The sequence below is a fragment of the Akebia trifoliata genome, chromosome 10, assembly GCF_017979445.1.
Source record: "Akebia trifoliata isolate Shusen 1 chromosome 10, ASM1797944v1, whole genome shotgun sequence".
Taxonomy (NCBI): Eukaryota; Viridiplantae; Streptophyta; class Magnoliopsida; order Ranunculales; family Lardizabalaceae; genus Akebia; species Akebia trifoliata.
Genome location: NC_141384.1, coordinates 27452961 through 27519186, shown reverse-complemented (window position 1 = coordinate 27519186; position 66226 = coordinate 27452961). Strand labels below are relative to the sequence as shown.

General features: G+C 33.6%; 4 protein-coding genes and 1 pseudogene across 11 annotated transcripts in view; 2 read left to right on the top strand and 3 right to left on the bottom strand.

The window, feature by feature from the left end:
• Positions 1-9426: 9426 nt before the first annotated feature.
• Positions 9427-14854, bottom strand: LOC147393544 (uncharacterized). Of its 3 annotated transcripts, XR_015182303.1 has the most exons (5): positions 14227-14852; positions 11675-11911; positions 11361-11578; positions 10163-10503; positions 9427-9819 (listed from the first exon to the last, which is right to left on the bottom strand). XR_015182303.1 is itself a non-coding variant. In XM_086456572.1 (4 exons), the coding sequence occupies exons 1-4, from the start codon at positions 14470-14472 to the stop codon at positions 10323-10325; spliced, it is 882 nt and encodes a 293-aa protein (XP_086312698.1). In that variant the 5' UTR covers positions 14473-14852; the 3' UTR covers positions 9974-10322. The 3 variants fall into 3 exon arrangements, 2 of the variants coding, with proteins under 2 accessions (XP_086312698.1, XP_086312699.1); XM_086456572.1 differs by lacking the exon at positions 9427-9819 and having other exon boundaries at positions 9974-10503; XM_086456573.1 differs by lacking the exon at positions 9427-9819 and having other exon boundaries at positions 10340-10477; positions 14227-14854.
• Positions 14855-21956: 7102 nt separating this feature from the next.
• On the top strand, positions 21957-38859 carry LOC147393543 (SMAD/FHA domain-containing protein). Of its 2 annotated transcripts, none has more exons than XM_086455560.1 (13): positions 21957-22301; positions 28027-28211; positions 28290-28393; positions 29057-29137; positions 29699-29802; positions 29917-30003; positions 30853-31055; positions 32921-33122; positions 33212-33262; positions 33397-33495; positions 33730-33789; positions 35444-35568; positions 37437-38859. In XM_086455560.1, exons 1-13 carry the CDS (start codon positions 22035-22037, stop codon positions 38602-38604), a joined length of 2736 nt encoding a protein of 911 aa, XP_086311686.1. In that variant the 5' UTR covers positions 21957-22034; the 3' UTR covers positions 38605-38859. The 2 variants fall into 2 exon arrangements, with proteins under 2 accessions (XP_086311686.1, XP_086311687.1); XM_086455561.1 differs by having other exon boundaries at positions 21958-22301; positions 35447-35568; positions 37437-38858.
• A 17338-nt stretch (positions 38860-56197) lies between these two features.
• Positions 56198-57136, bottom strand: LOC147393542 (cytochrome b561 and DOMON domain-containing protein At3g25290 pseudogene; annotated as a pseudogene).
• LOC147393541 (kinesin-like protein KIN-5D) lies at positions 57009-63102 on the bottom strand. Of its 4 annotated transcripts, XM_086456705.1 has the most exons (9): positions 62673-63102; positions 61725-61766; positions 59799-59870; positions 58471-58547; positions 58348-58385; positions 58174-58254; positions 57965-58076; positions 57454-57540; positions 57009-57352 (listed from the first exon to the last, which is right to left on the bottom strand). In XM_086456705.1, the coding sequence occupies exons 5-9, from the start codon at positions 58375-58377 to the stop codon at positions 57159-57161; spliced, it is 504 nt and encodes a 167-aa protein (XP_086312831.1). In that variant the 5' UTR covers positions 58378-58385; positions 58471-58547; positions 59799-59870; positions 61725-61766; positions 62673-63102; the 3' UTR covers positions 57009-57158. The 4 variants fall into 4 exon arrangements, with proteins under 4 accessions (XP_086312831.1, XP_086312830.1, XP_086312832.1 ...); XM_086456704.1 differs by lacking the exon at positions 59799-59870; XM_086456706.1 differs by lacking the exons at positions 59799-59870; positions 61725-61766.
• Positions 63103-65914: 2812 nt separating this feature from the next.
• Positions 65915-66226, top strand: part of LOC147393540 (zinc finger A20 and AN1 domain-containing stress-associated protein 6-like) — a 2427-nt gene continuing 2115 nt past the window's right edge. The window contains exon 1 of one of the 2 annotated variants that reach the window (XM_086457028.1): positions 65915-66101. The gene's annotated coding sequence lies outside the window, so the exon portion shown is untranslated. The remainder of the gene's footprint in view (positions 66102-66226) is intronic. The other variant, XM_086457027.1, reaches the window with a different exon arrangement.

The following is a 66226-nucleotide window of genomic DNA, read 5'->3' as shown; positions in this document are numbered from 1 at the left end:
AAACATTATAACAAAACAAAGAGAGTTGCTGCTTGCTACTGGCATCCCTCCTTTTGCTTATCCTCAACCATTCATTTGTCTTTTATAATTTAATTGGGGTGTAATAAGTAAAAGTTGAGGTTTCAATAACAGCTCTTTTTCTTTTTTTTTTTGGGTATGAAGTATTTATAATATTTTTATTATTAAGAGTATGTATGATTGTAGGAAAATCGTTTGGGAGGGAATATGATTTCTTAGAAAAACAGTCATGACAAACGAATTCTCCAGTTTGATTCCACAGAATTGCTTAGAGTTTGGATAGGGGTGACTGTGAGAAAATAACATTAGGAGGTGGGAAAATCATTTTCATGTGTAGGGAAAACATTTTCCTCCTAAGGGGAAAAATCGCTTTAGACAGAAAATTGAATGATAAGAAAAGTGCATAATCATACACCTTAAAATCGCATTTTCAAGATAAAATCATTTTCCAACCCATTTTCCATGCCCAATCATACAAACCCTAGGTCTAGGGTAGTGTTGTCATGTTGACATATATATTATTTTGTAACTTTATTCCTACCTAGGCCTAGAGTAATTACCTCTGTTGGAAGTGTAGTTGCTTGATTATTTTTTCTTTTCTAAATTCTGTTCCTACCAATTTTGGGGCTATGTTGGAGATTAAAGAAAAGAACGATGAGAATCGATTAACTAAAAATCAAATTAAGGATATCGTCTCTCTACTCAACTACTGGTGATGGCGGTCGAAGAATGAAGTTCGTGTAAAAATCAATTTGAAAAACTAAATTTTTTTTATTCTTGTTGATTCTTCACTTTAATCTTTAAATCGAATTTCTCAACAATGGCATTCAATTTGCTCATTCTGATTGGATATTAATTCCATCTGATAGATCAATAATTGATAAAAGATTATTTAATTCCAAAAAACAAAAGAGTTGTGATAATTTGAGTAATCCAAGTGGCATACTCAATCGACTCACTTGACATGACATGTGTGAGAAACGTAGATATGTATTTTTAGGATACACAACTGCACATCCCCATAAAAAAGTGCAGTTGTGTATTTCAAGAAGTATAGATCTATGATTTTAGCACATGTCACGACAGGGGGAATCAATTGAGTATGCCATGTGGGGGAGTCATTTTATAATGATTTATATTGAAATCATGTTCTTATTTGCAATGTGTAGACATGGGACTTCATTTCCGAAGATCTCCACTATTTGGATTTTGAGTCGCCACCATTCTTTTTTAGAAAAGAGTGTGAATGGGCACTTAAAAAGTAATTTTGTAAAAATCATTTTAATAGTGACTCTCGTATGGATGATGACTATTGGTCTACCTAAGATCTAGGTAATGGGGTCCATATTAGGGAATAGGGAAGGTGATGGCTATCGGTTTACTCCCTCCACCATAGGTAGTAACTTCATATTCGATTGTTTTAGAAAATAAAGATAAAAGTCAACGAAACCGGTTTATGCCCTCAATTGCTAGAGATTTTAATTTCAATTTAAACTAAAGAGGGCTTCTTTATTGAGAAAGGGGCCCTATCATGATCTATTCCTTTGGGCATCTTAAAAAATGTAGACTTTTTTTATTAATGGCCCATTTTCATAAGAAAATGGCCCAAGGCTTTCATCTTAAAGCACTTTTGTGGTGTGTGCACTTGTGTAGAGATTTTTAAAAAATATTTTGAAGAGGGTTTTCAACCCCTACCCTTTTGACCGTGTTGAAGCCCAATCTATCGGAAGTAAGGGAGGGTACACATTACATCTTAAAAATAATATAAAATGACAATAAAAATAAAAAAGATGGGGAAAATATAAGAGGAAAAGTTATGGAGGAGAGAGAAAGGAAGAGGGAATTATTTCTTTTTTTATAGTCCTCACCCTACTTTGTTCTTGACTTGACTTTCTTTGTCTTTCTTTTTTTTTTTCAACAAATAAGTCTTTTTCGACTTTGTATTTTTTAGTTTTGAAGGTGAAAATATGGGGGGTTTTGGTGTATGGATTGAGGTTGTAAATGAGCTTGACCTTAAAAGGATGAGTAATGATTTAGGAAAATTGAGAGAGAGTTGTGAGGTGATAAAAAAAATTTAGAATAGAGAGAGAAAAAGTTGGGAGAGTTCAAACTTGATAGGAGAGTTCAAGTCTTAGTGAGTTTGTGAGAGAGGGTGGGTTTTTATAGATTTTTTAAAGGTATAGAATGAAGTGAAAATAAAAAATGATGGCAAATGACTTGAGGTTTATGAATGAGGTGTAGGAAATTTGTGGTTAGAAGAGGATAACCTTGGTAAAAAGGGGTTGAAATGGATTACTTGACCCATATGGGTTGGATCTCTCAACCCATATGGGGTTGAATGTTAGGTGGGGTCAAGGGGTGTGAGTGTTGGTTGGAAGAATGATTATGTAAGGGGGGTAGGTATTTTTATTTTGGGAGGGTGAAGGATATGGTGACACATGACAAAAGGGTATGGAGGTGTATGGGTTAGGTGAGTTGATTGAGGAATGTGGGGGGGAGTGAAAGTGACTTGTGGAGTATTTTGAGGAGAATGTGATAAGATGAGGTAGTAGCATATAGTATGATGTAAGAATAATGATGGGGTGATGAGAATGATTTCTTTTGAGAGATTGGTTGTGGGGGTGATATGTGTTCACCTTGATTATCGATTGGGTAATGATTTAGATTGGGTTACATTTAGGATTGGTTTAGGTCTATTGGGCTTAGAAGTTGGGTTGGACTTTATTAGATTATCATTAGAATGATGATAGGTTGAGAAGATGATAGGTCTAAATAAATCGTATCATTGGTCCATAAGATTATTGAGAGTCTTAGGGCCTTTTGATTTGATCAAAATGCTGAATTTCAAATATTTGAATTTTTAAAGTTCGTTGACGAATTTTGCAAGAAAAATCAGTTTTTTAGGTCTTTTCGAGTGGGGACCCGTTCAAATTGGGGTGTCTACACAATACAATAAAAGGGGCGGACATATAGTCCATGTAACCTTTAATCTTATTTAAAGTAATTTCCATCAATACTTATTAGGATATCGTATGTTTTAATTTGTTAAATTTCTTATAATTTATCATTAAAAAGACGTTCCAAATCCTGAATAATACTTTTATAGAATTGTACATGAAATACAGAGGTCCCATCAAAGAGGCTTATTTCTTCTAAAGGAAAAAATGGGAAATTCAGAAACTTACATAGATAGGACTATTGTGGCTAGATCCCAAGTCACACACAAAAACCTAATTATTGAAATTAATCTCTTTTAACACCAAAGTATTCAATTCCAACAATCAAACCCCAAGAAATGTGTTGCAAAGCAAATACAAGAAAAATAAATAGAATAGAGAAATGAACACAACCACAACACAAGATATACGTGATTCACCTACAATGGGGTTACATCCATGGGCAAGCTGATAAGTAAAAATCTACTATTCAAGGAAAAAATTACGAGTATGGAGGTTTATACTTACCTCAAACTCTTCGGTGAAATCCACCAAATCTCTATACCCAACTCTAGTAAGAACCCAAACAAAAAATCGATTCTACTCCCGTTGTCACAAATTTGCAACAACCATGTGAAAATCCCCCTCAAAAATCTTGAACATCTAAGTTTTACAAGAGAAGAAAAAAATACATACATAAAGACTCGATGTTTTCTCACAGCTTCTTTACAAGTAGAAAACCCCTTTTAAAGAAACCCCCTTTTATGAACAATAACAATCATCTAGGGACCCTCTTTTGTTCACATGAACTAATAAAATGACATTATCCAAAATATCCCACATAAGTGGAAAAGTCCATCAATACATAGAAAGAAAGAGGGTCTCTAGATGATTGTTATTGTCCATAAAAGAAGGTTTCTTTAAAACGGGATTTTCTCTTTGTAAAGAAGGTGTGGTGGCCAATTATTTTTATGCTATTTTTTAAATGGATGCTCTGAATGCTTTAAAAAAAATCCATATTTTAGAGGGTCTATATTTTTTAAGAAGGGGTGAACAATTCTATTTTTTATCTTTCAAACTTTGTTACCATTTTTATGTGAGTAATTCTCAATATTTTTGTCTTTGTAAATTTGTTACCTACATGTTCTTTCATTGAAAAAATCTCAATTATTTAATTGGGTGTTACATCCTTATAGGATTAGGAGAAAAGCTAAGGATATGGTGTGATAATATTATTGACTTATTATAGTAAAAATATTATATGATTATTATCCACTACGTGAAAAAGGGGTAAATTAGACGCAATTCTTTTAAACACTACATGAAAAAAATGGTAAATTCGAATTTACCTCTTTTTCAGGTGTTAATCAGGGGCAGATTTACAGTGGGGGCAGTGGGGCACTTGTCCCCGCAAGAATTTTTAAAATCGAAGGACTAATGAGCTATTGTGACAGATGATAGTGCTGGATTAAAAAACGATCCACTGCTTTTTTCTTTTTTTTGATAACTGGGTATGCCTGTGGACAGTATACCGGGCCATGTCTGGGCTTTGCCCAATCCACAGACCATGTTCTTGTCTAAGGACTAGTCCCGGGGTACGTGCAACATCGCACATCACACACACCATGTAAGTGAGGGTGTGCCTCACGGGTGGCCCCTGAGGAATTAATGCTCATACTGGGTCTCAAACTCGCCACCTACATGCATTAACCGCTTATTGGTCTGCTACTTTTCCCCACAAAAAACAAATGCACTCTTAATTTATTAATTTCTCACTTTTATTTGGTGAAAGTAAATACAACTCAAGTAGGAGATAAATAGTTGAGGTCAAAATGGTTAATTGAAGCAAAATCCTCTTTTCTATGATGAGGTAACATCAAGAACTCAAGGTTATGGGTTCTTATTAACCAACAGTGATTTCAGAACTTTGGTTGGGCAATGGTAAGATGATTCGCTTTTGGGATTATGAGGACAAAAGGTTAATTGAAGCAAAATCCTCTTATTATTCTTTTTTCAAAAATTACCCCTGTTTTATGTCTGAAAACAACCAAAATGAAAATGAGTTGCATACATTTAATTTTCTTCTCATTTTATGCCGGTAATTCTAAAGGATGTGGACTTGTTATTGTAATCAGCTCGATGCATTTACAAGTGAAGTGACTACATTTATTTCATGGTGGAGAACATAAAAAATGTTAGAACACTACACCCCAAACTACTCTATCGACTATTTTGACAGGGTTCATCAATCTCTCAACATACATCACGTACATATTTCTTTTAACATGATATAGTGATGATATTTATAGAATCTCAAAGTGATGACACTGAACCATCAAAAAAGTACTACCTAAGAAATAAAGAACAACCAAAGTTCGACCATATGATAAATAATACTGACACTTGATAAATATCAAAAGATAGCAATTGTAACTTCTTAGCAAAATGCTTATACAATGCCTTGACATCGTCTGTTGATAGTACTTTACTTGCGGTGATAGTTACGTTTGTTTAAGACAATATAAATACAATAAACTTGAGTTCATTCACATCCTTCGACATTATAGACCTCATCAGACTTGGGTTTGTCAAATTTGCAACGGGATGTCCTATATCCTCCCCAGTCTTCTTGTCCTCACTGCAATTCCTGCTAATAGTCAAGACAATGAGAGAGAATTTAATGTTAACTTGTTGTTGAACTATCTAAAAAAGGAATTGTAGTACATTGTAATAGACATTGATTGCCTCATCCAAGTATGGGCCAATCCCAAAATAAGGTGAGTTAATAATGGTAGTTTAGGCTATAAACATAAGTAAAATGAAAAAGAATATTACAGTGTTTGATTATTATCTTATCTATTTCTATGACAAGAATTTCTAAATAAATAGACTTGTTTAGCAAATTTGCTAGTCTACGGATGTGACAATGACAGTTGGTTAGGTTATAAAATGGCTTGGCCAACAATACCATACTTTAAAAACTTTGAACATGAAAAATGGAAATCAATTAGATAAGGGAAAATTACTAAAACGATATTAATTTTGTTGTTTATTACTAAAAACATGATGATTTTTTAAGATCTATTTAAAAAGTTTTACTGTCCAACATTTTCTAAAACCATTTTACTGTCTAAAGTTTTAAATTTAGGAGAATGAAAATTAACGATAATCAACTGATTAGGATAGTGTTTGAGTTTGAACATTATAAATACTTTTAAGAACTTTATGCAGATTATAAATATTCACATCAATGTGTGCACTAATCATAGAGGAAAGATTTTGCTGATAAATATTTTCTAGAACGAAATTTTTTATGCAAAAATGATATGAGATTTGTGGTAGATATTCGTATCTTACAAAGATCACTTTATGGTCTATCCAAAACTGAAATCTGGAGTTTAGATGTCAAGCAATGTTTCTGGTCATAAAATGTTCCATTTACGATGCTTTGTGGTGCAAACATGTAATGCTTACAACATTTTGAAATTAAAATGTTGCACTGTAACATTTTGAAATTACAATGTTGCACATTGCTTTACTTTACAAGTGCTTGATGTTTTTTAGTTTTCTCCAACATCTCATCACTTATTGAAATCTTTGTTGTTAGTAAGTTCATTGAATATGAACTCTTAATTAGTAAATAAATGAATTATATAATAGTTTGAAGAAAAAAAAAATGAAACAATTAAACTCTAAATGAAACTGTCATAAAATTTAGATGAAAATGAATTGTGGTGTATTTCTCATAAATAATGTGCGTGCCAAAAATGAAGTATATGTGAATTTTTAAGAAAATAAATTTGTCATGAGCTTGTCAATAGAAACACTTGCCAAAACACCTTAAGACTTAATTATATTTTACAATGTAAAACACAAATGAAACATACATGATCCACCCACATCAAGAGAAAGATTCGGTGTATCAATGTATACCTTTATAACATAACTTAATACTCTAATACCCTCCTGCAATCGTATGTTCTTTGAATATAGAATGTGTAACTGATTATATAGTATCAATGTCCTTAATGCCATGACTTGATTGTCGATATATAGGCAAAATATCAATCATGATTATTGAAAATCACCATTGATTTGCTGATGAGCCCATTGAATTCCTCGTGATAGTTACTTTGAGAGAAAATAAAATATGTCCACGTGTGTTGAATACCTCAACTCAAATGGGCCTCAATTTGACTATTGTCGATTGAGGCTTAAGATCAAAAGTTGAGGGATTTTAATTCAAAAGTAGTAAAACAAAAATCAAATGATTTGCAATGGACCAATATTCTAGCAGCTTTTCCTCGATTTTCAGAGAATCTAAGAATAGAATTGAAAATTCGAACAAATGAAACCGATTGAGAAGAGAGAGATAGAGAGACTATCAAAAGAAACTGCAGATCTCGTATTTCTCGCACTTCAGATGTTTTAGAATTTTTCAGATGGAACAAAGAGAATGATGAAAGTTCCCTGCTTGGGGTTTGAGAAGAGAGGAGCAAATTAAAAAGAGAAGACTTCCGTGCTAGAGCGTAAGTTCCCTCGCTTTTTTCAACACCCCTTCGTCTTCCCTCATTTATTCGGATTGAGATATCGACATCATTTTAATTGTAGAAGGCTATAGACTTCCGGTTTTCGATACAAAATCCAATTTCCAAAGTGTATTTATTGCACTTTAACGAGCACATGTTAACAAGGTCCATAGACTTTAGGGTATGGTTTTAAAACTCGTTATGACGTCTCATCCATGAACAAGACCGAGTCGTCTTGGATGAGATATCAGATTTATTTGAATCGTCTCAAACGAGATTTTAGAAGGAAAAAAACTCAGAATTAGAACAAAACATGCCCTTAAGACAACTTATCAACTTGTCTCGTTGGTGGACGATACTAGACAACTCAGAAGAAATTTAAAATCATGCTTTAGGGAAGAGGGGAATGCAAATTTTTAAACAAGGGTTGATCTATTTGCACACACCGAAATTGCTCATTGCACTCACTTAGGTATTGTTCTGATTTGGATTTTTTATTACTCTTAACTTTTGCTTAAGTCGCCCTTTTGAATTCTCAACGTAGCAAATTACTTACATACCCCAATTTTGATTGGAATCACGTCAAATTGTAATTCAATCCTTACACATTTTCTACCTTGGGTTGGTTAATACGATTCAAAAGAAGCATGTTTTTTGACTTTATACGGGTTGCAAGGGGTGACAAGAGGTCTAATTTGATCATAGTGATATCTCTGAATATTGGTTTGACTAAGGATGGCCTATTTGAGTGTAGTGTTGATTGATTTGGTCAAGTTTGGTCAATTCTATCCACTTGACTCCATTATGATCTTGATTCATAACTTCTACGTGAACATGCAGATGATCAAGTCCTTGATTTGCATGTCTTGAAGTTTACCTTCCAATCAAAATCTCGAGCAGCACTTATTTTTATAGATTTGAATGTGATATAAGGCTCAAAGCCACTACTCTTGAGTAAGAATGAGCTCTTCACGATAGTAGCATAACCATTTTTTTCCTAATGACAGATTTTCCTATAATATTTTCGAGTACATGATTTTCATCGATGTAGAGATGATTGTAGACACCCCAAAATATACGAGTCCAATAAAAAAAAAAATTGAGAATCAAGAAGACTATGGTCAAAATGCAAGACCCAAAACTAGAGTTGAGAAGTTGTTTTTTTCGTAGTCCATGCAAAACCCAAAATCATGCCAACGTAACACATGGGTCATTTGTCCTTTTTCCAAAGGGATGCATGGTACCCTTTCTTCTGTTATCTCAAAAATTATGCCACTTGGCAAGGCCTCATGGATCCCAATTTTCAAGCAAGTTTATTATGGCTTCATCAGTTTAATTGGTGGGTCAACCAACAAAAGATTTGAAAGAAAATTCCCACAAAGCCCTTCAACAAGATTTGTAATTAAAGGAATATAATTTTAAGGGTAAATTACCATTTCGTGAGTTAAATATGACACCTAGAGGATCCGCTCCCCAAATGTTCATAACATGAAGAATTGTTTTTATGACTTTTATCATTTTTTATGTTGGAATAATGTTTAACTACATTTTTTTTTTTCCAAATATATGGTTTTTGAGTATGAAACATCATTTTTGATAACTATTTCATGCATAATACATTTCATAGAATTTTCATAATTTTTCTCATTTTTAGGATTCCATGCATAAAAGAAACATTTTAGGAAAATTCCAAAATTTAAATTTTTATGGATTTTTCTCAATATTATCATGTTCTTACACATATTTAGTTGATTTTCAAAAAATTCAAAACATTAGTTTATTATTTTTTTTTTTCCAACAGAAAATTATTAAAAAGTATTACAAATAAATAGTTTATTAAAAAAAAAAATTGGAATTTGTAAAAGCAAAACTAAAACACCTGTTTTTTTTTTTTTTTTTTTTGTAAAATGTCCAGTCAACAAGCGTTTTATGCTTTAGCTACACCCCACACATGATGAAATGGACTCATTCCTCGTACTATAATATTATAAAATATAATAGAAGGAGTGGTGAAAACCTGACTAACACACGGGGCAAACTCAATCGATCACCTGACGTGACAAATTTGAAAACTATAAATCGATGCTCTTTGGGATACACAATTCCCTCGAAATACATTTGTACGGGGAAACAATCATGTATCTTAGAAGCACAGATCTACGATTCTCAAACTTGTCATGTCAAAATAGTCGATTTACCACGTAGGTAGTCAGATTATCATGATTCAATAAATAAATAAAAAAACATTTTCTCCATATTTTGTCTCTTCTCTTTGAAAAATTCCCCTCCATTTTCCGTGTATGCTCTCCTATACCTTCATTTCATCTCTCCTCAACCTGCCACAATATTAATATAAGTTATTAACTCATACATTTTTATTAAAATTAAATTAAATATGATTATAAATGTCTTAATCAAGGCATATAACTTGAACGTTATTTATTATTATTATTTTTTTGTTTAATATTTTTATTCTAATTAGTCTTCCACTACTATTCCAAATAACTTATTCCCGATGTAAACTATACAATCTATTACAATCTATTGCTGCTTTAAATATTCAGAGAAAATCAAATAAGTAGACAATAATAAAATAAATGTAGTTTGGCCCCACCACACACACCATAAACATGTACAATTTACTCAACATTGATACCACCATCACACATGCATACTTGCCTCTATACTCTTCTCCCAAGGATGACTCTGGTGGATCAATTCATATATATCACCTTATCCATGTTAGCAACAGTCATGTTTCAGAGCTCGGTGACTTGGAAATTTTCCACCAACCCAGCTTGTCGGCATAGATTCTCTCCCTCTATGGATCAAACCAAACCTACTCCAGCAATGGCACCTCTTCATTCTGTAGTTTATTAAGTGCCCTCTTAGCGTAGATTGTGATGGCTATTGTCGCAGCCAGGGCTATGAAGAACCCAAGTGCATTGCAAAGAAACTGTGGTGTTGAGAGTGACTGATTACCTTGTGTTGCATCTGCCAAGCTCCGTATCAGAATCCCGCTGAGAGAAAAGTTTAAAGAGAACATTTAGGCAAAGTTTAAAGAGGGTTGTTCTATGAGGATTTTTTGGTCTGGTGGGACTATGTTTGTAATCTCTCTTCCATTTAGGTTATTGTTTGTTTTTTTTTATTGTCTTTTTGGGGCGGGTCATCTCGACCTCCCCTGTTCCTGTTTCTCTTTCAATTATCTATCCAAAAAAAAAAAAAAAATCCCATTGAAAAAATGGTACCAAAAAGAAAAAAATCTAAGAGACCAAAAGGAATAACAAGAGGATGCCAATGTTAATGTAGGCTTGCTGGTGACTCATAAATGAGATTTTCTCATTTACAGATTTATATTTTCTAATTTACCTTTTATGCTCATGAGTGTTCAAGAAGCAGTCTATATTAGTTCTGAAACCACATCTTGTAATAGTTATGCAACATAGTAAATTTTATTTTGGTTTTTATTTGGACTTAGTGGTTTTTCTTTCTACTTATATATATTTTTTCTTTAGGCACTTTTTCCAAACAAACTATTAAATATGCCACCTTTGCACATTAGCAACTACATCCCTTAATTTTGAGTTTTTTTTTTTCACATTTTAAATTTTCATTGTGCTACTATATGTATCTTTTCCATTGAAATATGAGCTTAAATACATGGTTTGGTGAAAGCTTGTTCACGTGTTAAATACATGGTTTGGTGAAAGCTTGTTCACACACGTGAACAAGCTAACTCATCTCAATCATAATACATAAACATGTGTATGCCTCAGGTAATTTACATAGGGGTGAAATTACAAATAAATATATGGCAAGCTCATAGAAAATATTGCATTAAGAATCATTTCGAGAAAGAAGGATGAGGATCCCCTACCTGTAGATCGAAATAAAAATGTCAGGCACCACTCCGACTATCGATCCGATTATATAAGGGACATACTTAATGTTTGCTGCAACGGCAGCATAATTAAATATAACAAATGGAAAGGGTGAAATTCTTAGTAAGACAACAGCTCGAAACTGGTGAAACCAATTCCCTTCACCAGCTAACCTTATAATAGCAGCTTTCTTTGGCCATCTCTCCAACCACGTCTGCATAAAATATCAGTTTATAAATGAGCATGAGAAAAGAATCTTTTTAATTTGATGAAAGAAGGGAAGGAAACCAAAATAGCATTAGGTACTCACGTGGATTTTCTGACGAAAAGGGGAACCAATTAAATATGGGAATGACATGCCCACACTTAAACCTGGAAGAATTAGCAGGAATCCAAACCCATAACCAAAACTTATCCCACCTACCCACATAGATGGTGAACATGGCACCAGTAGAGAAGGAAATAATATCAAAGAAGCTAAGAGTAAAACCGCGAGCTCCTTAGGGCTGAATGTTGCCATCTCCCAGTCCAAGATTGGGATAACTCCCTGACAAAGAAAAAGCCACATATCATGGACAAAATACATAAAAGGAGAACAAGCAACTCTATGTGTTGGAAGGGGTGACTCACGTGTCCATGGGAATAGTCAGACTAAATCTGGATACCCCCGTGTATTACAAAAAAAGCAACTCTAATTCAAAAAGAACCAATCACTACCTAGTGGAATTCATTCGAACAAAGACTGATTAATATGCCAACCGTAGGCCAGCTGCCCATATATAAAATACCCATAACACCCTCTTTGAATTGAAGCAGGATAAATATCAATTGTAAGTGTCTTAGGATTGTTATTCTGAAGTATATGTTCCTGTAAGGACTTTTTTAAGACACTAAAATTCCATATAAACTTCCTCTAGCTAAGATGGTGGGTGACTTCGCATAACCAATCTTTTCCACGTGCCATTAGTTAAATAAAATATTATCAGCTGAACTCCTACTCTACACATGTGTGGTTTTGTAATTAATTCATTACTTGATTCAATAAGGGTAGGAACGGAAGACCATAATGCAATCTAAATGGTCTCCCCAATAAAAGTAGGTAGTGATTTCCCACTTTCCCCTAATATTATGTGAGTAACTGTCACACCCACCTTAATTAATGGGTAGAAGAGAGGGAAATCAAAGCTATATAAAAAGTTGGTAGCCATTCCCCTCCCAAATGTGATTCTTTTGGCTCCCATCAACTTGTTCTTATAGCAGCGATTGGGGTAGTACTCTCTCTCTCTCTCCATTGTTTTGTGGTTTTGGTGATTGTTATCAGATTGGGCGTTGGAAGCATAAAAAAGGATCATCTCATCGATTGTTGGATTATAGTTTGCAACTAAGATGTATGGAGACTTAGTTTTGTGGTTTTGGTGATTGTTATCAGATTGGGCGTTGGAAGCCTAAAAAAGGATCATCTCATCGATTGTTGGATTATAGTTTGCAACTAAGATGTATGGAGACTTAGTTTTGTGGTTTTGGTGATTGTTATCAGATTGGGCGTTGGAAGCATAAAAAAGGATCATCTCATCGATTGTTGGATTATAGTTTGCAACTAAGATGTATAGAGACTTAGTTTTGTGGTTTTGGTGATTGTTATCAGATTGGGCATTGGAAGTATAAAATAGGATTATCTGATCGATTGTTGGATTCTTGTTTGCAACTAAGATATATGGAGATTTAATTTCCGCGTGCAATAACAGAATACTTGTTGAATCATCTCATCGATGTAATATTGTTTCGATTTGATTCAAGTAAAACTCTAGATATTGTAGATTTATTGGTGATTTCAAGGGTAAAATACCAACACAGCCGACCCCAAATCTTTGGGATAAGGATTTGTTGGTGTTGAATGAACCGTCTTGGTGTTTCAGTCTTACAATTCTAGAGAACATTCTAAGCACTAGTCTTTTAAAGATAAAAGCACGAAGATGGTAGAACCTAACATGGGGTTTCCATATGTTTCTGATTGTGTGATCAATAAGTGATAGTGAGTATATAAGAGGCAGACTAAGTAAGACATAATTTCACAAAGTTGACATCATATACAAAGTAGTCTTAAAAAAAGGACAACTCATATAAACACCATAAAATCGTTGAAAAGCTAATCCCAAATAAAAGTAATCACCACATTACTGTCAAAAATATAGTATAATTCCATAAACTACCAAATAAAATCAATAGCCGCATGACATTCAGAGATATGGTATAATTCCATGAGATATATACTCTGTGAAACAAACCATGAACTACAAAGTTTACAAACCCCATAAGTTGTTTCTGAATCAAAATTGAGATAATTTACAGATAACAACCTTACTCAACAGGAAAGGTCTGGCCCAGATGATAAAAACAATAAAAGAACCATTATCAACTAAAAACAATTTAAACAAAAATACAATAAAATCTATATCAAGTAAAACACATCCTTTGATCATAAAATCTGTGAAAAAGCTAATTCCAAATAAATTTAATATCCACATTACATTACTGTCAGAAATATTGTATAATTCCACAAACTACAAACCCCTTAAGTATTTTGAAATCAAAATTGAGATGACTTACAGATAAAAACCTTATTCAAGAGGAAAGGAGCAGCTCAGATGATAAAAACAGTAAAGAACTAATATTGACTAACAACAATTTAAACAAAAATACCATAAAATCGATATCAACCAAACACATCCTTTGATCATAAAATCCTTGAAAAGCTAATCCAAAAAAAAAAATTACATAACCACATTACTGTCAGAAATATAGTTTAATTCCATAAACTATAAACCCCATAAGTATTTAGAAATCAAAATTGAGATGATTTACCTTATTCAAGAGGAAAGGTCCGACCCAGATTATAAAAACTATAGCCATGGCAATCGCACAGATGCATAATAAACCCATCTTCAACCACCACCAAAAAGATCTCTCATTTCGAGGAGATTGAGACTCATCTCCTCCAAATTCTTCGATCCCATTATTGTTTGAGCTTTTCAACCTCATATAATCCCCATTTTCATCCCCCATACTCAGATTCGACTCCGAAATCACATAATCATTTTCGTACGTCATCCCTCAACCTAATACAGAACCGAAACTAAATATGGAAAAATCGAAATGCAAGAAAGAAACTCTAAAACCCCAATTTCTCTTCGTGAGAACAGAAACCCTAGAAATCTGAGCTCAATTCATTTAATAAAATCCGACATCGATATGAAATTCATCTTCGAAACCCCAGAAATCGAATTATAATTCTGATTCAGAGAGGTTTTAATGTTTTGGAATGTTAGCGAAGAAAAGACAAACAAAGACAAACGGACAAGACTGGTAGATAAAGAGGAGATATTTTTGTAATGTAACATAGAAATATCGGCCGAAATTTTTTGAATCACGAATATGCCATTAGAGCTCTGTCCCCCGACCTCTCTCCCTCTCTCTCTCTCCTGTTAAACCGCGTTTTGGAGGAGAATCATGACAGGTGGCACGAGCTCGGTATGTAACTTGACACGTGGATAACCGTGAAACAGATTCCGTGGGGGAAATCAGTTGCGTGTTTGGTGATTTAAAAGTGCCCCTTGACATTTTGATTAATATTAAAGATACCCCCATTGTAATCAAAATGATAGCCTGGACCCCTTGACCTCGGTTTTCTCTTAGAGACTATCTTACATGACATAAACACCCTCATCCTCAACCTCTTGGGAAAAATATGTGTTAATCTCTTATGTGGATCTTTTTCAACATATTCTATGTCGGAAAAACCTTGATATTTCTATAAATAAAAAAGATTTATCTTTTTATTTCTTCAAAAATCCTATCTTGTTATTGATAACATTTGTAAGGTAAACGTGATAGATTTTCAAAGTTAAAGATAAGAGTAAGAAACTTTTTCTTAAAATATTATTCAAGTTGTTACCATCTACAGTAAAACTATGAGTCGTGATTTTCTGACTCCCCCTTTTAACATACTCCCCAATACTCTCTTGACATGGCATATTCTAGAACCATAGGTTTTTTTTTTTTTTTTTCCCTTTGGGACGCACAATTGCACATCCCTATAAATATGTGTAGTTGTGTATCTGAGGAAAAAATCTATGGTTCTAGCACATGCTACATCAGGAAAGTACGGGGGAATATGTCAGGCGAGGGGAATCATAAAATCATTATTCTAAAACTATTTTTAACAAAATCCAACTTGCAATTAATGACTTGTAGAAATGATAATTTTTTCGAATCAACTATTCTACTCATTCAAAACCCCGTCTTACTTTTGGGCTCAGATGTTGATTCTTAAGGTTGAAGGCAATAGTTAAAAAAAAAAAAAAATTATCATGAAATTAAGAGAGTTGCTATTTGCCACACCAATTATATGCAAATCTTTGGTGATTTACACAGGAATTGGTGTGGGATTAGCAAAAGTTGGTGTTGCACTAGCAGCTCTTGAGATTAATGATGATTGGGTTTAGGATAATATCAAGGGGTTTCTACTATAAAAATGATGAGAGGCCATTTAGGTCATTTACTTTAGTCTCACACAAATGACATATGTCAAGGGTATAGCAATTAGTTAGCAAAAGTTGTTGTGGCCATGGCAACTCTGGAGATTATAGATGATTGGGTTTTAGGGTAATGCCAAGAGGTTTTTTCTATAAAAATGATGAGGCTATTTAGATCATTCAATTTAGTCTCACACAGACGACCTAAGTCGGGGGTATAGAAATTAGTTTGAAAACACGGGTGTCTCTAATATTGAATATTGATCACAGAGAGGCATGATGGTTTAACTCAGCCGTCAAGATTCGATTTCATGCGGGAGGCACCTTCACTCTAACTTTAGTATGACGTGGCATTTTCGGTGTTTTAGTAGTTCTTCTAGTAACTTAATATCGTATAACCTAGTTACGTTTTTGTTGAACTTTAAAACACATCGGGCTCTTAAACAAGCTGTTTTCTACATAATATGCAGTCCAATATATTTTTTTTCAAAAAAAGGTGCCACGTAGACACCGTTTGTCTATAGAAACGGGACACGGTTCTGGATCTTTACCCATCTAGAAAATGATGGATGGCGTCCAATACTGAGTTTGTATCATATTAACTTGCTACCGAGACTCTATTATCAAACCCGACTTCTTAATTAAGGCAATTGGACCGTGGAGTGAAAGCATACGTGTCGCCTGTCCAGCCTTGCACGGTAGTCAATGACCTGGTTAGACTCTCAAAAAATATCTAATTTAATGACAAATATCTTTCTAAAAATTTATAGTTTAATAAGTATTTTAATAATTTAACACAAATTTTTTTTTTTTTTTTTTTTAGAGATTCCTTATCAGACCCAACTGTTGCATTTTTATTTAAAAAAACTCTCTTAAACTTCAAGGGAACCTTACTTTATGAAGTTTATTATCCAATGAACCTTCGGATTGAGTAAGGTCTACGTCATAAAATTCAAATTGATGGGGTTAATTTGGTATTCAACGTACCTGGAGTGGATCCTAAGTCCTAATACATCAAATGTTATTATTGAATTTTAGTTTTAAATTTGGGATGTGGTAGCCATTCATTTTTAACACCTTCCATCAAATTCAAAAAGAATATTTTTTTTAAACATATTACACCTTAATTAAAAAAATAAAAAATAAAAAAATAATGACTAAGAATAGCTAATAGAAACTCTCTCTCATTTTTTGTTTATATTTTTATTAGTTAGATTTGGGATTTTATATGAGCCACTGTTAAAGTTGTTCGAATGTGTTATAATGCTTTCTAATGTTAATATAATAACTTAAACCAAGTTTTATAATGTTTGAATGGTGTGTTTTAATCTTTTACTAGGTGATGTCAATAGGTGCCTATTTAATTGGAACTAAACCAAAACCAAAACCTTCGATTCTGGATCCCTATTTTGAATATCGAATTAGAGTTGAATCTAAAAGGAAACGAATCAAATCGAAGCTGATCAATTCTACTTGACGAGTATCCACAATTATCTAAAATTGATTGATTTTACCATTTTGTTTCATATTATAAATGGTTGAAGGCATTCGTGCCTTCTAAAGTTTATTGATATTACGTAAAAAAAAAATCACGTTCTTGTATAAAATCATGTATTCTAATTTAGTAAAATATCCATCTTTGTTGTAAATTTACTATTTAAAAAATATTGATTTTAGTTTTTGGAAAAAATTTAGAATAATTTACCAAAACGGTAGAGTTTTCGAAATTAATTCCGAAAACGGTACACTGTAGCAATTAATTCCGAAAACGGTAAATTTACCGTTTTCGGAATTAATATTTTTTACCAAAACGGTAAAAACAGTAAAATATATTTTTTTTATACCGAAAATACCCTTTTTTTGTTTTACATATATATTTACAATTTTAACCTTAAAAAAATGAAAATTCAACTCAAAAGATTCACTCTCTTTCGGTAATCCAACAATCATATGAATTTATAATTTTTTTTTACCGAAATCAATTTTATTTTTGTAATTTTAGTAAAAAAATAAAAAAGGGCATTTTCGGTTTAAAAAAATACATTTTACTGTTTTTACCGTTTTGGTAAAAAAAAATAATTCCGAAAACGATAAATTTACCGTTTTCGGAATTAATTACTACAGTGAACCGTTTTGGTAAATAAATGAAAAGTTGTGCATGTTTTGGTAAATCTGCCAAAAATTTAACTCATATATTTACTAGAAAAAAATCTATAAGTATATTACTGATGCGATTATACATGATGTGTGTGTTCTTGGATTATTTTTCCATTAAATTTGTAAACTATTTTTTTTTCCTATGTTATGATGAAAAAAGAAACTCTCATATGCAAAAATATAAAACTACCATCAATTGAGACTCTTGCCTAATGATTTTCGGACTCGTTTTTTTTTTTCACTTGGTCTGTACTCGGTTGGCTTGGCAAGGGCATAGAACTAGATGGTTATGTGCCCTTACCACGTCAATTGAGTGGAAAAAATCGAGTCCAAATATCACAACTCATACTGTTTCCAAGTGAATAATGGTACACTTTTGTAGAAAAAATCATTTTTCTTAGAAAATGAACATATTCTCTATTGAGGAACATATTTTCCTATTTAATACCTATATAAAATTATTTTCTCATTTTTTTTATATGTTCTCAAGCGACTGTACTTACCTAAAAACAAAATAATAATAAGGTCGGGTTTGGTAGGCAAAGTGTTTGTCTTATATGGGCTAAAAGTTTTAGAATGACCTGATTTTTTGTTAGGGTGATCTCCTCACCCTCGCAAAATATCAGGTCATTCTAGAAATTTTAACCCTAATTTACAAGTTGAAAAATCGTAGATCGTCAATTTTTACCGTTAATTTGAATCAATTTTGATGAGGTTAGAGGTTTCAGAATGAGCTGATTTTTTGTAAGATAATCTCCTCATCATAAAAATCCTCCTCACAAAAAATCATCCCATTCCGAATTTTTTTAGTCATATAAGGCAAAACTTTGTCTAGAACATTGTCTATAATTTTGTTTACCTAACATTGTCCATAATAATAATAACTCTCTTCCATATCTTCATCAGTTCAACTAAACATAATAATGATAAAAAAGACATACTATACAATTAATCCAACATATGATCAGCCGGAGTAGAATTTACATAAAACTTTGAAATAGAGAAGTATAGTCATTTATAAAATGATATAGGTTGGATGACAAAAAAAATTATGACTTGATTGTCACAATGTATTTGTTCAACACGATTGAAGTTTAATAGCCAGTTGGGAGGATAAAAGAAGTGGACTAGCAGCAAAGAAAAATTTGTACCCAAACTATTTACAATTTTTTTTTTTAAATTTCTTATATAAATGAATAATTATCAAATTTAATGATTATAAGTTATGGGTAGTGAAATATCATTATATCAACCGTGCGAATGGGTACTCATTTATCCGGAATCAAAATAAAACACTTCTGGGTACCCTTGAGTACTTGGAATTGATTGATTTTTTAATTTTTTTATATTATAGATAAGTTAAGATTTTTAACATTTTAAAATAAATACATCTCACATACTTTTTTTTCCCTTCAAATTTCCATATAAATTATATATTTGGGCCTAATATTGGTCATATCTTATAAGCATTTGGAATAATGGTAAAGTGGCCTCGAGATTGTATCTCACATCGCACATCTTGAAGTGATAGCGAATAAGAATCATAGATGCTTTTAATCGAGATACGAGTGAAAAAGCATTTGTGGTTCCTATCCACTTTCAAGTCGTGATGTGCGAGTACAAGCTTGAGGTGACTCCAACACGACTCAAACATTTATTACCTATGATGAGAATACATTTTAATTTTTGAGGAAAATAACTACACTTATTTTTAGTAGAACAAATTGTAATTAAATTCATACTTTTTATGGTAGTTTACTAATTTTTTTATTTTGATTTTCTGTTATAATGATTCATTTTTTTTTCTCATCTAATTCTTGAGAACCAGAAGATGTGCACTCACATTTCTTAAATGTTTTCAATTTCAACTTCACTTATTTTAGAATCAAAATCAGAACCAGCAGGAATCATAACCAATAAATATAGAAAGCTTCCATTGTTAACACCACCTCGAGATGTGTTCTTATTCTTTGGTGATTTACATATGAATTGGGATGGTGTTAGCAAAAGTTGACGTGAAAATAGAATCTCTCTAATGCAAGATTAGGCTTACCCCCTTACCTTAAGTCAACGTTGTGTTTCATGATGATTTAAGGTGGAATTTTGAATTTTTTTTTTTTCAATTTTTGATTTAATAATTTAAGTATTTTAAGAGCATTTTTGAAAAAAAAATCAAAATCAAAATTTCACCGTTAACTCATCATCACACACATCGTTGACTCGTCATGGGTAAATCTAGTATCACCAATTTAATAGGGGCTATTTCTAAAATACCCTTCTAAAACCAAAATACCTTCAAATTGGAACCAGAATCGACCCATTGACACCATACATGCGTAGCCAAAGAAATCAATAATTTGATGATGTGCCGATATATTATGAAACAACTTGTATAATTTCTTGCACAACCAAATCACATCAAAAATCGACTCCACTACACTGTTGCTTCGATTACCATCATGATTTTCAAACTTGTTCGAGTCGTCTTGGTATGACCCAACAATGAGACAGACAAACAAAGTATTAGGGTTTGGCAACATCTTGCAAGACAAACGAGACGTATCGGACGAGATATGGAAAATCTAGTCCGAGAATTTCGGGACAAACGAGATCTCCTCTGTTTTCATCTCTAAACCTTATCCTTTCACTCTCAAATCAATTTTTTCTCCTATTCTCAATTAAGTGAATTAGAGAACAAAGGAGTTTGGTAAAAAAACTTCATTTTCCTCCTCTAAATCAAAACTAAATTGTAGAGGGTTTGCTTCATTTTCCTCATTCAAATAAGTAATAATTAGAATCATTTCAGATTTTTTTGACTGATTCAAAACCATTGTCTTATTGTCGAATGGGACGATATGATTCGTCCAAGGCAACTTGGTATTGGGCATGGACGAAATGAGATGTGAAAATGAGTTTTAAAACCATGATTACCAATTCACTATACTGGTGCCCACCATGTTTGCTCCTCATGCCTACTTAAGTTAAAAAATAAAACGAAAAATAAGAAGTTACATTTTTACCCTTCTCCATAAACCCACCATCGTCTCCATCTGTCGATTGAAAAATCCAAACCATATTTTCTATCTATTATCTCATTCTTTTCCACAATCCATCCTTCTCTCCCCCTCAATCTTCTTGTTATTCAAATTCATCTCTTTTTGAGTTTGTGAGGGATTAAATCAATGGAGATTAGATTTTAGGATTTTTTTATTTCAAAAATATTTTTTTCCCTTTTATTTTTTTACATTTAATCATTAAAAAAATGGAAAAATCACCATTAAAACCTTCAAAAATGATGATTTTGAATCGAAGAATTCAAGATTTTTTTATTTTTATTTATTTATAATTTTGTTCGATAGGTTCAGACTGAACTTATTTTAGAAAATTTTGGTAGGTACCTATCGAAACGATTTTGCAATGATCAGTAGAAAGTTATGTTCGAAAGGTACCTACCGAATTTGCTAAAATAAGTTCGGTATGAACCTACCGAACATAACTATAAAAAAATTCTAGCTCTTCGATTCGAAATTTTCATTTTTAAAGATTTTTAATGGTGATTTTTCCATCTTTTTTTATGATTAAATACAAAAAAGTAGAAGAAATAAAATATTTTTAAAAGTAAAAAATCCTTAAACCTAATCTCCATTAATTCAAACTCTCACAATACTTAAAAAGAGATAAATATGAAGAGAGAGAAGAAGAAGAAGAAGAAGATGGAGGCGGAGAATTGGGTTTTTTATTTGATGGGTTGTGGAGAAGATGGTGGGTGCAGAAAGTAATTAGATGAGGGTATTAGTGTAATTTTCTCTTTCTTTTTTGTTTTGTTAGAAAAAAAAAAAAACTTGGGCGCGGGGAACAAACAGGATGTGTGGCAGTAGCACCCCTCTTAACCATATCCATCCTTTCGCTTTCTCACCCTCCCTTCTGAGAGAAGCTGTTGGTTAGGGTTTGAAATCCCCGCCAAATCTCTATCTCTCTTCAATGGCGTTAGAGGGTGAGCAGGAGGGCACCCCATTGTCTACGAAGCCGATCCCAAGCCCTAAAGGAGAGGTTCCTCTAATCTCTCAAGAAAGTATTTGTCAGCCAGATCAACATGACACATCTTCAGCTAAACAAACTATAATTAATCCCAAAGACTTCATCATCTCTGTCGCTCGCAAATTATCCTCACAACCTTTGCAGATTTCTGAGCCCAATGTTTGGGGCGTCCTCACTGCTATCTCAACTACTGCTCGCAAACGCCCTCAGGTACAAATTAGTCAATCATCCCCAAAACCCTAAATTTTCTGAATCTGTGTTTGATATTTCTATTTTTAACATCTGATCGTACAATTTAGATTGATATTATGCCAACGAGATTGTTGGAATAAGTAAAAATCCATATCTATGAATCGTATCGATTGTGTTCATTTGCGTGTAAAAATGTCTGTCCAATTATCGAAATCATCAACACCCACATTTCAGTCCCTTAGTGATTCATTTACTTCAATGGGTAAAAGTTAGCCAATGAGATCGTCATGACGAGAAATTTGGTACAAGGCGGGGCAGAAGGTACCAACATTTGTGAGTCCCGATCCAGAATGCTGTCCTGTTCCTATTGCATTCCACGTGGCACTTTTTGGTTGGAGATTAGACACATTGGGCTGTGTGCCATGTAGAAATCGGCTTGATTGGAAGCCCAATGTATTTTAAACTCCTACAAATGGTGCCACATAGACACTGTTCTAATTCCTGGTTTTTTCCCCACTAGACGAGTGAGATTAGTGGTCAGTAATTAGTAGGTGAAGACCGGTTTTGAACCCGATTCGTGGTGGGAGGGGATCATCTGTAGCAGTTATTTCCTGTAGTACCCTGTAGTGCTTTTTGAAGGGTTGAGATATTTCCTCTTTGGAAATAAAATAACACATCAGGTCTAACATTATGATCTAGATCAGATTTCAAAATAAAATATAGCACCAAAAAAGAAAAAAAAACATGGACTTATCAGAGGCTTTGAAAATGGATGGTCATTGTCCTTCCCAATTTTGAAAGATTAGATTTAACTGCTTCGATGATGTGGCGTTCTCTCAACTGTCTAAAAAGTACCACATATTACTACAAGAAACAAGCACTACAGAAGATCTGCCCCCGTTCATGGTCTCAATACTCACGGACTAACCAATGCAGTGAGCTCACACCTTTTCTTCGATAAGTCAACATATCTGATTGGACAGACGACAATGTTTGACTTCCTTGCCTTACATCTAACATGGTAATTACAATGCATGGTGCCCACTAAGTTTGTGGTGCTTTGTGCCACACTTGATCTAGTGTAAGGGGAGTAGATGCTTAGGTGCAGCGTTCTTCTTCTTCAGTGGGAGATGGGAAATACTTATTATGTTATTGGCTTGATCATGGGAGTCCTAACTTGCAGGTTCGACTAGTAGCCATAAATGCAAAAGATTGAGATCAAGAGAAGGAGAAGAGGCATAACATATGAAGTGAAGATCAAGCTGTAGAGTGGAGTAAAACCTCACATCCATGTTCTGGGGCTAGGCATGTGCAGGACCTATGAATTTGAAACCCATGATGAGATCCAAATAACCAAATCATACTCACAATGATAAAATTGTTCCTTTAGTACTATAGCATACAAAAAGACAAGCAATTGAAGTAATCATGTAACAACTGCCATGAAGATATCCACATGGATATGATGATTCCAAAATCAAGCAATTAAGGTGTCTTATTTGACTTGTGTGTGATGGAGTTTTCACCTCTTTTTTCTCTAATTAGGGTACATTTGATTGCATGGAAAATCAAGCGGAAATTGTAATTCTGTGGAAAATTACTATTTTCAAGTATTTGGTGCATCAAAAATTAGAAAATTACGGGGAAAATGATTTGCCAACCCATGTGATTTTCCTTCGTTAGCGGCAAATCACACGTAGCATTAAAATTTTAAAATAATGAATTATTTTAAATTGTTTAAAATTAAATTTTATTTGTAAAATAAATATTTAAATTGGGTGATTACAAACAAAAAACAAAAAAAAAAAAAAATCATAGTTTTATTTGTAAAATCAATATTTAAATTGTAAAAAACTTAAAATTAGCTTATTCAATCATTTTTTTTAATTTCTGATTAAATAATTAGTTTATTGATTACATCCCCCCCAAAAAAAGCATAAATAAAAGTTGTGGTGCCAATTAGAATTCTCTCAGTTTTTTGCTAGATTATTATCTATTTTTTTGGTTTAGGATTTTATATGAGTTTAATCATAATTGTAAACAACTACTAAAATTGTTTGAATGAGTGTTATAATGTTGAGATTATAATTTGTGCCAAACCTTTGTAATTTTTGAAGATTGTGTTTAAATCTTTAATTGGGGTGTGATAAATAATTTAAGAAATTGGGGTGTAATAATTCAATTTTTTCACAAAAGAATTATTTTATTGTGATTTTTTATATAGTTATCACATAAGTAAACTTAAATTAATTTTTTTTTATGCAACTTTAACAACGAAAACAATTTTCCACAAATTTTCCATGTTGTGCTCAAACAGTAGAAAAGGATTTGCCGAGTAATATTTTCTTTGCAATCAAACACGCCCTAATATTTTGATGGGGCTAGTAGGATAGGGTAGGATGAGAGTAGGGAACATCCCCTCCATATTTGATATATTAACCTCAATATGTCATATCTCTTCATAGGGTTAAGTGAAGGGGTTTCACTTTAAAAGAACTCCATTGACCATATTTCTTGGAAACATTGAAACCCGACACATCTTATTTTGGTTTAAGACCTTTTTCTCACCGTTGATTTTGTACATAAATCTAAGTTTTACAAGACACCCATATACAACTCAAGAACACAACAAAATATCCTGCAAAAAGCCTGATATTTATATTTATATTTTTTATTTTTTTAAAGAGTGATTCCATTCAATTGAAGTTGAAAGACATGTTGGATTGAATGGTGACCAATATTTTTTTTTGAAGTGCACTTTTGAGTGATGTGACCTTGGTGAAAAACATCTTATTGCTGCTGGGGATGTGGGTGTTCAAGTAATTGTTGATTGCGTTTTTTGTTTGGGTCGTTCACCTTGTTGTTTTCCTACCTCATACGTTGGACTCTGTTTGGGGGCTTATCCATTTTCTAAGATTATTTGGGATCTGGTCATTGAGATGGTAGAGATGAGGTTAGCTTGTTGGAAAATGATCTATCTTTCATTTTAGGGAAAGATATATCTTGATTAACAAACACCCTTTTTAGTAGGCCAATCTATTATTTCTCTTTTCAAGATATTTGTGTTGATTGTGAAGCGCATTGAGAAGATCTAATCCAAAAGAGGAGAAAATACACTTCACATGTTGAAAATTTTCCCCAAAAAATGTTGGGGAGTTGTCTTGAGAAGTTTGAATATTTTGAACAAAATGATTCTTGTGAACTGGTAGTGGAGATTTAGTAAGGAAAGTCAAGTGTTTTGGAGACAAATTATTGGGAATAAATATGGTGTGAAACATCGGGGATTGGGATTCAATGGAGATACAACCTTCTTATACGTAAGGTTATGTTGCCTGGTTTGTTTGATTCAAATTTGGGTTCATGGTTTGCCACTCTAGAATGAACCCATTTTGTAGGGTGTAGACAAAGAGAATATAATATAATGTGATATATGTTATAATACCTAGATAATAAAACACAACTAAGTTACTACAATTTTGTATATTTTGAGTTGGGATAAATGCCCCCTCAACTACAGTTTTGTGGTTGAACAAATGTCCCATTAAACCTACAACACACTTTTTTGTCTTTCCTCTTCAATATTTAACTTTATTATATCTCCTATTTAACCCTTTTTATTGTTTTTTATTTTTTTCCTCTTAACCTCAATAAATTTTAATAACAAGGGCAGGACCTATTTTACTTCCTTTACTCTTCACTCCTTCTAACTCACTATATTTCCTCTTTTACCCCTTTTAACCTACTTCATTGTTTTTCATCTTTTACCCTTTTAACCTCTAAATTATTTAATAATATACTTTCAACTTTATTTTTTTTTCACTTTTACCCTGTTAACCCTCTCATTAAGCTATAGTTTTATGGGACCCATTTTATTTTCTTTACACTTTACCCCCTGTAACTTTTCTATATTTTCTCTCTTACCCTTTTTACCCCTTTAACCCACTTTATTATTTTTCATCTTTTACCCTTTTAACCTTACAAATTTTCAATAATGCCCTTCTAACTTTGTTTCTACGTTTTTATCTGCTTACCCAAGAGAGGATGTCCGTGCTGCAGGCACAGGTGAACTCTAGTATTGTTAAATAACCTCATATTATATGATATTATAATATTTTCTGATGGAATATCGATTGTGTTATGCTTTTAGTATTGGATTCGTTGTATTCCATGAACCTTGTACGAACCGAACTGTGAATTGGTTTGCAGCTTGGTATATTTGTAACGAATCTAGTAACATAGCGTTAAGGTGGGGATGGAGAGGGAATTTGTTTTGAGAGGATGAACATAATAGAGTGGAGAGCTTTTGCAAGTCGTCCTTGCTTATTTCGCTTTTGTCCCAATCAAATAATTGTCGATAAATTATTCCTTTGTGAGAATATATGGACAAATAGTTGTCTACATTCTTCTGGGAGAAATATATTGGTTATATTAAGGACTGCGTATTTCTTCTCACATGTCTTGAAGAATGCATTAAACGCATCGGGGGTAGATACTGGTTGAGGAATGATTTAGTGGACAATGTTTTAGATTGGATCGTTTGACACTGTTCTTGAGTCAACTTGTTGATTTGACTTATCCGAACCCAATTTTGTGTGATCCCAATGGACTAATTAAGTCACGCTCAACATCGAGTCAAGTCAAGGAACATGTGCAAAATAAAGTTGTGTCTAGTCCGACCTCGATTCAAGTTGGGACTTTGACTCCTTGAGGGCTGATCCCAAACTAAATTAGGAGTTCCAACTCGGGATTCGCCGATCCCTTAGAGAGTCGGTAAGGGAGAATTTTGGCAAGGAACATATTTGGGAATGTCATTATTTCTTAATGTGAAGATCCTTTGCCCTTAGAGAGTTAATTCAGTGGGTATTGGGAAAGAATGGATTTCCTAGTGGATATATTGATATTAAATGCGTTCTTGAGAGTTGAGACAGCCATGATTAGCATGAGACAAATGAGTTCCAATCACAATTTGTTTACACTAGGGATTGATCATTAGCTTATATGTTATTGCTCTAATTATAAATGAAGTACTTGCTTATGTTCAAGATGGGGCATCTTAGCATATGTTATTTACAGAGCACATAGTGTTAGTTGGTGAGACTGTAAAGGGATTAAATACAGAACTGTTTTGGAGTCCAAGGAATGTAAAATAAGATGTAACATAAGTCGGACCAAGACATAATATGTGGAGTGTAACTTTAGTAAAGCCTACAAATAGAAAGGACGTGATAACTAAAGCACACACACACATGCACACACACACACACACACACACAAATATAATTATACATAAATGAGGTTTTTTATCGTACATATATGTTAAAGTATAATATTTTGGCCATATTTACTCCGATTTTTAACTAAAAAGTGAATTTCTATATAACTTAGTAAAGTAAATTTATAATATGTAGGATGGATTATATTAAATCCCAAACCATGCTTGTGTTTAGCAACTTAATAAATTGCTTTATTGAGGATGGATTGCACCAAACCTCCTTCAGAAATTATTAGTATTTTTTCATTATAGAAAATTATTAGGAAGAGTGACACAGCCTTATTTGTTAGGATATGTGTTGGAGTGTATCTGTGTTTCAAGACGTGTCTGACACAAAATTTTTTAAAAGTGCCGTGTCATGGTTACATAACTTAGCATCCTTGTTGATGCTAACGATTTCCATAAGTCACTGATATGGTAATATTTGTTCATTATTCGTGTACCTAAGCTAATGCAAAGGTTGTAAATCAGGGTATGAACATTCTTTTGACCGCTGATGAGCACCGCATTGGCCGATTAGTGGAGGACACGTGTTTCCGGGTTGAAGCTAATGCAGTCAGTGGTAATCATTGCAAAATTTATAGGAAGAGGATTACCACCGAAGATATGGAGCAGGAATCCTCCTTTTCTACTTCTGTCTTCTTGAAAGACACCAGGTTCTGTAGTTTAAATACACTTTCTTTAGTTTGATGTATTTTTATGTGAATTTTCTGATCACACCTTGCCTTTTGCAGCACCAATGGTACGTATCTTAACTGGGAAAAGCTGACGAAAACTAGCACTGAAGCTAAACTTCAGCATGGAGATATTGTATCTTTAGCAGCCGCTCCTCAGCATAGTAATGTTCATGCTTGGCTTTTGCATGATTCAAGCTTGTGATCTTTTATTTTTTTTATCCTTTTCTTTTTGAGGAACCAATGTGATTTATCTGAAATGCTGCTTAGAATGGTCCTGTAAGCCTTCCTCCAAAAAGATAAAATAAAAATGATCCTCTAAACATGTTAAGATAAAAATACAAACAAACATTAGCTGTTATATCTGTGGCCGAGGTTCATTGTCTCTGAGGTGTCAACTAGGATTTTCAGATACTTAGAGACTTTCGTCTGTCGAAATAAAAAGTAGTTCAACTGCTTCAGTCCATGTCATAGTCTGCTGTCCAAGAAGTCACACTATCATTTTCCCCTCTTAAATTTATTTTTTCCTGTTCCTTATTTTTCTTTTGAGTCAAAATTTCCATCATTCTGAAATTGATGACCTATAGTTCTTTTTCTTCTTTCCAAAACACTTGTTAGATAACTTGTGGTTTGTGGGAGAATCAAATTATCTTTTGGTTTTTATGTCCATGAATCACAGAAAAGTTGTGGTTTTGCCACTTCAAATTTTTTTTTCTTGGGGGGGGGGGGGGGGGGGGGGGGTTAATCCACTATATTTTACTGAAATTGATCAGAACATTCTAGTCAGCCAAAATTTTCTTATCTTTTTCTTTGTGCATGATTTACAGACCTTGCTATTGCATTCGTGTATCGAGAAGTTCTTAATTCCGTGTCATCGAAGGATGGTGCAACCATCAAAAGAAAAGCAGGTATAATGATAATGTGGAAGATCATAAATATTGCTTATAGGTTTTTTATATTCATTTTGTCTCCCATATTGCTTTGAGATTTTTTTTCTTCATCAAATTAGCTTTGGTTGCTTTGTTAAATATTGAACTTGGTAGCTGAAAACACAAAATGATATTGGGTAATTCTATGGACATCAATTACTTGTAGCTATACTGTATTCTTATAGACTTGTATATGGTATTTAAGTTATGATGGAGATTTCAATTCCTGTTACTTTTTTTGGTCGTAAAGTTGTGTCCAGAGGGCATTCACTAGCCTAGTTTCTAGAAGGAAAAATAATAGGTCTATAATTTGTAAATTTTATCATTATATTTTTAGAATTTTCTTTATTTCTAGAAAAAAATTATTCATCAAATAAAGCACATGCCATATGAAAAGCTTGAATACATGTTGAGGTCCTTGTGCTTTTGAGTACTTACCAATTTTGTTATCCTAGTAGTCTAAGTTAACTTTCAATTTACACGACTTTGGGAGCCTTGGTTTTATATTCTGATAGTACTCTTCCGTAACTTTCTTTGAAGATGAATTTGTTTCTGAAAGCAAGAGACTAAAAGGCATTGGCATTGGGGCACCTGAAGGTCCTATTACTCTTTCTGATGTTAGAAGCCTTCAACGATCCAACATGGTATCTTCAGATTTGAATTTGGACCATTTTTGCAAACGTAGACATCTTTCCCTTAGAGGCTGCTTAGAAAGCTTAATGATTTATCTTCTTGTACAATTCCAATATCTTTTGCAGGAGTTGAGGAAGCAATTGGAATCTCATGTCCTCAGCATTGAGACTATGCAGAATGAAAACCGGGCTGCCGTTGCTCGTCATGAAAATGTATGTTTTATTGGTGTATTCTTATTCTCCATATTTTATCTGTATATCTGTACTGTTTGGTACTGTGGGGTCTATGCATGTTTTTGTGGGTGTTTGGTTTTGTGCCTTTCCTGCTTATTAGCAAAACATGCTTGATATTATGCTAGTGTGAAGTTAAAATACATGTGCATAGAATTAGGAATCATTTACTGGTTTGGACATCATAACATCTTTATCATTTCTTCAATAGTACTTGCAATCCTATGTTCTTCATGGAATGCTATCCATCACAAAATCATCTCTTGCGGACTTGGAAATTCGACATGAGTCAATTTTGATTTGGGAATCATTGGAGTTAATTTGGGGTGTCATCTCATACTATTTTAATTTGCACATGATAGAAAATAATTAAGAATAAGAGAAGTCAAAACTTTATGTGGGGTAAAGCATTTTTTTAAAAGCAGCTCCATTTACTGATCCAAACATAATTCATGATTAATGTAATATCATCAAGTAGTTCAATCCTACCTACATTCCTTATTGTTTTTTAGAAAACTAACAAGAGCGAGCAAATGATAATAATGAGAAATAAGCAAAAGAATAGACTGAGATAGACAATGATGATGAGAGCGGACTCGGTCTCTCGAAGGGTTGTATTCAAAGGCTGGTCCATGGCATGCTGGACCAAACACCCAAGTCTATGTTACAAAGGGGTCATCATTGACTCCCTAAGCTTTGGAGTCGAGTCTGGAGTCAACTTGAGAGTTGGCAAGCTATGATCAAATAGTTTTCTGATCAGTAGCTAGGTAGAAAATTGCCATTATTGAGTTTACTTTTTTTGCTAACAAATAATTGAATTTAATCTCGTAGGAGATGAAAGAGTTGAAAGAATCAATATCACAGTCTTTCCTTGATGAAATTAAAGAGTTGAGATGTACATTGGAGGTCAAAGAGAAGGAACTTGTTGAGGTCAGCACAATATCGACTGAACGGCAACAAGCCATAGAGGACCTCAATAGAAGACTTAGTGCATCCATGCAATCACGTATTGATGCAGATGAGATAATTGATGGGTAAGTGAAAATTTTTTCTTTTGTACTAAATTTTGTAATGTTATGTTTTTTCCTTGTCTTTTGTTGGAGTTAGCTTTGTATCGACAAAATGCATTGTACAAAAAAGAGCGATTTTACTTGGGCAACATTTTCACAACTTGGTAACCTTTTCCTTAGGGGAAATTTTTGTTTTGATGACGGGGGTGTTCGATCCTGTCGGTCTGAGTAAGGGGCAAGGCAACTGGCCTTCTAGAGCACCATATCTCGCCCAAATCCCCTGGGTACATACAATACCCTACAAACCACACATACCAGGTAAGTCGGGAAAAATCCCTGTGGGGCCGATGAGGGGGCTTGAACTCCCTAGAGGCAATTTTGTCTTTGTATGGACAATTCATAGCCAACTTGTTTTGTGGCAACTTTAGATAAATTTTTTTATATGATCTTAACCACGTGAATATGCTTCTTTTCCTTGATCTTCTCCGTCATCTATCTAGTTAGATAGATGACCTATCTGGCATAAAACCAAATTATTTCTCTAATATATATAATTAAATTTTCTATATCAGTATATTCTTTTTGGTTTTTTTTTATCATCTTTTGTTTCAATATTGGTATATATATATATATATTCTTTTGTTTCTTTATTCCAGGACCCTTTCCTAGATTCCTCCAATTCCATGGTAGTCTTATAAGTTTGATGCCACGTGGTATGTCTTATTTACGCTTATGGTAGGTGCTGTAAGGAATTCAACCCGAAATTCCCAACTTGTGAGAAACAAGAAATAGAGAAAAAACACACACGTCGAAAAAGAAAAAAAGAAAACAATCACACGCACAAGACAGTATTTACGTGGTTCGACAATTTGCCTACGTCCACGGAGTTGTAGAGATTTCACTATTTCGAGAAGAATTACAAAAGTGCGGCTCAAGTCTCAAAGACGACAACCAAAACCTTAAAAAACCCTAATCACCAAAAACGGCTTCTATATACTGCGCACAAGATACACAATGGGTTACAAAACGTATTATCAAAATACCACGCAAACATTATTCGGGTCGGGTCGGGTCATCAACCGGGATCAAAATATAACTAGGCTCCACAAAGCCCAACAGGTGCTACAATATCTTTTCTCCATTCATCTGGCACCCTTTTAGTTTTTAAAGTATTATTAAACGACTTTGGACAATTCAACACACCCTATACATTCCAATACTTTAGTCAAAATACCACGTGGTCTTGAATTCCTACCTATTTTCATCTTTGGTCAAGCTGTTTTCATTTATGATACCCTAATTCTATGGAAGTATATGTACTCTTTGATCTTCTATGTCTCCTCTTAATCCTAATCCTCCTGTGTACATCTCCATTTTATAATTTTTGGAATTTATTCCGTTACGTGTTACCATTCCTTAATCTGTTTATCATGTACGAGGGTTCTCTCGTTTTGCACTTTATGCATCTAACATGAATACATGATCTAGGCATTTAGTTTTCTTTCTCTAATTTTTGCCATATTGTAGACATCTGTTTTCATCATCCTTGTCCCCAATCTATTAATATAGATCATCACATGCCTTGTTTTTAGTTTTAGTTACTACTTTCTTTGTTTCTTTTATTAGTATTTTTGCATCTTTGTAAGTTTTTTTTTTTTTTCATTTTTAGTTAATTGCCCATATCTAATAGATCATTTTTTCTTTAATGATCTCTTGAGCATCATTGTTCTTCCATCATTTCCTTTGGATAGATATTCCACCACCAATTTTCCTTATGGGTGATCTGATAGAGATCCCAAACTGCTTAAAAAAGTATGCTCACACAACCTCAATCAATTGCTCTATAAATGAATATGGAGAAAATGCGAACTTTTTTTTTTCTCTTGTAGTCAGAAGGGAACTATATCTGAACTTGAGGGACAATTAGATGAAGAGCGGACTCAGAGGAGGGAAGAAGGGAAAAAGGCTTTAGCAGATCAAAAAGCTGCTCTGCAAAGAGCTCAATCAGAAGCTCAGGAGGAATTAAAGCGACAGTCTGATATTGCCTCAAGACAGGAAAGAGAGTTGAAAGAAGCTATTAACAAACTTCAGGTCTAAAACATTCTGATTGCTATGGATGTTATTAACGTGTAATTCTGAAAGATTAGTTGAAAATAAATTCCTTTTCTTCTTATTCACAGGAATCAGATAAAGAAAGCCGTCTACTTGTGGAAGATTTGAGGTCCAAACTGGTATGGCTTGCATCACCTTCTATTCTCTGTATAAATGGCTATAATTCTTTCAATTTACTTAACAAAAGAAATAAAATCTGTCTTTGATCTACAGATAGAAGCTTGTGCTTTACCTACTTTCTTTTTTTTAATAGGACTCCTCGAGGGAATGCTTGTTTATATCTGAGAAGAAAGTTCGCCTACTAGAAGCCCAAATTCAAGAAGAGCTGCAAGTGTCTGCAAATGGCAGAAAAGTATGGATGACTCTACTCCCACTACATATTTACATTCTTATATTTCATATCTTATACTTTTATATCCCAATATTATGTAAAAAAAAAAAAAAAAAAAAAATCTTTCTAGCTAATTGTAAGATTCCATTAGCCTGGGTAGTCTTTGTCGTGATATTTTAACATCCTTCATTTTTTATGTCAAATCTTGTGAAGCCAATTCTGATGTTCGTTGTTTTATCTTGCACGTTGGAATAGAAAGTTGAAGCTCTAGAGTGCGAAATGAAGAGATTGAGGAAGAAGCTTGAAGAGGAAAAGGTAGAGATGATGAATTTCTTTCTACTGAACTTGCAAGAATTTTGATGGATTGATGCTACAACTAATCTAGTTACTACAAAACTTTGGAAAACATTTTCCATCTCACAGCTTGGTGCTTTCTAGTTTGCCTCCTGCATGTGAAACTATCGTAGATGGACATAAACGACTGTGTCTGCTACTTAACATTACACATGTGCATGTGAGTGCGTTTGTGTGTGTATGTAAACTGCTTGACTTGCTGCAGACCTTGTTTTCAATATTCCCTCATTTGAGTACATGTGATTGAAAGACCATTTTTGATTGATCTGCATCCCTTGCTCAAACCACATTGGCTAATTCAAGCTCGTATAGTGTTGTGAGAAGCTTTGGGCAATAAGTGGGCAGCATGAGTCAGCGCCTTGTCGTTGCCCAAGCGCACTAAGTAGAAAATTGTTTTTTAATATATATGAACTTTATCAAAGGTAAAGAATTTGAACTGTCACATGAGCCATCAGCATTTCATTAGTTCATGATATTTTTCTTCAAGAGGAAACCTGTAGGTTTGGTCACATACTTTTCCCTTGTGTTGGTCGTGCCAAATATTGCCATATGGCACGCCCTTTCAGTTCATTGACCCATGAACTTGTTGCCCCATCCCTGGTGGACCTGCACACCAAAAATCATCCAAATTTATGATTTCTGGCAATTGCCTTAGAGCAATTTTCATCAAGGGCGTGAAGTCCTAATTTTTTTCACCTGCAGTTCTGGTTCATGATGAAAAATGCTCAGATCCAATACCATCAATCAGACTGATTTTTAGTGTGAAGATCCACCAAAGGGCGAGACAAAATTTTTGGGGGTGAAATTGTGTGCCACATGACAACAATTGGCATGACCACTGCATGGACAGGCATTTGTGACCAAAAGAAGCCTTCGAAAAAAAGATTAAGGTTAGGACCGATGGAGGAATTTGGTAGAGAGGTTTCTCAAAAGAAAATGCTTTTAGAAGAAATCGCATTATTAGATAGAAAGGAGTTGTTGAAGGTTTTAACATTAGAGTAAATGAACAAGGGAACTTATATGATAGTGGAGTTCCAAAAGGTGGTCACATTGGAAGAGATTAGCTAGAAGCAGGACATGCCACATACATATGATCAAACACAAATCATGCAAAAAAATAAATATAATACTTACAAGACAGGACATACAGTGTGCATTATTACAATCCCATATCAAACAATTTGATGATACAATACATTATACACTCACCTTGCAATTCATGCTATGAGATTTGCATATAATTGAACTTATTTAGTACGGAATATTGTTACAATGGCACACTATATAACACACAATATCACATTCTTGTAAGTTGTAATAAATTTTTTAATGCTGTACGCTTTAATCCTGTAAGTATATTGAGTATATTATACTGTCGTTTACTGTCTCAAAGTCCTCATTTCCAATCTGGAGGCATTTCCATTTTTTGACGATGTTATCTAAATTTCTTGGCCTTTTATAGAGTTGATGCTTGAGCATTAGATGTGATAGATTTTTCAGATTATGTTTAACTTGATAATGATCTGGGAGCCCCTTAGCACATAATTTCCTTGGGAGTTACTTCCATGAAGTTTCATCTATTTTTCAAGCTGAGATTCTTTCATTCTGTTGTTAGCAGGTAGCTCGGGAAGAAGCTTGGGCCAAGGTTTCTGCTCTTGAACTTGAAATGGCCGCTGCACTTAGGGATCTTTCTATGGAGAAACAGAGGTTTCAAGGTGCCAGGGAAAGAATTATACTCCGGTAAGAAATGATAATGCACTATAGATTCTTTGTACCGGATACTTGATATTGAAGTATGGCAGTGAGCTTTATAATTATTGGTTAGTGTTACGTTTTGAAAAAAAGAAGTCATTCGTTCTATCATGGTATCATCATTTTCATCTATTATTTTATGTTGTTCCCCATCCATCTCGATTTTACATTGCCGCCATTTACTGCTCAATCATAACCTTCCATACATCTTCCAATCCTCTCTGTACTGAAAGGCTTGGGTGAAGTGATGATTGACTAGTGAAAAGTATACTTGAGTCGAAGAGTTGGTTTGTGGTGAACTTCTAATGGTGAATTGTAACTTTGATCCTAGAGGCATCTGTGATGCTGATGCTTCTATATGCCTTTAATTGCAGAGTGGGGAGGTGGTCATTTTGTATGAAGAAGGCTAATTTATCTTTTTCTCCTAATAACAAGTGGCCAAAATCTTTTGGGGAAGATCTGTGGCCAGTATTAACCAATGGAATTGACGTTTTACCGTCATAATAATAAATGGAGCAGTTGTGGGGTTTAAGGTGAAAAATGAAGATAATGGGTTTTTATGCTTCCATTTCCAGTGCAACTTTTACAGCTTTCTTGTTTTCCATTCTTCTTCACCTTTTTTTTTTAGATAACTTTCTAGTGGGTTGAGAAGCTAAGAACTTTCGCTATTTGGGTGTGCCTGTGTTATATTGCAACTAAAAAATAATGATTAATAGGAAAGGTATGTTTGATAAGCATAGTTTGCTATTCGGAATATACTAGGGAGATTCTTTTGTTTTCAGTTGAGTTATGACTGCAGTTTCCCCATTTGATGAGAACAGTTACATAATCCTCAATCCATGGTGACTGTGGGAGTAAGTCGTAAGGTTGTGTGGAGTAAGGGGCCTCTGGATAGGGTGAGAAGGGCTTGTAAGTCCGAGAACTGCAGAGAGGGGATTCTCAAACATTTTGCACAGACATGGTGGGGGGTGGTAGATACATCTTTCATATCTTTCTTGGACAACCTGCTGCTACTGCAGAATCGGACTTTGGCCACCCCCCCTCCTCTTTTTCACTCATTGCTACTATGTGCACAAGATTAAAGATATTTTGAAAAGATGTGGTTATTGTTAGAAATTAGGTATATTTATAGAATTTATGATGTTAATTAGATAAATAAGTTATTCCTCCATTCCGTTGACTAAGAATAAATGATGATAAATACTCCTTTTCTCGTTGACTTGGGCTGTGATTGTACAGAAACTTTTTGATCAAAATTTCTATTCGTGCGCTTATCCCATAAATTTTGTATACCTTCAGGTCTTTTTCTCTACTTTTTCCTTAAATATTAGGTATTGGTGGTACATTTCTATTGTAGTGGCATTGCGGCTTGTTATAAATTTCTGAATTGTTGTCACTCAATTCACCTTTTTAGTTCATTTCTACTGTGCACGAGACTCAAGGTATTTTGAAAAGATGTGGTTATTGTTAGAAATTAGGTATATTCATATAATTTATGATGTTAATTAGATAATTAAGTTATTCATCGATCCCATTAACTTAAAACAAAAAATGGGAAATGATTATAAGTACTCCTTTTCTTGTTGACTTGAGCTGTGACTGTACAGAAACCTTTTGAGCAAAAATTATATTCGTGCTCTAAACCATAAACTATTTCTACCTTCATTTTTATTTATTTATTTGTATTTTTCGGTTAAATCTTAGGTATTGATGGTACATTTCTGTTCCCATGTAGTGGCAATGCTTGTTATAAAATTTTGAATGGTTGTCGCTCAATTCGCATTCGAAGTTTCTTTGTATCTTTGCAGATCCAACAACCGAATGGCTGATTTTATTCACTTATGGATGCCTTGTAGGGAATCACAACTACGAGCATTTTATTCCACCACGGAGGAAATATCTTCTTTATTTGTGAAGCAGCAGGAGCAGCTGAGGGCGATGCAGAGGACACTTGAGGATGAGGAGAACAACGAGAATACATCAGTTGATATCGACCTTCATACAACAAACAGAAACACAACCGAAGCCTCTGTCAGAGAAAAAGAAATGATGGCTCACCGAAGCAACAACAATGTAAAGGACTCGTCTGCTACTTCAAATCCAAAAATTGATAGAATACAAGTGGAAAGTACAAGTGATGAAGCCAGTGATACTGAAAAACATGATTGTGATCTCAGAAGCCAAGAAGATGACCACCATACCCAGGACATGGAGTACACAAGTGCCGATCATTCCGTTAAGGCTGGCTTTGGTTCTGACATTGATGGTGTTGGCACGGCACCAGTATTAGAGGGAGACCCTGTTGGAACTGAGCGAGTGCTTGGAACTGAAAGCCCTGCCATTGATGTTTATTTTCGTGAACGGAATATTGATTTGAACAAGACCAGTGCCTTAGCTGGAGACACAATGCAGGTCGATGATGAGACACAGATACAAGAAAATGGACACATTGAGAGGGTTCATGAAGAAAGTGCGCGTTGTTCCCAATCAAATAACCCGCTTGACATTTCAAAAGCCATGGAAGATACAGATGGCACGATCAGAACCGCAGATCTTTTGACCTCTGAAGTAGTTGGGAGCTGGGCTATCAGCACTGCACCATCCGTCCATGGAGAGAATGAATCTCCAACGAGTGATGACAAAGCTGCCAATGCCCAACTGTGTGTGTCTGAAGGTCGGGCTACTGGGAGTAAGATTGCCCATACTGCCGATACTGCAAACAAATTGAGAAAAGAGCGACTAGCTTTGAGTGAGATGATTAAAATTGTGGCTCCTGATTTGGAGGAGCAGTTTGGTGATGGTAGTTTGAGTAAGGGAGGAGACGATGACGAGGCTTCTATCTCAGATTCAGATACCGAGGGTAGTAACCATGATGATGGTGATGCTAATGTAGTTGATGCTGAAGATGGGTCCACTTCAGATGCGGATACCCAGGCGGGTAGTGATCAAGGTGACGATGATAATGAAGTTGATGTTGCAATGGATGAGAGTGATGATGCTAGGCAAGAAGATTCCCTTGGATAGTAGTTTCAGTGAGAGATTGTATAATAAAAATGATAATCAATGGTCCCTAGCATTTCTTTCTTTCTTTTTTTTGTTTTTTTGTTTTGGGGGTGGTGTGTTGAAGGGGAGGGGATACTGAAGTTGTAAATATTTTGGGAAGCTGCTATTGCCACACCAGCTTTTGCTAACGCCGCACCATATGTGCAATTCTTTTGTGATTTTACGTTGGAATTGGCTACAAAATTGATGTTCTCTTCCTAAATCGCCCAAGGCTTAAAATGGGTCGGATATGGGCTGGATGTGACTGTCTATATTCATATCCAATTTTTTTTTTATCTGGATTCATATTCGGATTCGAATCTGGCTTGGATCATATCATATCCAGATTCAATTCATCGAATTTATCGATTTGGGTCGGTCGGATTGGTTTGTGATTATTTTAAATAAAATTGCTAAAATATGACTTGAACTCAAGACTTGTCCTATTTTGGAGAGGTTTGACCATTACAATCAATAATGGTTAATTGATGAAAGATGACTTAAAAAATATAAGAATACATCTTGTAAAATAATTTATCATTTGGATTTTGATAAATATAGGGATGGAATCATATCCGAACCAGATTCAACTCAGGTCAAGGGACATAAATTCATATCTGAACCATATTTTAATTTTGATATACTTGATGAAATCAAACTTGTTAAATTTGAATTTTGGATAAAATCCATATCATTTTAAACCTTAGCCCTACGATACTCAAACCATTTGACCGAAACTGAAAAACATGGTTCCGGTTCTCTTTTTATTAGAACCATTGCAGCCTGATCTAAAATAGAACCGAACCAATAGGAACTAGAACTATTAGGTTCTATCTAATGGATACTTGTGGGTTTCGTAGAACCGATTTATTTTGTCATTTCTTTTCATACTATAGATGATTTAAGATAATTTTTTATTTCAAAATAAATGCCTGTTAGTAAATATTCTTCAATTTTTCATATAAATTTTTTATTGGGGCTTAAAATGAGTTCTCTTCTAAAAATTTATTACTTTTAAGTTAGAAGTAATAAAGTTTGTTGATAATATATTAATTTTTGAAAGAATTTATTATTAGTATAATGATTTGAAATATTTTTTTTCTCATTCGATTATTGAGAATCAGAACCGATGGGTACCCATAATTTTTGACGATTCAGAAACTGAACTAAATATGATGGTTAGGATTCTAAGTTCCTTAGGAATTGAATCAGAACTGACCCATTGACACCCCTATGTCTGTCTGTGGACTTATAAACCAAAAATTGAACATAAAACATTAAATTTAATTTTTGAGTTGGAGGTTTGCAAAGTATCTAAACATGTGTTACCAAATTATTTTAATTAGATTGAACGACCAAACGATTCGAAACTAATTAGTTTACAGTAAATTAGCCACATTTCATGTTGTTGCACCAAAATCAAGAACCCATTTTATGTTACTCTAGTTTCTTTTCTTCTTTAATTTCATAAACTTTACTTCTCAAATGTCCGTGCTTTAAAGAAGAAATGAAAATCAACATATTAAATCTAAACTCAAACGGAAGCTATTTCGATTATTAAATGAGAATCTAAACCCTTTCAAGGGATGGGCTTTGTATTTGATTTGTCATTGAAAATAGGAGTATAGCTCTTCAGTGAACAAAACAATTGTCCTTCAAATAGGAGAGAGAGAGAGACCCTTTTTTCTGAAAAAGATCAAATTGCCTATTAAGATGGTTTTGGTTAAAACTCTTTAAATGATGTTTCTTGTTAAAAATGAATTCAACGATGCTAACATACCCGTATGGTCTTCAGGATGTTAGCATTCCCAATAATAATAATATATAAAAAAAAGACTGTTGTTTCCTCTCCTTTGTCCCAATCTTTATTCTTTGTAACGAAAATATCTTGTTGACAATTTCAATTTTATTGTCTCTTTTTTCAAGAATACCTTTTTAATTTTATATATTATCTTTAATATATTTTTTTTCTAGTATACTCCTCTATTTTTATTGTCTTCCCTATTTTACCCCCTTAATCCCAAAGACAATGCCTACATCGGAGGCACCCACAAACTCACGTTGCATATTGAATCGACTCCCTAACGTGGGATGTATTGGAATCATAGACTTTATGCCTCGAGATATACAACAACACATCCCCATAAATCTGTGCATTTGTGTATCCTGATGAAATGAAATCTATGATTCTCGAATACCCCACATTAGGGGAGTCGATTGAGTAAGCCACATGGGGGAGTCATATTATCACCACTCTAATTCTAATGTTAAAAAATTTACCAACCAGCTAACATGAATCTGGGATCAAAACTCCACCTTCTTACTCAGCTATATCCATTAATCTAAAATAAGAGAGATTCTATTGCCACACCAGCTTTTACTAATAACACATGATACTAGAATTAGCACACATCCAATTGTGCTCTTAGTAAAAGTTGGTGTGCCATAGAATCTCTCAGTAAGAGACTCGCAACAATTTGTCATCCCACACGTGTGACTACCACATAATTGACATCCCATGCACAGACACCTATACATAGATCTTAATGCATGTACGTTTGTGCCCTCAAAGTTAGTAAAAGTAATGATGATGTCAAGGGAATGGGCCCACTTTGTGGCAGAGGTAGATAGATACTTGAGAAGGGTGGATGACGTGGACCACCTGATGAGGTATTGTATTTGTAGGCTGTAGCCTGTAGCCACCATCAATGAATACATGTGAACTCATAATTAAAAAAAATAAAAATTGTACTACACCCAAATAGAAAAAAAAAAAAAAAAAAACTTTGGTGATTTAATTTGTTTTTTATTAATATTTGAGATGTGTCCCTATGTTTTCAAATTGATGACATACACCCCTTGACCTTGATCTACTTTGAAATACTACTTCAATCATTAGTTAAAAACCCATTTTTTTTCTTTAAAAAAAAAAAAAAAATCCTTTTGCTCTTCAAATTCTTCAATTCATAGTTTTAATACTCGATGTGGATGTCCATCAAGTAAAATCCTCACAAGTTTGACGCGAAAGTAAATGTATTATTATTTTTTAAATATTTTTTTATATTTAAAAAAAATAAAAATATTTTATTTTTGTTCATTTAAAAAATATTTTATATAATCGCATAAATCAATTAATTTTTTACCATTCAAAGCCTTTTTTACTTAACTCAATCGATTTTCTATGTTGACTCTACGATTGTTCCATCAAGTTTTGGGGTCTAGCATAGTGAAACCCAATCGATTTGACTTGATGAGTTTTAAAATTATGCTTCCATTGGTAAATTGTTTTCAACCTATTCGACCTCATCTTTAGTCTCTTTGTCGACCTTAATTTTGCTAACAAAAAATTCATCGTCTATTTCCTTAGAAATTCAATTTTGTTCTTGAGCTTTGAAGGTGATAGAATCGTAAGGATGAAGATGATGGTAAGAAAATAACTTATAGTAAAGATTCAATATAAGAAATTTTGGATAGAAAAATCAAGAGTTTTTATTAGAAGTTAGAGATGAGGGCAATTGAGTTATTTTATACTAATCTATATAATAAAGCACAATCCCCTTTATCTCAATCTTTACCCCCCATAAATGAAGTATCTAGAGGAGAATTTTATTATATTTTTTCTTCTTTCATCTTTCAAGATAATCCCTAATTATTTTTTCTCTTTTACCCCTTTTCAAGAATGTCTTTGAATTTTATATATTATTTTTCTTCTATCCCTTATTATTGTCTTTCATCTTCTATCATTTCTTTTCAATAATACTCCTTCAACTTTATCGTCTTTTATCTTTTACTCCCTTAACTCTAAAAAATATGTTTATAATTAAAGTATAAGCAAATTCTAATATTCATTATTCAATATTTCATAGGTCTGAAAACATATATAAAGGGGGCATCTTAAATATTTTCCTATATGGAGGGATGTATATTTAAATATTCCTTCAACTTTATCGTCTTTTATCTTTTACTCCCTTGATCCTAAAAAAATATGTTCATAATTACAATATAAGCAAATTCTAATAGTTATTATTCAATATTTCATGGGTTTGAAAACATATATAAAGGGGGCATCTTAAATATTTTCCTAAATGGAGGGATGTATATCTAAATACCCCTCACAAGCATCATCACCCAAAGAGCTCATTTCATTGTTGACTATCACATTTCACCCTAATAAGTAGTAGAAGAAGAAGAAATAGTAATAGTGGGTGAAGTAATGAGGAAGAGAGTAAGTGGATCTAGTCCTCCAAAAATGGGCTCAAGCTTCAATGTTCAAAAGGGCATGATGACGGGAGTGAGATCCAATAAATCCTAACCATCCAACAGGCATCATCATCATTATCATCGATAGCAGAGACTCTTAACTTTCTACGTTCAAACTAAATATGATGAGAGAGAGGGATGGAAAAGGTGATGGTGATGTAAGAAAGAAGAGAGAGGCCACTCCATGTTCTCAAAGAACAGAAATGAGTACGTTGGACCAAGTTTCTACATCAGCTGCAGCCACCACGCGCCACGTGGGTCCATTTCATAAAGAGCAGAGATTTGATTTTCATAAAAAGTGAAAAAATTGAAAAATCTACATAGTTAACTAAGTAGATTGCTTATATGAAAAAAGGGTATCCCTAGATTTTAAAGATAGAGTTACCTCCCTTGACCTTTGACTTTGATAAATTCTAATAAGAACTTAAAAAAGGTGTCAACTTAGCTAAGTTGGTAAGACATGCGGAGTGTTGATCCAATGGCATCCATTCAAAACCTATTGAACCCACTTTCATACCGATAACTAACCCTTTGCTTGCCTAGCAAATATATATATATATAATTAAATATTTATTTCACCTTTTAACACTAAATTTTTTAATCAAGTATCACTAAATTTACAATGTTTTTCATTTACCTCTCTAATATTTGGCATATCAAATATGCCTTCAACTCCATAAGGCTAGTTGGTCTTAGTCATAAAATTTTATTTTTAATTTGATTGGGGTGTGTCTATCAATAATACTCCAAAAACATACATCTACTATGACAATGTAACTTTAATTGTATGAATAATTTATTCTTCAATCTTTTCATTATGATATATTGGAGATGAGATGTTACTATAGATGAGTAGATAGACTATGTAAAATAAAATTAGAAACAACGCCTTTGAAAAATATAGGGATATCTAAGCCCTAGAAATCAAGACAGTCCTTAAAAAAGTAAAAATAATAATAATGTATTTTATGACTTAAAATTAGAACAAGAGTGAGTTTTCAAAGCGAAAGTGACACACTAGGTGGAAGCTTCCTATTACTAGGGTAATAGTTCCATAAAAAAATAAACTAAGAGAAAGTTAATTAAGATAGTTTGAACATATTTAAAGAAGATCAATCAGTCTCAGTAAAAATATTCATGTTGAAGGTCTTAATTGAATGAGAGAATTCAAAAAAAATACAAATATAGTGAAAATAAATAACTTTAATTTAATCTCAATAACATAAAACTTAGCTTTGGACAAAGTGGAATAGAAGAATTGTGAAATTAGGATGTAGTAAAGAGAATAAAAATATCACACACGAAAAACACAAGGATTTACGTAGTTCGGCAGTGTGCCTATGTCCACAGATCAGAATAAATTTTTTCACTAAGAAATCAAATGATAACAATACAATAAAAACACATAAGATTTTAATTCTAAACCCAAGCCCTGAAACTCTTATACACCCTTCTCTCTTTCTCTCTCAAATCTTAGAAGAAGAAAATCCCTTGTGTTTTTACAACTCAGAGATCTCTATTTATAAAATTGGGAGTTGTTAAATGCATCAATATCCATAAAAATAGAAAAAATCACTTAGGAAAATATTTCATAATTTCCTTTTTATAATCCTAAAAAAAAGAAACTTTCGAAATTAAAATACAAGACAATTACTCAACAATCTCCACATTAACTTGTATACTATCGCCTTGGAGAAAAATCACACGTGTTCCACACAACGAACTTTGCATCACCTATGTCAGGGATGCAACTCCAACTCAAACCTGAATTATCCAGACTCAATCACCTGTCTGCTAACACTGTAAACAATCATTGACATTTTAAACCACCGGTTACACACATTATCAAATCATTCTGGTCCACCTTAACTTGATCACATAACCAATGCACATGTGTAATTGTCTCGAGCCAACTGCCTAGTCAACTCCAAAGAAGGACCTCAACTTGTCATCTTGAAATGTAAGAACAAACTCATTATTTTGAAAATACGAATCTATCTCTACTCCATCTACGAAAGAGACTTTTCGTAGACGTTTACTACTCTGTATACCTCGTTTCCAACTTCCCATCGAGGTCTTGGAAATATCATGGAACACTGCATTTCTAACTAAATGATACACTCACCATACTTTTCTCACTTTATTAAGACCATGCAACTACGCATGATTTTCATAACTGTAGTCAAACTTGCTAAGTGATATTATAATTTTTCGGATCTTTAGGACAAATGCCAATTCACCTAAAGTATGCACCACTCCATCGAACATTTTGATTTTTATTGTACTAACTCCCAGGATATCACAAATAGATCCATCACTCAAGGAAGTCACACCTGTCTTCCATTCTTGGAACGTATAAAAATATTTTTTTGAAGCGTATATGGATATAATAACCTGAATTTAATATCCACTTATCATAAAAAAAAATGTGCATACCTTTGAAGATCATGAGAACATTTCTATAGTCATCATCACTTTCTAATGCAACAATTGCGTTGCCAAAACTATCCCCACTTTCATTCTATTTATTTTTCACACGAGTCAAACCATCCCTTTTGATGTGATCATATTCATTGTAGTATTAGCACTGTATGTTGTCCCTCTCCTGTATTTTGGATTTACTCATATTATTTTCAGATCCTCTATCTTAAGTCATTTCTCGTTGATTTTCTCTACGAATGATCAACCCTTGAGCATTAACTTTAAGATTAGGTCTTTTTCTAATATTGTTTGATAGGAAAGCTTCTTTGACATCTTCAAACTTCATCGTATGTTTCCCATACAGAAACGTAGTCATCAAATTATCTTAGAAATCTGAAAATGAGGTAAGAAGCATAAGGGCTTTGTCTTCTTCTTCAAAATTAACATCAACTTTGTACCATTGATCTAAGATCTGATTGAGCACATTCATGTACTCCAAGGGATTCACACTCTCTGTCATTTTTAAGGCATACAATTACCTTTTTAGAAATAATTTACTGGTCAAGCTCTCACTCATATAGAGATTTTTCAACTTTTCCCACATTTTCGATCTCGATTCTTCTTTCATAACATTAAACAAAACATTATCTACAAGACAAAGTCAAATAGTGCTAATCATTCTCACATCAATGTCTTCCAAATCTACATCTGTCACATTCTCTAGTTTACCAAACTCCCTTTCAACGCCCAAGCCAATCCAATTTAAATTAGGATGTCCTTCACCCTTCTTTGTCACATATTGAAACTGTCATTCCCATTGAATCTTTCGACTTTGAACTTCGTGTTCGAACTCTTCATTGCCATTTGTATGAACTTGTTGGCTCTGATACCAATTTGAGAAATCAAGATGTAGTAAAGACAACAAAAAAATCACACACGAAAAATCCAAGGATTTACGTGGTTCGACATTGTGCCTACTTCCACGCATTAGAACCTATCTTCATCATTAAGAAATCAAAAGAAAGCAATGTACAATAAAAACACCTAAGATTTTAATCCCAAACTTTAAAATCTTTATACACCCCTCTCACTTTCTCTCTCAAATCCTAGAAAAAGAAAACCCCTTATGTTTTTACAACTTGGAAATCTCTATTTATAAATTTGGGAGTTGTTAAATGCATTAATCTCCCAAAAAATAGAAAATCTCAAAATAGACAAAATCACTTAGAAAAATATTTCATAATTTCTTTTTTAATAATCCTAAAAATAGAAACCTTCAAAATTAGAATATAAGACAATTACTCAACATAAATAAGATTTGTTTAGTCGATCCCAAATCTTTAGACTAAGGTTTCGCTGTTGTAGAGTATGGTGATGGTTGTGATAGTGGTGAAAACAATGGTAATGATAGTGGCTACGACAATAGGGGGTGATACTAATAGGATGTTAGAAAAAAAAGACAAGAAAAAGAAAAATATGGAGTATAGATTGAAAAAGGAATAAAAAATTATAGTTTTTCTGAAAATAGACCCTCAAATTATTATGTCGTTGGGGCATCATCCAATGATTGAATTATGTGAGGCAACTCAAATTTTCTTGAGTTCATGGAGGTATATTTAATAAAAGATATTAATGAGGGAGGTGAGTCAAAAAAATAAGCTTACCTACGTTGCCAACCAATTAAACATTTAAGGCTTTGAATATAGATAAATTCTTGAGGTACAGTGCAAGATATCTAATTTCATTAAACATTGAGTCATACTTAACGGTAAGAGCTGACATTTTTTATTTCTAATCTATAAATAAAGTTTCTTTTTGTACTTTCGTTACCCCACGTCGGTGAAGGACTTGTCCAAGATGATAAGGTGATGATCTGATACAACACGCATATATGAAATATTGTCCACTGCAACGCTTGGAGCAAATCTGATGCAGATCAAGAATTGATGGTAAGTGGGGTTAGAACAGAATCTTAGTGTTATGATTTACGATAGATCGTTTTATTCTTTATAATCATTGTGGGTAAAATAAGAAATTTTTTCAATGCTTAAATTGTAACTACTCTGACAATCAAATTAGAAAAAACTTGGAACAAAATTTAGTCTAGTTGAATCACACATCTTTTTGGTGATCAAACCTCATCTTTTGAGATTGTTTCTTCGTATGTCTTCTTTAAGTATCAACTCGATTTTAATCATGTTGTGATGTCATCTATGTTCCTCGTGCTACCCCAACGTTATGACACTTTGGTGTTTCTTAGACAAATTACAATGTCAAGTATCGGGGATTACTTCTGTATGTTGTGACGTGTGTTACTTTTATAGGTGAATTACCATTTCGTGAGTTGAAAATGAGTTATTTACAATTAAGCTAACTATTCATTTAAATTACCAAAGCGAGAATGATTACATTTTTGTTATAAAAAATTCGGAATGGTAACAAATTCAACAGTTTTAAAGTGATTATTTCCAATTTGTCACTTTAAACCTGCGAAATAGTCACTTAAAAACCCTCCGAATTCATTATCATTATCGTTCACATTTTGATAATTAAAATGAACACATCGTAAATTTGTCAAATGTTTGATTACTTTTTTGTAAATATCCCTAATTTTATTGGTGCATGCACTTTTTCAGGGATACAATACTTTTTATTCTTGTGGAGTGATCTCATCTATTGTGAGTGCATGGCCCCATGATTGGGTTGACATATGAAGGTGGTGTTTGATCGATAGTTTTTAACATGCCAATTGATCATCCACCCGTGTACTCCGACATCTCTGATAGTTAGTGATGAATGTTATTGATTCACGATACCTCTATGACTCGGGATGGTAGAGGTGGTGTGTTTCGACTGTGCAGATTCAACCCAGCCACCTTGACTTGGGCTTTGATTCTTGTTTCCCGACTTGTGGGATTATATCATCATCACCGTAATTTTGGAGGCTATTTCTTGAATAAGTGACACGTGACAATCTCGAGGAATTTTAGTCGAGGGATCGAATTACATAATAACTTAACTGATCATCCGACCTACTAGTGAAGTCGATTGCCAAACTTCATAAGTGTGGAGCTCGAAACAAATTCCGTAAAATAGGAAAAATGTAATTGCTTTCACGGAAATCAAGGTGAATCCCTAACCAGGCATAACTACTCAGACGAGAATCATGGAGAAAATTTGAGAAAATCTAAGGGAAGAAATCCCTATAAATACAAAAGTGCAACATGCTAAAAAGATAAGAAATTCCCTCTCTGAAAATACTCTATATTATTGGTGTTAGAAATTCTGACTTGGGCATTGGAGTGATTTTGTTGTAAGCCCTCCTAGGAACACAGAAAAAAAAGAGTACTTATATCAATGAAGGTCACGAGGTAAAGCAACTTTTTTGCATCTACAATAGTCTATCATAAATCAAAGAATGGTAATAGTAGGCGAAAAGCTAGGAATCGGTCGGCTGGGTTGAAGTATGGTATTAATCCATGGCCCACTAAACCAAGGGCCATGTGAAGCTGCCCACCATCATCATCATAGCTTCTAGAGATAGAGATGAAAGCCACGAGGCTTTAATAATCGATTACATGAGGAAAAGGGACAAAAGGAGAAACCTAACTACATTGACTCACTCCACAATCACCACCACAACTTTCTCACTCATCCTCATTTCTTCTTGGCTTTCTGCTTGCCAACATTGAATACACATGTGATCAGCACGTGCCATGCACGCAATGGTAGACTATACAAAGTTCCATTTGAAAAGAATAATGGCCAAAGAAATTGTTCCTCATTATGGCCTTGTTTGGTAAGAATGTTTAGAAAGCGTGTGTGTTTTATCAAAATAATTAATTTTTTGAATATTTTATAATTATATTAAAAAAAAGTTACCTTGAATTTTTATCATTAATTTATTATCTTAAAAATATTTTAGTTATTAATAAAAAAATAATCGCATTATAGTTCGAACTTGTTTACTTAGCGAACACTGGAAGCAAGAAGTTATTTTAGGTAATTTCTGTTCGAATTGAACCTACATACTCAAAGTTGTTTTGAAATGTGTCAAACCGACTAAGATATGAGTCTAAGCCCAAACGTTTGTCTATTTTTAAATTTATGCATTTGACAAAAAAAAAAAAAAAATTTAAATCTGTTATTAAATAATTTAAACTAAAAAAATACTTCTGACAGGTTGGCTTAGTGGCAATATTAGTAACAGAGGTTTGCTCTTTCTAGTCATGTGATCGAAACTGAGTGACCTCTTGACTTATCCTTTTATACATTTTGGGAGATTAGTCCATAACTCGAAATATCAGATATCCTATATAATAAAAAAAAAAATTAAACTCAAAAAACACTTTTGAGTGTACTCTCCAAACATGTTTCCAAGTAGTACATTTAGTCTTGTAATATAGAAAATTTATTACCTAACATATTATTCAGAAGAATAATGATTTTTTGACTTTCCCCTCTATTTTCCTAACGTGGTATGTGTCAGACTCGTAAATTTTATTTCTCAAGATACACAACAACACATGTTTTTTATGAGATGTGCAATTGTGCATCCCAAGAAAAGAAAATCCATGATTCTATAACATGCCACATTGGGAGAATATGTTAGAGGGTGGTGTCAAGAAGTCACGACTCTATCGGAAAAAAAAAACATGGTGTGGAAATATAAACTCCCCTTACCCACAACGACCCTATTGTTTTTCCTACCTTGTAAAGTAGCTGTCTTCCCGGCATGGCGACATTTTAGCAAGGTTTTATCCACAAACATCCGGGCCCCTTCTTGAAAACCATAAATTGACGAAAATGACCCTATTTTCATAGCACAAGGCGCGTGTTCATCTTAGGGTATTTCAGTCATTTAAACGTCGCACCCTATTTACATAGATCGAGCCCCATTTTCATAAATCAAGATGGGTGTGCTGGCCCTTGTAATGATGAGTCCTCGTGCCATCATTGCCAACTTAAGCTCTTCTTCTACCTTTCACACACACGCACAAAACACACACACACATACACGTACATATACACATACACACACGCACACACGTGCGCACATACCCATCTATTTATATCTTCTCACGTCCCACACTCTCCCCCAATCCCTCCATTTCCTCTCTTTCTTTATGTTATCTACACCAAACAAGAAGGTTTCATTTTTAGAAGACTAATCTTATTTTTTGAGAGAAAAAAAAAATGTGTATTAAGATCTCAGAGTGGAACCAATATCATCTTTCTTACTCTCCCATTAGTTCAAATCGACCAAAAAGATCGAAAATTCGAGTACAGAGGCTCACCAGGTACCTAAACTACTTTTTATTCTTTTTTATGATTTGGGTTTCAATTATTTGATGATTTTAATACAAAAAAATTGGATTAATAAGATGTTTAATACAACAGGAGAAGAAGAAAATTACAAGGAGAAATGGTGATGGTGGTGAGGGCAAATTTGGAATTAAAGAACTTGAAGCTTTACTTGGAGAACAGAAGCATCATAGAGGAGAATGAGAAGTTGAGGATGAAAGCTATGTTGCTTCATCAAGAGAATCAAGCTTTGATGTATGAGCTCCATAAGAAAATCCCACATCCCTAGGATTTCTTTACCCTTGGATTTCTTAGAGATTAGTGCTAGAGACTAGATGAATTTCAAGAGCTTTTGAAGATCCAGGAAGAATACATCATTTTATCTACTAAAATTCTACAAAAAAAAAAAAAAAAGAAGATTAGAAATCATTCAGAATGGTCAAGAAGGTGAAGTGGGTTCCTTTATTTGCAGTTGTTCTTGGTCAGATTGCTTTTCTTTTAGCTTCTATAGTTCTATCCTCTTCATGTTATTATTATATTATTTTTTCTTTAACTGAGATTTTACAGGTTTAAGTATTCTGATTAAGGAATAAAAATAAGGAAAAAACAGAGAAGTTTATTCTCTCCCATGAGCATAATTTAGCTTTCTTTTTCTTCATTTTTTTTTTCTATTAATTTATAATTCTGGAGTTTTTTTAATTAAGCAGGATCATTGAATATTCACTTAGCCCCTATAGAAAAGGGACAATGATCACAAAGATTCATTTTTGAAATTATGTACCAAAAAGTCCCTTTAAAAAAACATTGACTCTATAGTACTCTTTTATTAAATATTAGTCTAAAAAAGATTTTTAGGTAAAAATGCCGTAATTACCCACTCAATCGACTCTCTTGACGTGAAAAGTTCAAGAATCGTAGATCTGTATGCCTTGGGATACACGGTTCCCACGGGGTACACTTTTTATGGGGAAGTGTAGCTTTGTATCCCAAGGCATACAGAACTACGGTTCCATAACTTGTTACGTTAGGAGAGTCAGATTGAGTGTGCCACTTGGGGTAGTGACCCAGGTAGATGTGCATGCCAAAAAGTAATCTCATTGGTGATTTTTGATCTAAGTATTTTAAATCAATAGTCTTACAAATAAGTAAGTTCTAAATGCTAAGACAAATATTGCTCAAATCTACTTAAATATAAATTCATTTATTGGCCAACTTTGTGCTAGTTCAAGCCAATTAGTAAGGATCGATTTTGAATTTTTTTTTTTAATCTTGTTTTAAATGATTCTGATTAGGGGTTTGAACCGCGTCAAGTTGTTATGCGTATGAAGAGCCTAATCTTTTCGGAGCTTATTACTAGTGTGCTACAATATTTTTTTTTGGGTGGGTCAAAGCATATTATTGTTGCGATACGATTTTTCAGTAAAATCGTTGGGATAAGTTTGATTCTTTCTAAGTTATTGATCTCATTAAAGGGAGAATGTAAGAGGGTTCTATTTTAACATTCTCCTTATAATTACAAAATTATCTAAATTATTTAAAAAAAAATTGTCGAATTAAGAGTTAGCCAATTAATTTGATGAATTAAACGACGATCCCTCAATTAATCATGGAATTTGACAATATTTTTACCCTCCACCTTCAAAATTTTAGTTTTTTCAACATTCAAACATCAAGAAGATTGGATTTAGAAAGAAGTTGAAGATGATAAGTTCTGATAAGAAATCCAATAAAATATTTTGAATAATTTCAAAAAAAAATTTGATTTTTTTGCAGAACTTTCTCTAATTCATTCGAATAACTCGAATTTTACCCTCACCGATTAACTACAAAATCCAAAATTTGTTACTATAATTTTCCAAAAAAATTTGTGATGGATAAGAGATAGTTCTCTTTTTATTTTTTCATAAGATGCCCTTCACCTTTTTCTAATATTTTATGATTAAAAAAGAGGCCCCCACTTTAGTCAATAGTCATAATTAATAAATAAAAAGAGTAGAAGCGTCCTTAAAAGTTAAAACCGCATTTTCGTCGTCAATTTTTATATATTTTTCATTTTCAAATCTTTACCCGAATTTTAAGCGGTCAAAAGTCAAAACTCAAGTCTTCTTACCTTAGTTGTGAAGGCAAGCGATAATAACAATTGAAAATGGAAAGATTTGCTATTTAAAAATTTTGCGGTAAGCTGTGAACCAATGGCATGATGCCATGTGTAAGCTATAGATGGGCTGGGTCATACATGGCCCAATTATATTTAGGCCTAAATTTCTAACCTAAGTCTAGCCCGTCTAATGGTCTGTTAAATTGGACCCAATAAAATTCCCATGTCCAACCTGGCCCACATGTATTTAGGCCTTTTTATGGCTTGGGGAAAATTTTAAACATAATTTTAGTTCCTCTTTTCTCCACCATGAAAATGAGATTACAGATCAATAATTAGTAGAGGAAGATAGAATTTAAACCCAACTTGGTCCGGTTCAAACCGAGAATCGAATCAAACCGACAGCTTTGGGTTGGTTTGGAATAAGTTGCGGTTCGGTTCTACTTGTATATAACTGAACCAAACTGAGAACCCAACCTTATATAATTAATTAATAAATATATTAATTTATTATTAATTAGTTCAAGAGTTAGGAGATTGATTAATGACTTCTTCGTAGATAAATTAATGATTTATTATATGAAATTTATGTTTATTATTATTATTATTATTAAAAATATGTCGTTCCCAACTAAGTTTATAGGATGTTGGCAACCTATGAACTGAACCGAACCAAACCAACGTTAGTTTGGTTTGGGTTGGTTCGGTTCTATTGGCATGGTGGAACCGACCTATGTTGACATAAATTTCACACAAAAATCATATGTATTTACATGGTTCGGCAATGTGCCTATGTCCAAGGATTAGAAAAATAATAATCACTATTTTTTTCCAAAATTTACACCCCTAAAGATCTCTATTTAAGAAAATTGGGAGTAGAGAAAAATGTATCTATATCAAAAAATAGAACCCCCCCAAAATAGAAAACCCTTAAATAAATACTGCACAATTGTCTTTTTCGTAACTTAAAGAGGGGTATTTTATAGATACCCTGCTCGTGAAATTGGTGATATTAGGCTTAGCCCTTGCAAAATGCAAGATTAGGCTTACCCGCTTGACCGTAAGTCAACATTGGTTTTTCTTGATAATTTAAAAGTGAAAATTTAGTTTTTTTTCTTCCATATTTTGATTTTGTAATTTACGTATTTAAAGAGAATTTTGAAAAAAAATCAAAATCCCATGGTTAAATCATCTAGAAAACACGACGTTGACTTACAGTCAAAAGGGGTTAACCTAATATGCATCTTGCAAGGGTGTAAGCCTAATACCACCAATTTAACAGCAAGGGCGTTTCTAAAATACCCTAAAAAATTCGGGGCTATCGCCACTAGAATACCAGACAGCTTTACGAAGATTACTAGTAACAAATATTACTTCACCAGCACCAACACCAACACCAAAGCCTCACCTTGCATCATGGCATTGATCACCATTTCCATTCCAATTCATACTACAATCCCTTTATTCGTTTAGTCTCTGATCCGATAATTGCCCACACATTCCTTAATAATGGCCAAATTAGCACTCTGGCCTACCATGTGAATTAGAAGGGTTGGAGTATCTTGGACAGTTCTTGATGACACATTCTAGAATTTCGATGACGGTGGGACCCATGGAAAGAAATGGCTTCAAAATGAGAAACCAATTCCTCCAAGGATGGAGGGGAGAATTTACAATGGAGAAATGGAAGCACTTGCCCAATTTAAAAAAAATAAAAAATAAAAAATATAGGGATTTATATGTTATTGCAACTGATAACAACGACGGAAAAAAATACCCGACTATTGCCCCCACAAGAATATTTAAAATTTATAAGGCTCTTAGTTGCCTTAACAAAGTTTATAGTCCAACTGAGTTCAAATCAACAATGACAATAAAAGGTAATTTAGGGGCACAATTTTGAGAATTCCTTAAAACATTGATTATTGGTCCAATTTTTAAAACATTGATTAAGATCACATATAGCTTTCAATTACCACAAAGTTTACGAACGGAACTTCCTAGTAAACTGTAAAATTGGCACAAGGTGTGAACCCCATTGGGTAACCTATTTGATTCAAGGGCTAACTAAGTTTATGTGAACTGAAAAACGTCTAAATCCAATCAGCTCATAGTGGGTAACACTATAGAATAATTACCAACAAGTGGATGCTCAATGTTCTTCGGAAATGAGCCAAAACCAATAAAATATACAATTATACCACTCATAAACAGCTGACTTGATCGATCCAAATTCCAAAATTATAAACATTACTATGAAATTATTAGAGTATCAGTTTATGTTGTATTTTATTAAGGTGAAAAGAGTATACCAAATCATTTTTTTATGTTAATTTGGATTAGATCATGTTTTTACAATTGAGACGAGGTGGATTGATGTTCAAGGCATTAAAAAGTTGTGGGTGCAATAGGGGCATGGGGAGAGTTTGAAATGTTTGGATAACCAACCCATTTCACCTTTTTGACAAGTATTGGGCTTAATTTTTTTTTAATGTGGGCTTAAGTAAAAACAAAGCCCGCAAGACAGCAATTTTTCTCAAGCATGCATGTACACCTAAGCTTGCCCAATTTAGTCATTCCTTTCTTGGCTCAAAAGAGGCCTCATTTGGGTCAAGCCTAATTGATTGAGACCAACTTGATCAATCTCCGTACTCCAGGTTACGAATATTTTGTGATTAAGCTCACCATGATGCATTGAGGCCCAATTGAGGTTGGCCAATGATGAAGTATGGACTATCCAACATTCTCTCTAGACATTAAAAAGTATGGGCATTTTAGATTGAAAAACAGAAGAAAATATAAATAACTAGATAATCAAACAATTTTAGGAAACCATCGTTTTAAATTATTTTTAATAATTTTTTTAAATTAATATTTTTTATAAGCTAATTTAGCATGGGACACTATGTGAAAAAGGCTCATATTTGACGGTCTTAGCCCGTCAAATTTCTCAAAATTTGACGGACCCTCCCGTCAAATATGCCTGTCAAATATTCTCTTGTAGAATTTTTTTTTTGACGACCCTGAACTATCAAATTATTGGAGAATGGATTTAAAAAAAAAATCCATAGAGTATGACCGTCAAATTTGGAGGTTTAACAAACAATAACACGGTCCTCTAATTTACCAATCACAATGACCGAAATAATATTTAAAAAAAAATCAGAAAAAGAAAAAACAAAAGAAAAATCATAAAACAAGCTCCAAACTAAATTAAATAACCCAAAATTAATATACATGAAACCTCTTTATTAAGATCGAAAATTCTGTCGAAACTACAAATAACTGACAATAAAGTAGTATATGACATATATACATCTATTTATGTCACACTCCTGATTTAATTTAAAACACAAAACACAAACAATTGAAGAAGCAATAATAGATTCTAAGAGATACCTAAGAGAAAGCCGAAGAAGTAACTTTATAGACAAACTGTAAGAGAACCAACTCTCCTCAATACTATATGTGGCCCTGCAATCTTGTTGTTGATCAAACTGTGAGTGGTTGTTGCTTGCCATTCCCATCATAAGGTTCGGTGGATGCCTCGGATTTCCTTTTCAGAACAACGATCCATGTCGTAACTTCCAACACTAATGCAATCCCACCCAATACACACAATACCACAATATAAGCTGTTTTCCACATTTTAGCTGGATCCAACATGTCTAGACCTTTAAACACGTTGACGATACCAAGAACAAGGATGGAGTATCCAACAATATGGTGGAAAAAATTCCAGTAAATCCTGTACTTGTGCTCCTTCTTTGGCCTTAGGAACAATGGGAAAATCTACACAACACAAAGAACGATAAACTCATTATGATTGATTAAGAAAATGTGCCTAAAATAAGAAACAATGAACAAATTAGGAACAATTATAATTACCTGCAATGTTGCGAAACAAAAGAGAGTGATCCCAATATTCCGATGAGATTTGTATACCAAACCCTTTGAATTGGCCCCGAGCTGAAGACCAGTAGCCCATCCGGCAACTCCAATAACATAGGAAGAACTCTGACAAAAGATATGAAGATAAAACCAAGCTGGATCTGTTGACTTGAATGTCCTGAGATACCTAGCAAATATGGCTCCAATTGGAAACAAAATTCCCCAACTCACTGCATTCAGAATTCCATGAATCTGCCAAAAAAAAAAACAATACAAATTAGTTTTTTTTTTTTCTTTTTTTTTTTTAAAGATCATATAACAAGGAAACCACTAAGTAACAAAAACCACAAATAAACAAAATTAAGCATAAAAAAACAACTTACATTCCTCTTTTTGAGATTTGAATTTCCTCTTTTACTTTGGGTACTATTGCTCTGCCCACTCATTAAATCAAGTGTTCCTTTCGAACACCTGCCACACTTGATTCACCGTCGCCCCCGCCATGTTCTTCGGCAACACCACCGTAGCATACAGCCTCATCACACCATCTACGTACTCCGCTTCATAATTTACATCTTACATCTGCTTTTGTGGAAACGAACGACTGCATATCTTCTTCCATTTCTTTTAATTCTTGTTCCTGCTGCATTATGGAAGCTGCAACAGTCTTATGCAAGACCTCAAGTTGTTGAGTCAATTGAGACTGGAATTTCTGAACAAGAGTTCTGTTTCCATCTTCTATTTTATCCTTGCGTTCTACACACCAATCACATTGCAAAAGTTTATAGGCAATCTTCATGCCTTGTTTTTTAGTAAGATATACCCAACATTGTGTACTTCAAAACATGGACACAAACCAATTTCGGCAAACAATCCAGACACATCAGATGTTGCATTCTCTAGCTCTGATCGAAGCTCAAATGCTCGTTCCATGAGTGCTTTCTCTGAAAAATAAGCAATAAATGTCACTGATGCAAGATGGCAACTGTCCAACACCCCTAGCAAGATGGCAACTGTCCAACACCCCTAGCAAGATGGAAGCTATTTGAATTAAGGGTACTGGTTCAAACTATGTAAAGTAGATACAGATGTGATGAGTGTGAAAAACCAATGGAATGGTCAACATGTACTTAAAGCTAAACTAAGTTGTTAACTAAATGTTCCAATCGATTACAACCTTTTCAGGCACCCTTCATCCAATCCAAATAATGAGTGACAGATAAAAATATCAATGCCAAAACATCTCAAAATATTTTTTTCCAAAATTCAAGCCTAACATGGAAGTTCTCGAAGGAAACAAAAAAGAAACATCATTTCATAAAACAATCAGGAAAGGGTGCTGAAAGAAGGTGATGGAACTTTACTCACCTGATCTGAGGAGATTAAAGATTAAGAATTCCTTTTCTTTAATCGTTGAGTTGGCCTGTCTATATCTATCCTCTAGATTGAACAACGCATGTTCAGTGTTCTCGAGTTTTTTCTATGGACACATACAGGCAACAACAAAGACTTTAATTTCTTGCATTGAGGCAAAAAGCTTAAAAGAAGGTCAGGAGAATGACTATACAACAAGTCACCTGAGTCTTTTCAAGTTTTTCACTTAATTCTACAGTCAACAGTTGCTGAGAGTTGTAAAGTTCTTGAAGTCCCATTACTTGCTGCTCACGATATACAATTAGCTGGTTAAATCTATACATATAGTAACCAAAAAGACAAATAAAAAAACCAAATACATAGGTTGTGGATTGTACCTTGTCCTTGGACTCTGAATCAAGTTCCATGACATAGCCTGGAGAACAAAGTTGAAATGTCCCTCTCATTAGGAACTTCAAGAGAGAATACATTAAAGATGAATTACATGGTAAGAATCAAACCTTCTTTTCAGCTTCTTCTTGTAGATAATGATCTCGTGGTATATAGATACCATTCTTCTCTCTTGCAACATACACCTCTGATTAGAAAACGTAAAGCATAATTGTATAAATGAGATCCTAGTTTTGATAAAACCTTACCTAAGCATTCAATTGCTTAAGAATAATTGTTAATTAAAGCACTTACATAATACTCTTTATAATTTGAGAGATAAACAAGAGAAAAGATCAAATCAATATGATCTTTAAATTATTCTTACTACATGTTGATGATCGACCAAGCCACGTAATGTTTGATTCTAACTTCTCTTTATTTTATTTTCTTAAAACTACTTGCTACTTCCAAATGACTGGCTATGCCACCTAAATATCCTAGTTATCGCAAACTCATGATTTCATAAAAACTGGCCTAGGGCCATACTTTATATCTTTATATATATAAATATAAATATATAAAAGAGACGAACATTATAGAATAATAATTAGTATACTCTTACCTGATCCTACCCGGCTAAATAGCTTGAGGGGTAGATACTATCTCAAGAGAGGTTGATCCTAGGTAGGATCACTCCCGTCTAAGGACAGGACATTGGCTAAATACCACGAGAGTGACAAACCACTCGAGAGAGGTTGATCCCAACACTAGGCAACCAACAAATAAATCACTCAGAATTGTGATAATAGTTATCTATATAAATTACCTTCGAAAACATTGAAAATTATCACGACATAAGTCTTCCTTTTATTTTATTTTATTCCAACTCCCAATTTTCCTACATATTATAGTTTTCATGGATTATTTACTTTCTTGGCTTCACCGTTCACGAACTTTTCATGTCCAACGGATAATAATGATGAATAAGAACTTCAGGAGGAACCCGAAAGTTGGGGGGATGCCACTTAGGGATAAAGACTTAGTTTAGTTTATATTTGTTTTTGTATCAGTCAGCCATTTAGTACCCAATCTGATGGTTAATGAATTATTGCTGTTTCAATGTAATTTCTTTTTATTGAATTCTAGGCCATCACATTGTGCCTAGTCGATAAGCATTCATGTTCCAAGTATATCCTTACATTTTCTACAGACAAAAATCTTAAATTTTTGTCTCTTACATTCTAATTTGGAGTAGGGCTTAGACCCATAAGCTCAGCTGGTTTGACATCTTGCAAACCAACTTTGAGGTCATGGGTTGAAGTCCAACTTACGCAACTAAAAGAAAATAAAAAAAGGGTGGGGGGGGAGCGGGGGTTGGGGGGGGACGGGAAGGGATGTGCTAGCAAAATTACTAAATGTATAACCACCACGATGGGGCAAGGATAATAAAGGTCACCTTGAGAAACGTAGTTGGGCAAACAAAGTTCTGCTTCTGATGAGAATACAATTGTGCAATGGTATTTGGCCTCTTGAATCAGGAGCATTCATGTTAGCAAAATTAAATTAAAAGAAGTAAATGATAACCAAATTAAGATTTTAAATTAGTAATGTTCAAATGGGTGCTCTATAAAGCAAGATGTGATAGTTTATATTGGACAAAATATTTGAAATACTGGGAGGATACTTTAAGTTCAAGTTGATATCCCCTTTAGTGTACCATTGACGCTCAAACTCAAATGGCCCTTAATCAAACCATGATTTATTTAGGTTAAAATAAAACCTATCAGATTATAATATACAACAACAATACTAAAAATATTGTTCCTTGAGAAAAAAATCAAGGGCTCCCTCAGAGTGATAGGTTATTTAAAGTTACTAATCAGGCTAATATTTTGTTTAAAGTTCAAGCTACCAAACATCACATCCTCATTGGGTTCCCCCATTCATATGGAAAGATAAAATACATAATCAAGCAAGAAGTAGAAAACAAAAAAGTTACTAATCAGGCTAATATTTTGTTTAAAGTTCAAGCTACCATACATCACATCCTCATTGGGTTCCCCCATTCATGTGGAAAGATAAAATACATAATCAAGCAAGAAGTAGAAAACAAAAGAAACAAAAACAAAAGTAAAGAGAAAACATGAAACAAATATCTAGTCTCGGTGAGTAGATCAAGGTATTACTGAAACCCAACTTTGTAAATAAATCTGTTTTTCTCTATACATAATCAAGCAAGAAGTAGAAAACAAAAGAAACAAAAACAAAAGTAAAGAGAAAACATGAAACAAATATCTAGTCTCGGTGAGTAGATCAAGGTATTACTGAAACCCAACTTTGTAAATAAATCTGTTTTTCTCTATAATAACTCTTTATTGATTGTAGCTGAAGATTCAGATTAAGCAGATTGTTGAAGCTGGTGGGTCAGCTCCAAAGGATGAATAGAAGTTGTAGTTGTGGTGGTAGAAGGCAATCTAACAAAGTTTAAAGTAAGCGAGTGAGATGCAGAATATGTAATGAGATCAGAGGAAATGAAAGTTGTTATTTGTTCTATAATTAATAGTTTCTGTTATTTTAAAATTTATCTAAATGTTGAGTTGGTATGGTATATTTAAAGAAATAATATGAGTTCTAGCTCTTTTGCCACCATACTTCCCTCGATTTTGTAATGTGGGACTCACGTGAAATCGAATGTTTTTCACTTTTTTCAGAGAGAATCCACACTCCATTATGGAGAGAAAAAAGAGACCTCATTTTAGACTGGACCTACTCGTAGGTTTATCTCAAAACTAATACATTATTATTATTATTATTATTATTACAATGAGAGCATATATATAATTAATTTTTCTGTACGAATCAACACGTGAGATGTCATATCTGTCTCTCTATATATCAAAGGGCCCAATACTACAACAGAATAAAGGAAAGAAAAGCAAAACCCAAATCTATGAATATGAATGTCTACAATTCTAAGCTTGATCTAAAATGAATGGCTAAATTGCTTTGGCTGTGGGGTATAAGATAATCCTTCATAGATCTTTTTTTTTTGGGATACACAAGAAAAAAGATATACTATTCTATGACATTGCTATATCAGTCACGTGTGATTTATCACGTGCATTCATCATTATTCATAAAAATTAGGTGAGCATCTCTAGCTACAGCCACTAGTTGCCTAATACAAATTGGGTGAGCATATGTAGCTTGCAACCACCAGTGGCCTCTGAACATGATCTCTAAACATTAATGGCACCATACCGCCAATGCAACTACATATTGTTATCAAGGAATGGGACTCAATGAATAAAATCAACAATCCAATATGATCCACACACTTTATAAAATGGGTCAATCCGTAATTAGGAATATTTAAACTTACTAAAATGTGGTGGACTAAGAATCAACATAGCTTAGCCATCTCCTGCACAAAATATGAAGGGTGACACCAAAAATCACTAAAACTAATAAAAGAAATGAAACATGACATACTCTCACCAATTTGTGCAACCTATTGCATAAAAAGGCAAAATTGATGAAAAATTAATCTACTCCCACGATAAGCAAGCGGTTTAGTGGGTACTAATTGGTATATGAAGGTGGATTTTGAGCCAAGGTCATATGGTGCTAAACATGTAGACTTTAATCAAGTTAGTAAGTTGGCACCTTCATTACGACATATTGCTCATAAATCCTCAAGTGAGGATTGATCATTGGGTATCTCGAAAATATCATTAAAAAAAGAAAATAGAGATCAAAAGCTTTTGTACTTATTGAACATAATTGGAACTTCGTTTAAAGAATCAATTAATTTTTAATTAAAGAACTACTGTCAGATTATATATTTTCTTATAGCACACCAATTATTTTTGCATGCCAACCTTTTATTATCACACACCATATATTGGTTTTAGATGAGAAAAATCAAGAATTTTCAAGACATTTAGGTCATTTAAATTAGTCTCTTAGAGAAGACCAAGTTGAAGGGATATGTTTCCCCTTGTAATGGTCATTGTTTCAATTCCTCCCCTCCTTTTAATTTTATTATGTTTCAATTTGTATCGGAATTTTTTAATTCTAAGACCAACAAAATAAATTAGTCTCAATAAATTCTCACAATGTCGTAATTAGTCTCAATAAATTCTCCACATTCAGATATTATCTAGAAGCATCAAATTACATGCTTCAAAATATAGGAATCTATAGGTATCAAGATTGATACGAAATACATCGGATAAAAAACCTAAATCTTCAATCCAAATCTAAATATATCGGATAAAAAACCTAAATCTTCAATCCAAATCTAAATATATCGGATTAGAAAGAGTACCTGGCCCGAATTCGCAAAGATTCCTGGTTTGTCGCGTGAGGTGATGCAGCAGGTGAGAACGAGGATCAGATCTAGATCGAGATCGATCAATCAAATAGTGGGAGATGAGATCTATTGAGGGAGACAGATCGAAAGAAAGATCGATCGAGAAAGAAACTGTGAGAGAAAGAGAGATGGAGAGGTCAGTCGATGGATGAAGAGGTCGATCGGTCGCGAGAGAGAGTGAAAAAGCGAGGTCGATCGATCGAGATATCAACTGTGAGAAAGCGATGGAAACGTTGATCTATCGAGAGAGAGAGAGAGAGAGAGGGCGAGGTCGACCGAGACAGAGATTGTGAGACGATGACAGTGGATCGATCGATAGATGACTGTGAGATCGATGACAGTGAGAGAGGCAGAGAGATAGAGAAGGAGAAAGAGAGAGAGCAGAAAGAGATCGAGATCGCTGAAAACGTGAGAGAAAGAGATCGATTGAAAACGTGGTCCACGGGCCGCGGATTTTGGATTTTAAAATTCGACGGGCCAGGCCCAACAAATTTTTTTATATAAATTTGAGATTTTGACGTAGTGGGAGGGGGATCAAAGTGTTTTGTGGTGTAGCATTCATGTCTTAATGACTTATAGCCTAGCTCTAAACGTCTAAACAGTTGATGTGGAACCATGGTTTTAACACTCGTTCGAGACTGAGGTGTATTGTTCGAGTCATCTCGGTATATGACATGAACAAGATGGACAGACAAATCAATTTTTCAAACGAGATTTAATATCTTACGTGCATTTTATAAATTTTTGGACGAGATGTCTCAAATGTATTGAAAAACTCATCTAAGATGACTCGGTATCTAGCATGAATGAGACGAGACGCGAAGTCGAGTTTTAAAACCATGTGTGGAACTAAACTCCCAAATCTCTCTATCATTCCATCTAACTTACAGGACAACTCCGCTTTGACTCGTCGGACTCAACAGTCCTCTCTTTGACAAATAGTAGTGGAAACTTACTCTTCGAGTTTGCTAGAGTTCAAGTTCCATGGAAGTGTGTATGAGAATTCTCTTAACTTTGAGAGTATGTGTTTAACTGAGTTAGAAGGATTCCGAGAACACTTGGATAGGGTTGACTTGAGTATTATGGGGATCAGTTTGAAAGTCATATGAAGGCTGTAGGTAACAAGGGACTAGGTCCATGACAATGAAGCTGAAGGGAAGGACTCTTTAATATATATATTTAATATCTAAGATTACAGTCAACGAGATATATGTCATCAGTTTGAAAATAGGGTGTATAAAAAATATGGGTTTTGTTAACATGTGCTCTTAGGTCATACGTTTAGATTAATACACCTTGGAAATTGAATTTTCTACAAAAAATTAATTTCAAAAGAATATTTTACAAAAGAAATACTCTCAAATGCTTAGCAATGGGTTGCTTTCGAAGAAAATTAGAATCATAATTATTATATTTTTCAATCTTAGGTTTGATTATAAAATAAGTGAAATCGGAACTGCCCAAAATCATGGGTACTCGTTGTTTTGATTCTCAAGAATTGAATGAAAAAAAAAGATATTTCAAAATCGTTATAGAAAAAAATTCCTTCTAAAATTTACGTATCATTTACAAAGTATCAACCTAATAATAATTTGTTCCACTAAAAATATAATTAATGACTTTTAAATTTTTTTATTATTAAAATTCATCTTCTTTACAAGTAATAACTTTTAAGAAGAGGTGACTCATTTTAAACTCTAATATTTAATTTATATGAAAAAAGTGAAATTTTTTATATAATATATGTTAATTTTAAGATATAGGAAAACCTTCATGTATACCATGAAAATAAAGGACAAAATAAATCGGTTCTTAGTACTTGAGGATACCCATATTAAATCCGTTCCTAGTTCCGATTCTATCGATTTAGTTCCATATTAAACCCGACTCTACTTGGTTTCAATAAAGAATCGAGATTAGAGTATTTCGATTTTGGCTCAAGTTCAATTCCAGGTAAATGAGTACCCATTGACACCCCTAATTTACACGTTTACAAAACCCATAAAATATTCGTTGCAGGGAGCTTATCTATATACTCAAAAAGCTAAAAACTTATAATTAAAGTAAAGTTAAGCAACTCCAACATACTCTTTATTATAAAGAGTCATATAACGAAAAATGAGTCTAACATAATCTCTACTACCCCATGTTAAAGTAGCGAGCACAGAATTCAATTCAAGTCTAAGACTCGTCACATGTAACGAAGTTTCCTTAACTCGTTATTAATTAAAATATAATTAGTAAGATTTCAAATCTTACTAAAGGTTATTGGGCCCACATGAATTATCACAATAAGAATACAACACAACATCTTTTTAATTTTCATAGAAAAACTCATATCATAATATATATATATATCGAACTTTCTAAATTAAAATTAAAATTCAAAAGTGAAAAATAATATTTGTTTTTTTTATTATTTTTAAAGTATTTAGAATTTCGTTCTCTAAAAGTTTGTGACATCCGATCATTTATTGAATTTTAAGATATGAGATCATAACTCTCAATAAGATTTAAGTAAATTTTGAATAAATAAAAGATTTATTAAATTTATAGAAACACTCAATAAATTTTAAATCAGGGAAATTTATCAATTTTCACTCTAATATGCAATTTTATTGAGCATTGTTGGAGATGTCCTAAAACGATTAGACAGACGATTTTCAGTCAAAAAGCTCGGGCCGTAACATTTTGAGACTAACGTCAGTGACAAAACAGCCACGTAATTTCATCGTCACTACTCACGAGGACTCCGCCGAATTTACCACGTCACCCTTAACACAATGATGACGTAATTATGGGACCTACCCTCGTGTGCGCCGCCAATCAGAATCACTTGCCGCCTCGAGAAGCAGTTGTTTTGTGCCACGTCATCTTACAGCTCAATCCAATTGGGTAAATTGGTCGTGTGGGTCCCATCTAACTCAGCTGACCGATTCGGCCTTGTGTGAACCGAGTCATAGCCGCCTTAGAACAAAATAAATAAATAAATAAATAAAAGGACTTGTTAGGGTTCAACGCTGTTGGGTGGAAGGTAAAACAGATTTTCTAGAGATTTTTACAATAAAGGACTCTAGGAAATATCTTTCCATATCAACGGTTGGTTGGACGGTAATTGTCCAAAGACGTTTGATACTAGAATTTATTCCAAAATAGAACAAATAAAATAAAAGCGTCTATAAAAAGCAAGAAAACCAGTTCTTCCTCCGCGACTTTGTTTACAAGTGTTTTTATTTTTACTCCGAATTTCTTTCTATTTTCAGTTTAATCGATCTAGATTCGAGAATCTCAGTTCTTCTGTAGAGAGAGACAGAGAGAGATCAAGCAATCGTGGAGAGAAAGATAAAGAGAGAGAGAGAGATTTCGATTAGACAAGAAAACGAGGTAAAAACAAATCTCTCCATAACTTCTATATGTTTTTGTTTCTCTTTATATTCTGTAAAAGCGAGTGATCTAAGAGATTAATTACGAATCCCATGGTCTCTGTTTGTTTCAATTGTTGGTATAAA

Excerpts from the sequence above, each read along its gene's own strand:
- LOC147393544 (XM_086456572.1), bottom strand. The coding sequence starts at position 14,472 with ATGACGTACGAAAATGATTATGTGATTTCGGAGTCGAATCTGAGTATG. Across the intron at positions 11,579-11,674 it reads CTTTTCGTCAGAAAATCCAC|ACGTGGTTGGAGAGATGGCC; the intron begins GTGAGTACCTAA and ends TATTTTATGCAG. Across the intron at positions 10,504-11,360 it reads ATTTTTATTTCGATCTACAG|CGGGATTCTGATACGGAGCT; the intron begins GTAGGGGATCCT and ends CTTTTCTCTCAG.
- LOC147393543 (XM_086455560.1), top strand. The coding sequence starts at position 22,035 with ATGGCGTTAGAGGGTGAGCAGGAGGGCACCCCATTGTCTACGAAGCCG. Across the intron at positions 29,138-29,698 it reads AACCATCAAAAGAAAAGCAG|ATGAATTTGTTTCTGAAAGC; the intron begins GTATAATGATAA and ends CTTTCTTTGAAG. Across the intron at positions 35,569-37,436 it reads AGGGAAAGAATTATACTCCG|GGAATCACAACTACGAGCAT; the intron begins GTAAGAAATGAT and ends GATGCCTTGTAG.
- LOC147393541 (XM_086456705.1), bottom strand. The coding sequence starts at position 58,377 with ATGGAACTTGATTCAGAGTCCAAGGACAAG. Across the intron at positions 58,255-58,347 it reads ATTCAGAGTCCAAGGACAAG|CAAGTAATGGGACTTCAAGA; the intron begins GTACAATCCACA and ends TATCGTGAGCAG. Across the intron at positions 58,077-58,173 it reads AAAAACTTGAAAAGACTCAG|AAAAAACTCGAGAACACTGA; the intron begins GTGACTTGTTGT and ends ATGTGTCCATAG.